The 72,089-nt window shown below is 34.1% G+C and overlaps 4 protein-coding genes across 4 annotated transcripts in view; 1 reads left to right on the forward strand and 3 right to left on the reverse strand.

Annotated features, from left to right (window-relative positions):
• Positions 1-3,191: 3,191 nt before the first annotated feature.
• On the reverse strand, positions 3,192-6,127 carry LOC120207201 (agamous-like MADS-box protein MADS9). Its single transcript, XM_039206724.1, has 7 exons — positions 5,888-6,127; positions 5,726-5,792; positions 5,173-5,234; positions 4,933-5,032; positions 4,794-4,823; positions 4,434-4,478; positions 3,192-3,519 (listed from the first exon to the last, which is right to left on the reverse strand). Exons 1-7 carry the CDS (start codon positions 6,073-6,075, stop codon positions 3,355-3,357), a joined length of 657 nt encoding a protein of 218 aa, XP_039062655.1. The 5' UTR covers positions 6,076-6,127; the 3' UTR covers positions 3,192-3,354.
• A 5,994-nt stretch (positions 6,128-12,121) lies between these two features.
• LOC120206325 lies at positions 12,122-13,267 on the reverse strand. Its single transcript, XM_039206015.1, has one exon. It carries the CDS (start codon positions 13,265-13,267, stop codon positions 12,122-12,124), a length of 1,146 nt encoding a protein of 381 aa, XP_039061946.1.
• Positions 13,268-25,989: 12,722 nt separating this feature from the next.
• LOC120207210 lies at positions 25,990-29,413 on the reverse strand. Its single transcript, XM_039206733.1, has 6 exons — positions 28,826-29,413; positions 27,808-27,876; positions 27,487-27,591; positions 26,640-26,759; positions 26,315-26,404; positions 25,990-26,231 (listed from the first exon to the last, which is right to left on the reverse strand). Exons 1-6 carry the CDS (start codon positions 29,327-29,329, stop codon positions 26,115-26,117), a joined length of 1,005 nt encoding a protein of 334 aa, XP_039062664.1. The 5' UTR covers positions 29,330-29,413; the 3' UTR covers positions 25,990-26,114.
• Positions 29,414-69,227: 39,814 nt separating this feature from the next.
• LOC120207220 (ubinuclein-1-like) overlaps positions 69,228-72,089 on the forward strand; it is a 6,420-nt gene continuing 3,558 nt past the window's right edge. Inside the window, exons 1-6 of the mRNA XM_039206741.1 lie at positions 69,228-69,670; positions 69,939-70,025; positions 70,107-70,199; positions 70,344-70,420; positions 70,879-71,488; positions 72,025-72,089. The exon at positions 72,025-72,089 is cut by the window's right edge and continues 35 nt beyond it. Of these exons, the coding sequence (XP_039062672.1) occupies positions 69,401-69,670; positions 69,939-70,025; positions 70,107-70,199; positions 70,344-70,420; positions 70,879-71,488; positions 72,025-72,089 (1,202 nt within the window). The 5' untranslated portion in view covers positions 69,228-69,400. The remainder of the gene's footprint in view (positions 69,671-69,938; positions 70,026-70,106; positions 70,200-70,343; positions 70,421-70,878; positions 71,489-72,024) is intronic.

Genomic DNA, 72,089 nt, shown 5'->3' on the forward strand with positions numbered 1-72,089 from the left:
CGATACTAATAAAATCTTTTTAGTATGAGTGACTGTCATACATAATCAAGAATGTAGGACTTGTATCCAATAATTGTTTTGGCTACATCGGGCATGCGACATACGACCATGCCTTTTATTATTTATGTGATTATTGAGCGACATCTAGTTAATCGTGTATTGCATCAAGTTGAGTAAGTGCAATATGTTTCGAGACCAACTATGGACCTGAACAAAATGTATAGAGTCGACAGAGGGGGAAATCAAACACTAATTAGGCCTAAAAGTATACATATTGATTTTTTGGACTCATCAGAGAGGTGTATATCCGAGGAAAAACTATTTCAGAAACCTAAAATGATGATTTTTAAAGATTATATATTATAGTTTATGAGTTACAAAAAAGGGTACATATTATTTGAGACGGACTGAATTCGAGCGATTATCAACTAATGAAAAAGCATATATTGATATAATACCTTCAACCCAAAATTAATCAGGAAATAGGGAATCAGGGAAGAGAAATCCTTCAAATTCGTCCTTATCAACACCACTCAGACCACAACAATCTACACAATCGTTGCCATTACACCCCCGATGTAGTATGTTCCCTCCTCATCGAGTTAAATGCTAGAGTTTTATACCCCAGCATTATCAAATCCGACGTATGTTGCATGTTGAGTGAAATTGCTCTTCTGTCACAATAATTTTAATTACTGAACTTCTATTCATCAGTGTCATTCCTCAAATTTTCATCAACTTCATTCAATGGAGAGAGTTTGATCAAACGCCTCCCGAATCATTATTCTTCGTAAATTATCATCCATCATCGCACCACTCAATCAAGTTAATGAATCAATCTGCCTCATCAGTATATGATTATGCTGGATAAATTGTCAGTGACAATAACGATGATGATCCTCTTGAACATCGTCTAATACAAAGAAATTCGATGCATAACCAACTATGACTATTTTTGAAACAGTTCACATAATAAGAGAGATTTTTTTAATTTTTTTTGTAAATATCAGTCTCAACTATTCTAATGTAAAAATCATATTTCTATTTAAATAACATAGTTATTTCAAGTATTTTCACAACACAAACTTAAATATTTATTAATATGAATTAATTTATTATCAATTATTTAATCATTAATTATTTAAAAGATCAAATATGTAAATACTAATTATTTAAATGAATTAAGATTACGGAATAAAAGAGTTCATTCAAACATTAAAAAATAATTAATTAAAAATTTTATTAATTAAAATAATATAACAAATTAAATAAATAAATTCTACTATTTTCAATAGAGGCTTGTACTGCAATCCATTTTTTCCTCTTTGACACATTATACCACGTAGAAGAAAGACCCACTCAATTGGAAACGCTTTTAAAGGCAAGATTAATTGAGTCTTTACTTTATATAACTGAACAAATGTGTAATTTCTCTACATAATTTTTGTTTTGAGTTCTGCGAACAATGAAATAAACTAGATTTGAACCTATCAAGGGCCTTTAATGATTAAGGGATGTAGTTCTCTCTGAAAATCTTGAGTTCGAGCAGCCGTGTTTGTAGGATATATGTATGTTGTCAATGATTAAGAAATATTATGAATAAATATTTATTAGCATCTGTTGTGGAAAGATTTAAGATATTTGTTTTTTTTATCTTGATGGAAATCTTTCAAGCTGTGACTTTTCAAAAAAAACCCGAATAATTGTTATTGGTTTGATGATCCATGCAATTTGAAATATTGGGTCATCTCCATCGACATATCTATAGTTGTTGTTAAGGTAAATTTACTCGAGCTTGTTATAGATGTTCAAAGTTGTCTAGGTTTCCATTTTGTAGTTTTAGATTGAAGAGAAGAGCATGTTCAAAGGAGAAATTAGTGGGGAACTTGTCACCTTTGGTTGGGAAATTTATTGAGCTTGGAGTCTTCTTTCTTGCTTTTAGTGAGTTTGGTGGTGATTTCTTTTAGAAATTTGGGGCTTAGAAAAATTAGATCAACTTGATCTTGAAGGGAATTCATTTGTTGGGAAATTATCAGATGAATTTGTAGGGTTAACAAATTTGAAGGTTTTGAATATAAAGTTTATGATGAACTTGAATGGGAGATTTCATGATTGTTGTCAAAACTTATGAACTTGGAGATTTTGAACTTAGTTGGGAATATGCTGAAGGGGTTCATATCTAGTTATGCAATGGCGGCGATGATGGTCAACGGTGGTTATAACAGTGGCTGACATGATGATTGGGATCTGGGTTCCTTCATGTTGAAGACAAAAAATGGAGAGAAATGGGAGGAGGAAGAAGAAAGGAGAAAAATGAAGAAAATAACTAAAACGACGTCGTTTTAGTCTAATTTTAATTTTTTTAGAGATCTAAAATAACGTCGTTTTGGTATAAGTTATCATGTCATAACACCATTAATTATTTAATGGTGGAGTGACAAAAAAATTCAATGTATAAAGTTCAATGAATATATTGAAAAAATTGATAGTACAATGAGTGAAATAGAAGAGAGAGTAAAGTTCAGTTACCAAACATGTAATTTACCCTTCTATTTAAATAACATAGTTATTTCAAGTTTTTATCACAACACAAATTTAAATATTTATTAATAGAATAAATTTATTATCAATTGTTTAATCACTAATTATTTAAAATATCAAATATTTAAACACTAATTATTTAAATGAATTAAGATTACGAAATAAAAGAGTTCATTCAAACATTAAAAAATAATTAATTAACAATTTTATTAATTAAAATAATATAACAAAGTAAATAAATAAATAAGTTCTACTATTTTCAATAGAGGCCAGAACTGCAGTCCGTGTCTTCCTTTTTGACACATTGTACCACATAGAAGAAAGACGCATTCAATTGGAAACATTTTGAAAGGCAAAATAAATTGAGTCTTTAATTTATATAACCGAAAAAAATATGTAATTTCTTTAAATAATTTTTGTTTTGAGTCACCCGAACAATGCAATAAACTAGATTTAAACCCCATTAAGTGATCTTAGTAATTAAGGGGTGTTGTTCTCTCCCAAAGTCTTAGAGTCGAACAATTGCATTTATGGGATATATGTATATTGTCAATGATTAAAAAATATTATGAAAAGAGATTGAAAAGAAGAATTCATCCTTAAGAGGATTAGGTCCCTCTAAAATCCAATATCCACCATACACACAAACATAAAGTCATAAACACGCATATAGGTGCCTCAAAGTAGATACAACGATTGTTCATAAAGACCAAGTTCACAGTTGATATCTATAGTCCGAGATATTCATAAACTTATTATTCTTCAGAAACGCAAGCACCCCTTGCATTAGCTATTACATAAGTGCAGCAGCCCTCAACTCCCTTCATACATCCTCTCTTGTAAGTTAGGTTGCATCGGCTGCACTCGGAACGCGAAAGGCATCTGTGAGTTGTAGTCCACCGCCACGGTATGAGCGGCTCGCTGGTATCCCTGCTCATCCATCTGCTCTCTCGCGTCGTAAGACATTTGCTGCTGGTTCTGCAAATCAAATGGAAATGAAAAGTGAGATTTAGATATTTAATTATCTGTTTGTATGAGCGTGAATAACGTTATTGAGTTGGTGTTTCATGTCACAAGTGTGTGTGTATATATAGTTTTCACTGGTGTATTATCATCCTGGCAAGATTTTACAGCGTTATTAGAATGTATCATGCATGTTATTTTTCATATATGATACATGCAAAAATATATGTACGATTTCATTAATTTCTTTATGAATTATGTATATATATAGCATGATTTCATTAAGTTATTTAAATACACGCACAAACCTACAAGGGTGGAACTAAGGGGACTGGAAGCCCCTAAATGGAAAAAAATAGTTTTAGTTCTTTTAATATTATAATATTTTACTTAATGTAGTGATAAATTTTGATTTGCCCTCAAGAATGGTAAACTTTATATTTATTTAGTTTTGGATAAATTAAAATTTATATTTAGTTACCTCAAAAAATTATAAATATATAAATTAATACAACAATAAAATTATATTTTGACTCTCTTAACGTTTACAAATATTTTTCAGTCTCTCCAAAAATAAATCATGGATTCGCCCCTACATGTATAAATATTAATCATACTTGTCAATGTCACACATCTTAGACATTTATATCTAGATTATATATTAAATTCTTGAGAGTTGATATCATGAGATAATTAAGTATCAATTTAATTAAAAATGATTAAAAGTTTTTATTTTAAAACATAATAATAAATATTATAAGAGTATATTTAGTTTTCTTATATTTTTATAAAACCATATTTAAATAAAATATTTAAAAATTATTATTAAAGAATTGAATATTTAACTAATAAGCTTATTGACATACATGTGTTTGTGAAACTTGGATGAGAGAAGAAAGGTGCTGCATAAGAGAAAAGAAGAACAATACCATAATGAGATTCAATTGCTTATTGTCATCCTCCAAGAATTTCATCTGAAAAAGAACACCCAACAAAATTATTAGATATTATTATTTGATATATTATAAGAAGAGGACAATGATTTTACAAGCTGTCTTAAAATGAGGATATGTGTTATATTAAAATTACCTTTATATATATGGTGCTCAAATTTAGGACTTCAAGAGATAACAATAAATTTCGTTTGGTTCGTGCATGATTAGTGTATTTAATTTTTTTTAAATGAATAACATAATACATGTCATCGTCTTAAGATTGATTATTGAATCAATTTTTCATAGTCTATCTCCAACTTTAACATAATTATAGCAAAAGAAAAGCATGCATACATTTTTCCTTGCCACATCAAGAACATCCATCTGCATACAAAGGAACCAAAATCATCAGATTCACAAGCTTTGAAAACACACACACGTGTGTATATATATATATATATATATATATATTATATTGAGAGTATATACTGGCCTGCTTGGCACGGACACAGGTGAGGCCAGTCTCGAGGGCATCCTCTAAAGCCATCAGCTCCTTGTAAGGCAGAGATGAGATATCCTCCCCTTTCAAATGCCTAATTTAAGGACACATCGTATTTACATATATCATAATCCTGGTTAAGGTTGTTATATAGTCATATTTATAAACTTTGACTACTTTTCTAGTTCTTTTCTCCCTAATTTACAAAAGAAACAAAGCTGGAAATTTATATACCTGAGCTCAATCTGCATGCTATCATTCTCTTTCTTGATTCTATCTATTTCATTGCTGAGATTCTGCAGTAGATTTTTGTTCATATATATATATAAACCTGTTAGTTCATCTTTCACAAGAAATCATAGCAATATATATATATATATATATAAGACCTATGAGCCTACGTATGGACGTTCTGATTAAAGTTCATTCTTTTAACCAAGAAACCCTAAAGCTACCAGTATGAAACTAGGTAGATCTTACTGGAGATCTGTTCAGGGAGGGAAATCACGTTTAATTGTTACTTTAATGGATCTTCAATTTTTGCAAGGAAAAGGAAAGTCAAGAATAACAATTTTGTTACCAGATCTGTTCATAGACGATGTTTACCTTCCAGATTCTCAGATAGTTTCAAAACTTTTTATAGTTTTGCATTTTCAACAACATGATTACTTCAAAGTTTCAAACATCCCGTTTGTAGATCTACTCTGAGATTTCATACTTCATGTGTTCTTTTACCAAAAAAGGGTCGTTTTCCCTAGCAAGAAAATGAAAGAAAATTGAACCTTACCTCATGTTTATCATCCCACAACTTTTTCCTGGAAGTGTTCTGGTATTGGTCCAGAATATCAATCAACCTTCACCAAAAAAAGATGAACTTTCATTTTAAAAATTACAGATCCCCATGAAAGAAAAAAAAAGTAGAAAGAAAGGGATAAACAAGGATTCATACGTGGTTGAAGGGCTGCAAAATTCATGCATCTTCCCAGAGCTACCAAAGACGATGAGAGAAACTCTAGCATCACAAAGAACAGTAATCTCTTTAGCTTTCTTCATGATACCGTTCCTTCTCTTTGAGTAAGTCACATGCCTGTTACTCGAGTTCTCTATCCTCTTGATCTCGATCTTCCCTCTCCCCATCTTTGATTCCTCTCTTGGATTTTTTTTGCTTGTAAAATGAAGAAGATGGAGCAGAAAATGAGAGATAAGGGAGAGGAAAAGTAAAAATTCTATTTCAGGTTTGGAGATTAGCATGCTTTCGAAGTGTCATGGTACGGACGTGTTTGTTTAGGGTTATTGGTGTTACATCCCGAATAATACAATTGTTTGTCTAAAATTTGACCTAATTCATCCACCATATATTATTAAATAATAATATCAAATCTAATTAGTCAAAACTAGTGTCATTATCAACTAGTTAAAATGAAATTTGATGGTTCAATCCATTCAATTAACAACATCGAATTAGGATACAAAACCGAAATGATCTGAGATGATTACAAAGTAGTATTCATTTAAAATATTTCTTAATCATTTTTTACCCTATTGGTTCCAGGGCTTCATTCTGACTAATTTGGATTTACACACGTCGCACACTTGATTTTAGTGGATGAGTCTCTCAGTGAGAATTTTCTGCATACACAAAGACTCGAACTTGAGACCTTCTTAAACTGTATCAATCTGTTCATCACTTGAACTTAATCATTAACAATGTACATAAACTCTGTTAAAGTTGCTACTCATATTCAAAATATCTAAAAAAATATATAATGCTTTAATTATTGAGGCAGATCAATAGGGGAATAGAATTAATTGATGCTGAGGTTTTTAGGGTTAGGTTTTTTAAAACGGAGAACTGGACAAGACTTGGGAAACTGGTGGGAAGCGGCTTTAGCTTTTGATGTGTTTTATACGTTAAGAGAAAATAAAAAAATATTTTAAATTATATTTTAATTTTTTTTTTCTCAGCAAACAGAAAATTTTATTCTAATTTCAAGGTAACCAAATCCCCAACTTAGAGCCTCATTAAAACCCCCCTAAACCTAAATGGGGGAAAAGAGTACTCCAAAGTTGAGTAAAACAGGACTTGATACAAAACAGGACTTGATGCAAAATTGAGGCACACCTTGAACTAAAAGACTCCCCCACCCTAGCAAGATGAAATGCATACACCACAAAGAACCATCCCAAGAGACTCTTTAAAGAAAACAACCCCATGTACCTACTTGCCAATCTAAGAACATACAATCTGATAAAAGAACACTGGAAAAATAACCTCTAAAACTAAAAATCACCAGCTTTCCTTGAACATAATTTTCCTCGACAATCCCATCTTTGCCAAGTAATCTGCCATATTGTTGGAAGTCCTAGGCGAGAACACAAACTTACTCTCAGGTATCTTCAATACATTGGCATCAATTTCCTGAAAAAATGCTCCCCACCTCCACGAACGAACATAGAAATTCTGAACCCAATTCAAGACTACTTTAGAATCAGATTCTACGATCAGAATAGCCTTACCGCACCAACAAGATTCAACGAACACCTCTAGTGCAATTTTAATTGCTACCAGCTCCGCATAATCTGAATTCACCTCTGTTACCGGCCCAAAAAACATTGCTACTACATATCCATCTGCTATCCTCAAAACTCCCCCACAACCTGCTGATTTATTTGTTGCGGAACCATCCACGTTGAACTTCATCTGACCCGATACTGGCGGCTGCTAGACGATCTTAGAAGATTGATACACAACAGCTGACTTTGCAGGCCGATCCCACCAATATTTCTCGTCCAAATCAGTAAATTCCTTCAACGCCTTACACCAAGCAAACACTCTCATCTTCACATATACAAGCAAGTCTTTAAATTTAATGCCTTTATTTCGAAAAACAAAATCGTTCCTCGCGAGCCATAGACTCCATAATGCCGCAACAAAACTTACAAACCAAGCCAAAGCTATAGATCCTGACCACCTACACTGATAATAAAACTCAAAGACTTCATCCACTGTCTGTATATTTAAACCTAAAATATTCCACCACCTGCAAAAAGCATTCCAAAAGCAATGCATAAAAATACATGACACAAACAAATAGTTCGCATCCTCTTCAGCATCCCCACACCAAGGGCATAAAGTTTGAGCATCTGACAACGTAATTCCTCTGGATTTAAGGAATACCTTTGTTTGTACTCTATTCAATTTAAGCATCCATAAAAAATATTTCACCTTCGGAGGAACTTTTAGATTCCATATTTTGTCAAAATTAAACGAACCTACAACTTCAAAATTCCCATCACTAAGCAATAACTCAGACAATTTTTTGACCTTGAACAACCCATCATTTTCATGCACTCATACAATCCGATCTGCCACGGACGGATTTAAAATCACCTTGTCCACTTCTCGTTTTATAATCTCTACCATGGCTAGTTCTCTATCCAACAATTTTCTCTCAAACAATCCTGTCATAGCTAAACTCTGCCAATCGCATGCATTGAGCATTTCCCACACCGACATATATTTCCTTGACACTAACCTGTATAAATGAGGATATCTTGATCTTAAAGCCATTTTTCCAAACCACACATCCTCTCAGAACAATGTTGTTTTCCCATCACCCACTATCTATCGAAATGATTATCCACTCATTCATTTACCTATTCCATCCCCATATAAATTACTAACGATCCCTCTCCAAGTTATAGAAACATTTTTTTATTCCTCCTTTACTAACCAACCAGGACAGATCACCTGAGCCGTATTTGTGACATATTACTGACCTCCATAATGCCCCTCTTTCGACAGCAAATCTCCATCCCCACTTCGCTAATAATGCCTTATTCTTTACCTTTAAATCAATTATTCCAGCTCCACCTCTCTTTCTCGGATTACACAATCTACCCCAGTTCACCCTCGTTAATCTCTTTTTATTACCATCATATCCCCACAAAAACCCTCTTTTAATTATCAAATTTTGATACTACTAATTTCAGAACTAGGAATATCGACATATAATACAAAGGCAACAATGAAAGCACTGAATTAATAAGAACCACTCTTCCAGCAAACGACAACATCCTGCTTTTTCAGCCCACCAATTTGACTCTGAAATTTTCAATTACTGGATCCCACGTCGATATTTTTCTCGGATCCGCCCCTAATGGGATTCCTAAGTACTTGAACGACAAGGTGCTCACAGTACAACCACATAATAATGCTAACTGATTCAAATTGTTTTCTTCAACCTTCACCCCCTGCTAAACACAATTTCCTTAAGTTAATACTTAACCCCGAGCCCATTTCAAAGCATCTCCGAATTCGCTTAACATTGGAAATACCTCTTTGATCTGGACGAAGAAACAGAATCGTATCATCCGCAAATTGCAAATATGAAATACTTGAATTTGGTGCCATGTTATCGATGTCTTCAATGTATCCTTTTCGAACATCTTCTTCTAACAATAAATGGAGAGCCTCTGTTATCATTATAAACAAAAACGGGGACAATGGATCTCACTGTCTTAAACCCCTGTGCATCTTGAATTCTTTTGTGGGAGACCTATTCAATAAGACAAAATCTCTAACAGTCGAAATGCATTCCCAAATCCACCGTCTCCATTTGCATCTAAAACCCATACAATTCTGCACCGAGTCTAAAAATTCCCAATCAACGCAATCGTATGCCTTTACAAAATCTAATTTTAATATCAAACCACCTCTCCCTCCCCTCTCTTTATTCAAAGAGTGAATAACTTCTTTTGCCACTAATATTCCTTTGAAAATATGTCTTCCAGCTACAAATGCACATTGGGTCTCACTTATCATCGTTCCAATCACTCTTCTTAATCTTTTTGCTAACACTTTAGCAATTATTTTATACACGCTGCTCACTAACGATATTGGTCTATAATGTGAAATTTCAGTTGGATTGTCCACTTTCGGAATCAATGCTAAAAATGATAAGTTAACACGCTTCCCCAACTTTCCACTCGTGTTGAAACTGTCCATAGTCTTCATCAAATCTCCTTTTATATACTCCCATGACTTCTTGAAAAATTCTATATTAAAGCCATACGGTCCAGGTGCTTTTGTCTCACCACAACTCCACACAACTCCACACAACTTCTTTAACTACTTCAATCGAAAAATTCGCTTCCAGCTCTTCAACATCAGCCTTTGAAAGTTGTTTGAATGGAAGATTGATCACCGTTTCCCACTCCTTCTTCTTTCATCTAAAATGATTGCTAAAGAAATTAAAAACTTTAGCTCTAAGTTTTTTTGGCTCCAATTCAATGTCCTCTCCTAAATTAGCTCCCAAGATCAAACATTTTTTATTACGAATCTTTACTACTTTATCAAAAAAAATAGAATTTTCATCTCCCAATTTCAGACAGTTTAATCTAGATTTCTGACGCCAAATATCCTCATTCTCCCTCAAAGGGTCCCATAACCTTCGTGTACAATTCAATACCTCCTCTCTTTCTCCATCATATAATCCTATATTATCTCATTTCCTGTCCAGCTCATTGATCCTCTTCTCTAATTTCTTTGCTTCACTGTCAACATTCCATTAACATTGAGTGTTTCATCTCTTAAGTTCTCCTTTCACTCTCCTTAACTTCACACTTAATTCTTCATCTCTTGCTTCTTCTTGCTGAAATGTCTTATTGATAACTTCAGTGCAACTCTCCTGTTTTAACTAACTGTTTACCAATTTAAACGGTCTAGGCCCCCAATCTATCGTCTCCTTCCCCAATAAAATAACAATATGATCCGAGACTGTTCTCGGCAACCCCAGTAGGGATACATCACTGTTTACTTAGAACCATTCATCCTCAACAAGAATCATATCCAAGCGACTTTTTCTATTTGCCAGCCCAAACCAAGTGAATTTCCTCCCTGATAAAGGCATGTCAACAAGATTACAGTCTTCTATGAACTCATTGAAAGATGCAATCTGTGTTTGTCTGTACAAACACCCACTTCTCTCACTATGATTTCTAATTGCATTAAAATCACCCGCCATGAACCGTTTATTATTGTTTTTCCTCCTAACTTCCACAATTGCATTCCATAATGAAATTTGTTCAGAAACTTCACCAGGTGCATAAACGTTCAAGACAGAACATATCGAATCATCTAAGGCATACTTCCCTTTAATCAAAATGAACCTTTCTGTAATTAAGCTATCAAGAATCTGAAAACTATTCTTATCCCAAACAGTTAGTATACCCCATATCTTCCCATTGCTTTCGAAAATTTAAAATCAAATTCATCATCACACCAAAATCTACTTATTTCTGCATCCTTAATATCCTCATTCTTTGTCTCTTGTAATAACACAAATTCAATTCTATGAGTCCGAATAAACCTTCTAAGTTCTGAAATTTTCACATTAGAGTTCATACCTCTTGTATTCCGTGACAAAATCCGCATCTGGACTTCTCCCCCACTGATTTTCAGCTAAAATTCGATGGATTGGGATTGAGACTCTCCTTCAAAATCATCCGCAACTGCAATTTCCCTAACCAAAACCTCCTCTGAGCCTTTAAACTGTATACCCAGCTCTCTGCCTAACTGTAGGGTTTTTTTCACTTCCTTCTTTTGTCTCTGCCATCGTTCTTGAAGATCCGAATCCGATACTGACCTTCCTTCAATTTCCGTCGACTCTTCCTCGCTTTGCACCTTTCTCTGATGTTTCTTGACACGACAACTTCAATTTTTTCTGGGTACCACCAAAATTTTCTTGTATTCTCTGAAGGGAACTGTATTTCTTTTTCTCCCCGTCTTTGCTCCTACGTTTTGCCTGGGATTGAAACTAACAATATCCTCGCTCAAGTTTGTTAACATACCCAACCCCAGATCCTGTTCTCCCCGCTCTGATCCCAAATTAGGCTTACTTCCCTTTCGTTTTATCTCATTCCCATCAAAATGGACCTCTATTCCTTTAGCATCTTTTTTAGATAAAAAATTTGTGAGGCCCATAAAGTATGTGTCCTCCATCACTTTTGCCCCTAAACTCCCTTCCCATAGAGACAAATCCTTTAAATTTTCATTAATTCCCTCGTTAGCCTCCACCACTTTAATTAATAACCTATTGTCATCTTCTGCCACTCCCCCCTCGTGTTCCATCCCCACCTCGTATTGCTTTTGAATATTCCCAGAGCTTACATCAATTTCCTTCTACCCCATTATTGCTTCCTCCCCAATGTCTCTCTCATCCACGCCCGATATATAGCCGCCCCTTGATACATTCCCCATACAACATAGCTGGCTATCGTCTCCCTCTTGCCGCCTCTCCGAATTCTTCTCCTCCGAGGAATCTAAACTCTTGTCGGCCGACGAGCTCGATTCACCAGCGACTGAATTAACTTTAACTTCTCGCTTATGACTGCTTGTTTCACTTCTATTAGTGGGCAATTCCACAATTCTAATTTTAAAAACATCTCTTCCTGCTTCCAAATCAACCATATCATCTATTAAAACATTTCTACTAGTTGCAATCAGGATAGATATCTCCTCACATCCCAGATCCTGAAAAGCATTTTCTCCCATTGCTAAATATTCTCCCCAATGCTCAGCTAACCTTTTAAAAGTATTATGATTCCAGCAGTGTAACGGAACACCAATTAATTTAATCCAAGTAACTCTTTCAGAAGCTCTGTAAGATTCTGTCCATGGATGAACTTCCACGAACACTTCCAATAGGAACAACCATTTATGCTCCTTCATGATCGTATACAACTCGTCGTCAACAAATTCTATTAAAAAATCTCTCCCTCCCAAGCACTTGATCTTAATCTCACCCAGACCTCCTGCTCTTACTCTATCTTCCACATGAGTTGAAGAACAAACCGTCGCCATTGTTCCTACCAGGCATTTCTGGAGCTTTCGAACGACATCCTCATCAATAACCCCCTGTATAGTCGTACTTCTCCTGCATACTTTCACCTCAGACTCTTCTTCACTATTCATTTTATCTTTATGTACCCTTGTATCTGCGCTGAAGGATGAATGACTATTCAGATTCCCACTCTGATCCTTGACTCTGTACCGCGCTTCCTTTACTGATAGTCGATAGCCGAATAACCAAAAACCGTTTAACCTCTGCATTGTTCTTACTGTATCATCTTTATTAGAGAATCTAACGAAACCAAATCGCTTCCCCATTCTGTCATTCTTCCTCGCTATGTAAGAGCTAACCACATCTCCATGCCTACCAAATAATTGTCTCAAACCACTCCAATGATATCTAGGTGGTATGTTTTGAACGAACAGGGTTTGACACTCATCTACTTTCCCTGATCCTTTCGCTGTCGATTGAGCCATTACCCACATTGATCGGATCTGTTGTATTACCAAATGTTTAATATATCTCGAGCACTCTTTTTCCCTTTGGCAGTCTGAATATGCTAAGTATTGTTCTTTTAAATTGAAATAAAAAATTATTTTCGACTCATTTTGATAAGCACAAATATATAATACCGTCTAACACACAAGATGTTATATATTTGTGTTTCGTTTTCTAATTCTTTTCTATATTCTACTTTGAAAACGGTAATACCCCAAATTTTGTGTAGTGACTAAAATGTAAGTTTTGAAATATTAATGGCTAAAGTATAAACTTTGAAAACTTAAGGGACCAAAATTGTAATTTTTAAAAGTTATATACTTTAGCATGTAAATGAATATTTTTGGATTAAAACATAGATTTTAGTGGGAATCAGATTTTTGGTGCGGGATTTGTGTTAAAAGTTATAAAGCGGTAAAGATCAATGTTGAAATCGGATAATTTGATCGAACCAAAATTTTACAAAAATTTGAAGGATGTTAGAAAATGGTTGGAAATATTATTTTCATATTTTAGATCAGAGAAATTTGGCTCAGAACAGTGTAATTTTTCAGATTTGACCAAATAGTATAATTCTAGTGACTAAAATGCAATTTTTGAAAATTACATGGCCAAATTCAAAAATCAAAGCCAAATTGATTCATCTGCCAAGGAATATTTTAATGAAAGATATGACAATGAAATTTGGTAATTTTTAAGATTTATTAAGGGTATTTTTGAGATTTTTCATTAATTGAATATTAAATTCAATTAATTAGGAAATGCCATGTGTTTTTTCTTTTCAATACTAGAACATTCAAGAGAATTAGCACATTTTCAGATTCTTCCTTCATTTGGCCGAAAGTTCAAGTCCTAACAAAGTAAGATTTTTATTTTGATTTTTGAAGCTATATACTTGATTTTTGGATTTAGCTATTAGATAGAGAATCAATCTACATGAAATTCTCTATCATTTGGTACCAATATTTCATGGTGAAGACGATTATGTGATGATATTTTATGATTAGGGTTTAAGGAGGGTTTAGTGATTTTGAAGAATTGATGAAGGATTTTTATGTTTTTGATGTTGGTGATTATTTCTAAAGCATGCATAATGATTAGAACTAATTGTGCATGTGTATATAAGATTAGGCCATGTTAGGGTTTATGGAGAATCATAGGATTTTGATTTAATTTGATGTTGTGATGATGGGAAATGCATGAATTTAATCATAGGAGGTTGAATTCATGCTTGAAATAGAACTAAAACTTCTCCCTAGGTGATATAAAGCATTCGAGCATAGGGAAGAAAATTGGGGGAAATGTTGAAAAATTTCCTATGTATTAGAAATGATATTAGAAGTATTCTATGTTGTTTGGAGATTGATTTGGATCAATTTGGAACCTTAAAAGTGCAAAAGGGTTAATTTACAAGTTTTTGGAATTGTGGGATATTATTGTAAGATTGAAATACTTGAAGGGTTCAATGTTGATTTTGATATTTATAATGTTGGAATTTTAGTTGGAAAGTTGTTTGAAAACCAAATTGCAAATTTGGTAAAATTAGTAGTTGAATTCGAAAGGTCCTAAAATCATGGGGATTTGTTTGCAAGTTATTAAATGTAGAGGTATTATTTGGGTAAATTATTGAATGTTGGAAAATTTATTAGTATGATGAATTTTGAATTAAATATTGAGTTGGGATTGAATTACAAATTTATAAAGTTAGGTGATGAAAATCGAAAGTTTAGGAAAGTTTGGGTTGAAATTTATAATGTTTTGAATGTTGAAGTATTGATTTGTGTATTTTATTTAAGTGATGGAATTTTAGTAATTTATCTGCAATGATCATAATGGTGAAGGACCATTATAAATTAAATAGAAAGGTGGAGGTGAATTCTAAAAAAAATTTATAATTTATGGCTTATTTGTGTAAATTAGAAAAGATGAAAAGTTAAGGATGAAAATAAATATTAATGGATTTGGATGAGTATTTTGAGAAGTCTGAAATTATAATGGAAATGTGATTTAGTTGATATCGATTTAATCTCGATTTTTATTTTATAGATTTTTTAATGTTAAAATCAGCTTATGTTAGTACGATACTAATATGCAGTTCGAACATTTTGTGTTATAATTTAGTATTGTCAGACTACGATAAATCTAGTAATCCGAACGATCAGAAAAGAAAGGACAAAGCTCGTGACTAGGACTATTGTATACAAGTTCTGTAGTGTGGCAAAGGTAAGTGCAATTTATTTATTTAATTATTATGATTGAGGACGACTTGTGATAAGTCAACCTCACCTTGTTTATTTTTGAATATATGAATTATGTTTTGATTTTGGAAATATATCTGTAATATTTTAATGAATGATTTTGGATATGAACTGCCCATGTCATGTTTTACGAATGTGAATTAAATATTTTCTGATTCTGATGTGATTTTTATTTAAATGATTTCAAAATGAACTGAAAGCCCATTGTATGTTATATTGAGAGTCAAAGGTAAAATTGACATGCTATGAAGTGGAGTGATTATCTGTAAGGTAAAATTGGCATGCTATGAAGTGGTGTGATTATCTGTTCTGATTATGATATATTGCGGTGTACCGAAATGTACACTAGTATATGTATTCTAATCTGAATGCACTTTGTGTGCATATTATTATTTCCAATATGATAGCATTGTGTGTGCTTATTTGTTCCGATTCTGATGATGACACTGAGATTTGTATTGCACACATTCGTCTGACTCACGTACCTTATATTCTCTTAAATATACTATGGGCTATAAAAATGAAATATGAAAGTTCTGAAAAGTGTACGACTATAAAGGAATGTTGACTGATTATTCTGTCTGATCTGATTTATTATGATTTTGTGAAAAATCATCAGATGATTCTTTTCAGGTTTATGATAAAGTTCAACATGAGATATCTGGTTTGAACATTCTGAAAATTCAGTCTATTTTATTTTTAATGATTATATATATTTCGATATTTTATTTATTTGTTCTTACCTTTAGTATTACTTCCCCACTAAGTTATACTTAGAGCGTGATTATTTTCATGCATATGTTTTGATTGTAACACGGACGTTTTGTGGGGAGCCTCTCAAGCATCATGTGTAGATCATCTGTAATATTAGTATCAGTAAGACATCACCGGTGTTTCTTTTGACTAGTAGTGACATGTATAATTATGTTATTAGTCTGCTTTATCAGTTATGACTATATGGTTTGTAATAGTAAATAGGACTCTTTAATTTGATTAGTTTAGTTTGTTAGTATTTAATATGCTTAAAATTATATAGTAGATAAAATATTATGTTTTTTAATGGTACAAATTTTTAAGTAAAAAAATAAAATAGTTTTAAAAGTTGAAATTAAGAATGTTTTAAAAGAAAAAAAGTTTTATGCAACTGTGAATAATGATCGTTAGTCGTTTGATGTAACATCTATGGCTCGTATTCTTAGATGTTTACTAGCTATGAGTGTTATAAAAACTCTTCAAATTAAACATGTTTTTTGAATGAAAGAAAAAACTCGTACAAAAAAAATATTTCATTGTTTTTTTGTTGTCTTCCCAGTTCTAAAGCTTTGCTTTGACTAATTCGAACTAACTTGCGTCACACACCTGGTTTTGGCGAGTAAGTCTCTCAGGAGGGATTTTCTATACACACCATTTTATAATTTTTAATAATCGATGGATTTAACAAAGCAACAACCTATAGTCGGGAGATCATTTTAAATGGAATGTAAAATACTAAATGAAAATGATTAAAGCATCCATGTCACAATAGGTTTTATTTACGATTTGGCCATTTAATTTTATCTATTTTTTATTTTGGTACCTAAATTACTATTTTCTATTTTAATTTAGGTACATAAATTACTATTTTCTATCTTATTTTACCTTTAAAATCTATCATTCTCTAATAAAAACATGTCACATGCCATAAAAGGGGGGGATTAGGTACCAAAATGGAAATTTTGTATAATTTAGAAGTCAAATTGCGAATTAAACCAAAAAGGCATTTTTTATAGGCAGATCTTCCATTTTTATATATATTACATTTGACTTCACTTTATTTTAGTTAATTAGTTTTCATTTTCAAACATAAAACTTCAAAGCACGCGCATCAATCCATTCCCATTTATAGACCTGTTCGTAGAATTCAAAGTTGAATAATAATATATATAGTTTGTTAGTTAGTTAATTAGGATCCAATTACACAATATAAAATTAAAGAGTTTTATATAGATTTAGGATCGTTGAATAAGTAAAATTAGATGACTTAGATTGACTCATTGTTTTTTTATAGTGAATATCTTTTCATTTCTTAGTGTTAATCTCAGTCATCAATTTTTATTCGATCCTAAATCTGTATAAAACTAAAATAGTTTTACATTATGTATAGGATCCTCTCTCTATATATATATATATAGTGTTCCACTTACAGAATGTAAAACTAAAGAGTTCTACACATATTTAGGATCATTGAATGAGTGAAAATAGATTATTGAGATTGACTTTTTATTTTTTATTTCCATCCAACGGTCCCAGATCAATTAGTTTTACATTGTTTAACATGATACTATTTCATATATATATATATATACACACACATAATTTTCCTGGAAAATGCAAGAGAATTCCGGATACCCTTTGTTGGGGGAATTAAGATAAGAAAAGAGTAGTGATAAAACATCAATCAATGTTGAGCAATAGGAGTTTGAGAAAAACAAGGGAAACAGTAAAACTTTCACATTCCGAGCATAGAAGCGTTTCATGGGCATATTTCCCCATAAACAAAGACAACTTCAGCAACAGCAAAACATCCCGTTTAAGGTTTAAAGTAGACCAAACTTTCATTGTGACAGTAAGGGGACATGTTTTTTTTGAAGGTTGCTTAAGTGACAGCCATTGTTTTCTGGGTTTTGCAAGTAAATGGGTTTCATCTCTTTCTTCTGACGGTTAACCTCTCTTACTGATGGTATAAAATAGTAAATGTAGAAATCCAAGGAGAGGATTTTAGGGGTAGGATTAGGACATTAGGCTCTTAAATATGGAAAATTGGACATGACATTAAAGGCAGCCCTATGGGATTCATTGAAGAAGGAATAGATTTTGTGTTATCTTATTTCAAGTAATGTTTAATGATTTTTAATCTTTTATAACTTAAAGAGCATAGCTAATATCAAATATTAAAGCATGAACCAAAAAATCTTGATAGATAAAGTATTTGTTGTTATCTCTTAATGTTATGTGTTCGAGCATCATGTATGTAAGGTTTGAGCGTTCATTGTCAAAAGATTGTAAGTTTTTGAACACTACACTATCTTGTATTCACCATAAATTTATCAAAAAAATAATATCAAATATTAAAAGAATTAAATAATCTAATATTTTTTAATATATGTATATGTAGACACTACTTTTCGCCCAGCAACCTCCCCACGAAGTTCACGGCACCAACATCACAAAGTCTGCAAGTTTTAGTCTCAATAGGACTCTATCACTAACAAACCAAGCATTTGAGTTCAAAGGAAACTCTCTAAAATTAGCAAAGTCCTAGGTTATAAATGGATACGAAATACACAACGAGAGGGGGGGTGAAAGCAAAAGCAAAAAAAATAGAGGGGGAAGCATTCAAAACAAGGGTGCAAGCCATTCGGGAAATCCGAAGCCTTCGAAGGAAGAAACCCAAAAATATATTGCATGCATCAAGATCGGAAAAGGAATACAAATAAAGGAAAAGTCTTTACCATTTTGATTGAAGGAAACGAAAAGGGAGAGCCATGTTGAAGAAGAAACAGAGGTGAGGAAGATAAAAACACGCGTGAGTTAGGGATTTTAGTGCCTTTGGAAAGTTTTTGGTCTAATTAGCACTCAGGTCATCCAGTAGTTACGTATTTTCATATATAAGAAATTGAAATCGATCAAAGGTAAGTAATTCGAATCGGGTTTTTAAATTTTAATTAAAATTTTTCAATTTTCGCAATTAAGACAACCGACAAATGAATTGGTACCGAAAGGGTGGTTCAAGGGTGCTAATCTTTCCTTAACCGTAACCGACTCCTGAACCCGACATATTTCTGAAAACGCAGATCAGGTAAGATGGTGTCTGAACTACCTAAATATCAATTTAAAATGATTGGCGACGACTCCTAATCCATTTTTCCAAGTCGAAGCCCAATTCCGGGGCCCAACCGAAAGACGGTTCCGACAGCTTGGTGACTCCACTGGGGACAGGTAAGTGAGTCAGGTCGAAATTAATTTCCGGTTGTCTTTTTTAGAAATTACAAGTTTAAATTTTAATTTATTTATTCGATTCTTATTATTTATCTTTGATTATTTTTTCAAATAAATAGTTGTACTAACATTTTTTAATGATTTCAGAGTTTTTAAAATTGTCATCTCTAGCTCTATACCCGAGCTCCGAACCCTTTTAAGTGGGGGCGAAAGCAACGCCTTCGTGAGAATTTATTCTTCGTATGAGCCTAGTAAGTAACCTTCGGGATTCATATACCTTATGTATTCGTGTGAATTTATTCTCCGTATGGGCATAAGGGGATGTATCCTCTCGAGTTTAACTTAGTCCATATAAGCTTGTGATGGGCTTAGGACTAAGGGTCTGGCAAGCCCAAGGGGGCACCAGCAAGGAGAACTCGAGTACCTTTTTTAGAACCTAAACCGGGAGAGTACATGGAATTAGAGCCCACCCCAAAACCTCATTCCAAACCCTAGACTTCTTTGTTTCCTGCCTTACTTTCTGTTCAAAGCATGCGAACTAGACAAATATGCGGTTAGGATTTGTTTGAAATTAGCATGTGGGATAGAGATCATGTCCGGGTAGGAATTAAAGCATGTGGGGTAGGACTTTTATTTTTCATGATTATTTTTTATTATTTTCACCTCACTAACTCTTTTCATTTTCATTTTTATTTTATTTTATTTTATTTTCATCACTTGTATCATTTAAAAGGGGTGTTGATCCACCAAAAATGTGTTTGTTAAACATGAATAATCTGTATTACAAAGGGGTTCTAATACAAGAGATAAAAATACAGAGGACAATCTACAAGGCGACTATGTGTCGCATTCAATCCAGAAGACGTGGTGCCCATAATTGAAGAGTGTATCACTCTGCTGCATTATAAAGGACTCAGAATGAACCGGGTCTACATCAAGCACAATGAAATTCTATCTTTGAAGAACTGGTTGGCAGAGGTTGCAGGGGCAAGATGAAGGGAGTCCCTTCAAAGACAACAATGGCAAAACGATAACTGAAATTGGAGACCTTTGTTGACGAGTTCAAAAAACAGACAAATGAACTTCATATAGTTCCTATCAATTGAGGGCTCCAATGATGTATTCGTTGAGAACAGGTTCAACAAAAGATAAATGCCAGAGATGCAGTCATTCGAGACTTCTTGGGCCAGTACAAAAAGCAACTCAACATTTGCACGGTTCATCCAGAGAAGCCAGAGCGGTTCGACAGGTTATTCAACCGGTGACAGACGAAGGCAGAAGACTAGTCAACATGTCAGAAGCTGTCATGATATTTTTGTCTCTTAAAAGATAAAACACTTTTGCCTCCAATAAGGATTATTTCTAATAAAAGACACATTTTTTTGATCAATGCCTCAAACATTGCATGCATCATGCATTCCTGCATATTTCGCATTATTTTTCTTTTTTTATTACATTCACATGTCTCATAAAAAATATGAACATTTTGATTCTATTCCCAGGACCTACAAAGAGCTTTACCAGCAACTTCTTGACACTCATGTAGTGTCATCATACCTGGTGGAAACCATGAAGTCCATATACCCCAAGTGGTATGACGAGAATGCTCATTGTGAATATCACGGCGGTGTCCCAGGGCACACAATTGAGACTTGTTACGTATTCAAGAGAGTCGTGCAGAAGATGTGTAACCAGAACTGGATCGACTTCAATAACTTGGGGGCATCCAAGTGAGGAAGATCATTTCATCATTTGAGGCATTATGTTTGAATTTGTTTTTCATTTTTTTTCTCAAGTTTTTGTAAAGACTTTTAAATAAATTTATGTTACTTTAAAGACGTTAAGCAATGAATCACATTTGCAAACTTGCAATTCTTTGAATATCATTTGAATTAAGAAACTCTGTAGATGGTTCAAAGTTACAGATCTTTGAGGAAGTAACATGATTTAAAACAAGGACTTTTGACCTTACCCAGAATATACACTCAAACACCATACCCTGCTCTTGTAATTAACCAATGTAACCTTTTCCTTTCATAAGGTACGAACAACATGGGGCATCATTCGCATATCACAATTACTATACTTTTTGTTTAAGACGTTCAATGATGATCATTATCTTTACATATGGAATAGTCGAGTAAGTGAATCTATTTTAGGTCAGTTGCTTGAAAAATGAACTCTAAAGATGAAATTTTTGACTTTCAATAACACCTAGACTATAACAGGTTCTTCTTGACAATCTTAAGAAATTAAATCCGTAAAGCTGAGCTATTCCACTAAGGCAATTAGTTATAGAGGAAACCTAAAAGCCCTGACCTTATGAGTAGATTACGGTCAAACCATGACATTGCTCGAACACTTGGCAATTCTGTGTTTGCTCCACTGCTATTGTCTGGCGAAGACTTTGTGATGAGATGAACCCTTCAGTTAACTTGATAAAACTGATTATAATGTTAAGTTTTCCCTCTAAAGTAATTGGTTAAACGCCCTGACTTTATGGATTCAGCTAGCCAAATAAAGGCAAATTAAAACAAATTTATCTAAGCAAGAAATTTTCGGTAATGATGGACTAAGGGAGTTAAGGAACACCTGTTATAGTCAATTTCACACGAGCACTCAGGAATTTCATTTTTAGACCGATATTTCTGCACTACCTTTGTTAGAGGAGCTTACAAAACTTGAACAAATGAAAGATTTCAGATGACCGAAATAAAAGGTCTAGCAATTGATCATGCTAGTTGCGTCATTTTGTCCGCACCCAACTAAAATGCCAAACCAAAAAAGCATGTTGCAATATTTCAAACAATGACATTTTGGGTTACCGAAACCTTAGAAAGAAGGCCAACCTAAATCTAACTTATCCATTTGAACATTTTTCAAAGAGTTGTAACTCTGAAAGCATTAAAAGAGCTATTGATTCCTTTGATATACTTTGAACTCATGTTTATAATTTGATTCAATTGCGAATAATATTTTACATAATTTTTATCATTTTCTCTCCTAAAAACAAGAAAAAGGAGAAAAAGATTTTCAAATAGGATAGTCTCAAGTGTGAAAAGTCCTGGAAGCTGTTAAGGCTCATTTTGCCTCTATTGAAGAAAAAAGAACAATGCCAAGTTTCGAGCACTTCACATTCTTGAAAACAATTAGTTCGAGAGGCTAGATAGAATTTGCGACATCAACCTGAGAAAAAAATGGGGCATGGTCGATTCCAATGACAAGACCAACAGATAAAAATGAGGCTTCATCCAAGAGATAAAACAGAATTAATTTATGTTGCATTCATCTTAGACATACTTAAGAGCATCACATTTATCATTTTTTCACATACACAATTTTTGCAGCTTTAGAGTCAATTTCAACTTCACAGCGAAGGATATTGGACTTGAGACAACACAAGCTCAACTTCACAACGAAGGGGCGACTGACTGTCAACAAATAACTTTTCAGTTTCATTAAGAGTCAATTTCAACTTCACAACGAAGGATATTGAACTCAAGACAACACAAGCTCAACTTCATAGGGAAGGGGCGACTGACTGTCAACAAACAACTTTTTCAGTTTCATTCAGAGTCAATTTCAACTTCACAGTGAAGGATATTGGACTCAAGACAACACAAGTTCAATTTCACAGCGAAGGGGCGACTGACTGTCAACAAACAACTTTTCAGTTTTATTCAGAGTCAATTTCAACTTCACAACGAATGATATTAGACTCGAGATAACACAAGCTCAACTTCAAAGCGAAGGGGTGGCTGGCTGTCAACAAACAACTTCCCAGCTTCAGAGCCAATTTCAACTTCACAGCGAAGGATATTGGACTCGAAACAATACCAACTTGGATTTCAACTTCACGACGAAGGATATTCAATTTGAGGCTCAACTTCACAACGAATGGGCCATCCACGGTTTCAACTTCACGACGAAGGGAATCGTGCCCACCAAAGGCCTTCGAGTTCGACTACACTCAACTCCAAGGCACATTATTTGCAGTATAACTTAAGTCGAGAAGGGTTATCTTCCAACCAAAAGACCTTCGAGTTCGACGAAGCTCAGCTCCAAGGTACATCATTTGCAGCATAAATCAAGGCTAGAAGGGTTATCTGCCAACAAAAACCTTCAAGTTCGACTACACTTAGCTCCATGGCATATCATTTGCAGCATAACTTAAGACGAGAAGGGTTATCTGCCAACAAAAAACCTTTGAGTTCGACTACACTCGGTTCAACGGTATATCATTTGCAGCATAGCTTAAGTCGATAAGGGCTATCTGCCAGCCAAAGACCCTCGAGTTCGATTACACTCAGCTTCGAGGGCACATCATTTACAACATAACTCAAGGCTATAAGGGTTATCTCTCACCAAAAGACCTTCGAGTTCGACTACGCTCAACTCCAAGGCACATCATTTGCAGTATAGCTTAAGTCGAGAAGGGTTATCTTCCAACCGAAGACCTTCGAGTTCAATTACACTCAGCTTCGAGGGCACATCATTTACAACATAGCTTAAGGCAAGAAGGGCTATCTGTCAAAAAAATTGTTGAGTTTGATTCCATTCAGCTCGATGACACCTCAATCACACTATTGACTAGCTGCAATCGAGGTTCTCAAGTCGAGAAGAAAACCTGGGTTAACCATGCCTTAGTGACAAAAAAACCACTTTCCGACAGCATAGCTTAAGTCGAGAAAAGGCATCTATCGACAAGGATCTTTCGAGTTCGATTTCATTCAGCTCGAGGGCCTATAAACCACATGGTGGAGTCAAATAATGATTTTCCAGTCGAATTTTCAAACCAAGGTCTTTAAACCGAGAAAAAGACCGAGGCGGACTTCAACAAGAAGCCTTATCCCGATTCAAATCCCAAACTGCAGTTTCAATTCCATATCACTTCAAGATGGACTCGACTTCACGACAGAGGAGTCATCCGCAACTCAATTCGACAGGGAGTTATTGAAAAATCATAATCAATTTTCAACTCCATCGAACGAAAAGTGTGTCTTTTAATCTTTGCCCTATCCCCGTTACACGACTATGGGCAAAAAGGGGTAGTTGTAGACACTACTTTTCGCCCAGCAACCTCCCCCCGAAGTTCACGGCACCAACATCACCAAGTCTGCAAGTTTTAGTCTCAATAGGACTCTATCACTAACAAACCAAGCATTTGAGTTCAAAGGAAACTCTCTAAAATTAGCAAAATCCTAGGCTATAAATGGATACGAAATACACAGCGAGAGGGGGGTGAAAGAAAAAGCAAAAAAACAGAGGGGTGAAGCATTCGAACAAGGGTGCAAGCCATTCGAGAAATCTGAAGCCTTCGAAGGAAGAAACTCGAAAATATATTGCATGCATCAAGATCGGAAAAGGAATACAAATAAAGGAAAAGTCTTTACCATTTTGATTGAAGGAAACGAAAAGGGAGAGCCATGCTGAAGAAGAAACAGAGGTGAGGAAGATGAAAACACGCGTGAGTTAGGGACTTTAGTGCCTTTGGAAAGTTTTTGGTTTAATTAGCACTCAGGTCATCCAGGAGTTATGTATTTTCATATATGAGAAATTGCAATCGATCAAATGTAAGTAATTCGAATCGGGTTTTTAAATTTTAATTAAAATTTTTCAATTTTCGCAATTAAGACAACCGACAAATTAATTGGTACCGAAAGGGCGGTTCAAGGGTGTTAATCCTTCCTTGACCGTAACCGACTCCTGAACCCGACATATTTATGAAAACGCAGATCAGGTAAGATGGTGTCCGAACTACCTAAATATCAATTTAAAATGATCAATGGCGACTCCTAATCTATTTTTCCAAGTCGAAGCCCAATTCCGGGGCCCAATCGAAAGACAGTTCCGACAGTATATATACATATTAAATTTTTTGATAAAAAATTAAAGATTAAAATTTAATTTGTTTAATATTTATGTTTATAAAGACTTAAATTGTTATTCAGAGAGAACCTCCAAGTATATATAGTTTCATCCATGTTCATATATTTATGTCATGTTTATATCAAATTTTTGTTTAAATTGTTTTTATACATATCAATGTCATATAATTATATTATGTCAAAATTGCCATATTTTTATTTAAATTAGTTTTTATCTAAAAGCATATATATATATATATAAACTAATATGATTATGATAATATTTATCATAATCAATACTAATTAAAATAATAAAAAGTTTATACCTTAAAAATAAAAACTCAATTAAACACACTAGCTGCTCAAAGTCTTAAATTTTGACTGGCTCAATAACTAGAACGAGGTTGAGATTGACTCAAAAATGGTCAAAGTCTTACAAATATATGGATTACTACATCCATGTGGAGAGAGAGGAAAAAAAACCCTAATGGGGCTAATTCTACCCCTCAGTGAACATGCAGCCCGGATAATGCCAAGAACATCAAGGATTTTCTGCTACAGCAGGGAACCATTGGTGAAGAAAGTGAGGTTTTATAAAATCCTAATTCTCAAGTTTTGATTTTGCAAGTTCAACCTTCATTTTCTTACCATGCTGATAAAACCAGACAATCTGGGCCAGTTGAATGATTATCTGCATCATAAACCCCGATTACATCATTGGCTTAGAACCAATTCGAAATGCTGAAATCTCGAAGCTTTCTGAGATGTTTTTCCATGTCTTGTCTGGTTTTATCCCATTCTTCCCTTTCGATTACAGTAGTAGGATCATCTCTTTCACTCTGAAAGCTCAAATAAATAGAAGTAATCAGGTAATGCAAAACTGGGGATATGACAGAAGGTGATTTGGAGTAGGGATTGTCACCGCATGAATTATTTTGAAGGAGTTCCCATTATCACGTATAACAAGTAGGTCACCCTTTCTATCCCGGTTTCTTCCTCCTGGAACTGTGACCTACAGAAAATATCGATAACTTAAAATATGGTAAATCACAGAATGAGCAACAAACGACCAGTAAGGTTTGGATAGTGAACAATCACACAAAGCAATGGATGCTTCAAGTTGCCTTGAACTAAGTTTCAGAGAAAGCTCAAGGATACCGAAAAGAGGAAGGACTGTACAAGTCACCTTGTAGACTTGTTTGTAACAGAAGACTATTCAATGTAGATTCAACTACAAAGTTCCTTACCAAAACTTTGGCTCTGGTAATTGACTTTGTCTTGGAATCAATCACATATATCTCCTCAAAGTCTAGCACAAATTCCGGGTCACCCAACCTCCGGTTCCTGTAATGTTTTGTCAAAAACACCTGCAATAAGAAAGCAACCTGCTCAAAGAACTGATTATCCTTAACCTCCGGTTGAGATTACATACACATTTCTATGATATTGCAAAAGGAGGAAGGTGTTAATTTGTTCTGAATTCCGAATTCCGTAATTTATTGATCACATGCATATCCTTGTTTTGCAATCACAACAAGGTTAAATTAAGACCATTGGCATTTGTAATTTGCATAACAGTATAAGCATGCACCTATATCTCCTTTGAATGGTTCTTCCAGCATGTCGGTTAAAGTTTTTTTCTTTTATTTCTCAATAAATACGGCTACTTGTAGTTGTAGGGAGCCATAAAGAGCATGCTACTTCAGTTATTCACCACAGGTCAAACAACAAGGTAGGTTCCAATCAACAAATACAAAAGAAATTGGGATTTTAGCTCTCTTTAGGTAAAATCTCTAAACTGGTTGAGCCTCACATAATGGTTAAGGATTTGCAGAGATAAATTCATCAAAGACGAGACTCAAGCAGAGATAAATTCATCAAAGACGAGACTCAAGCATGTGTCTAGAGAACCGAAAAGACAGATATCATTAATATTTCTAAAAGAGGTAACAACCTGACAATTGCATTTATACAATGTTTGAAAAGTCAGGTTTGCTGAATAAGGGATTGGATTTGAGCAGAGTGAAAACTAGAAGGGAATCGGATTCACATGTTAAACAGATGACACATGAATCAAAAACAGACAAGTTGTACCTTCATGATCTCTCTCTCAGATTTATAAAGAGGGTCTCGAGGTGCATCAATGGGCGGTTCTGTAACGTTGTAGCAGCCATAATCACTCATTGCACAGCGAATGTACTGAAAGGTTTTCATGAACAGAGTTGGCCCATTATTGAAAACAAATCAAAATAACAATTCAAAGGATGTCAGTGTTGACTAGCCACTGCCCAAAAAGGTCAAATAATTAACAAAATATAATAAGACAGCAAGTATAATACCCTTCAAATCTATAACTTCATATAAGGAATCAGATATTTTATGTCTTACAAGGAAAAAGAACAACAATTACACTACCTTTTGAGGCATCGGAGCCAAAACTTTGGGAATAGAATACACATCTGTATCCGGTGGAGTGACATACATCTAGAAAAACCATACAAAAGAATAGAAATAGTAATCAGATCAAAGTTAAACACTGAAAGTAGCATAGAGGAAGACCCTCAAGTCAATCAACCAATAGAATAAAGGAGATAGCGGGTTGGGTGGGATATCAAGAAGAATTTAACAACGCATGAAACTGAGATCATTTGTGCAATCCAACTAAGTAAATTTGGTTTGCCAGATGCAAGAGTGAAAAACTTAAAAAATAAGGGTTTAAACTGAGGAGCAGATATAGACTGTTTCAAGATAACTAACTAGCAAAGGGATGAGAGAAACTACGACAAGAACGAACTAAACGCGATCTTCACATCAATCAATTAATAGATACAGGTGAATAGTGAAAGCAGGGAAACTGCGAGAATTTCACAGCACATGAAACTGAAACTATTTGTGCAATCCCACTAAGTAAATTTGGTTCGCCAGATGTGAAAATACAACAATATGAAAAGAATGGTTTATACACAGAGAGGAGAGGATGCAGACTGCTTTGTATTTACGAGCAAAGGGATGAGAGCGATTCTGACAAGTACAAAGCAAATGAGAGCACACACACAAAACAATGGGACAAAGAAAAATATTTCACCTATGAGATCTAAATGTGGGAAGCCTTGCAGAAAATAGCTATTCCAATCATGCAAGTTTTTCACTCAAGGCCTCCACTCCAGTAAATGAAGCTTTCTCATTAATTATCAAAATAAGGTTTGAAAAAATGTTTCGTATTCAAGAATGTCCCGAATATTTCTGTTATGTTCTATTATAAACTCAAACTGTCGTCTTTTTCATAAAAGCTAACAAAAAAATCGGTTAGTGAAATGAAAACCAGTGAAAATACATCAGAAAATCCAGAAACAATAATTCAACACAAAGTTTAAGCAAAACCCATATCCAAAAAGTAAGTAAAATTAAAACAAAAAGACCAGAAATGACTAACCTCCCTGAAATCATACACATCATTATCAGGGTCAGGTGGCTTCCGAATAAAAAAATCACAGTCCATCAAGCTAATCTTATGGAACTCCTTCTCATTTATCCTATAATCCACCACCATATCCGAGTCCCACCCTTGAGTCGAAACAAAGCTCTTGCTTTCAGTAATTTCAATGTCGACATCAACCGTAGCAGAAGAAGCGGCACCAACAGAGGTGGCGGCCAAAGGGTCGTATTCGACGTCGAAGTCTTTCTTGTTGTCGAGTTCTTCCACTTCTTCTTCGTCCATGTCGTAGTCATCGGGTCCTCCGGCATCGGCATCGCCGTCGTCGACTCGGACGAGGAAAGAGGGTTTAAGAGTAGGAGATAAGGGGGAGTGGAGGGGTTTAGGTCTGAGACAAGGAAAGGGAAGGAGTGAGGGGTTTAGGTGAAAATGATGGAAGGAGGAGGAGTGTTTTGCGGCGACCAATGGCGGGGAGAAGAATAGGGTGGCGGAGGCGGTGGCCATAGTGGTGGGGGAGCGGGATAGACGAGAATACCGAGTTTGGATTAGATTTTTGGATCAAGACGTATCTTAAAAAATCTTGTGTTTCGTTTTCCATTTTTATTTGGGTAAAGTACAAAACTGATCCCTCAGCTATAGGACGCTATTTTTTGAGCCATTCAATTATTAAAAGTTACAAAATAATTCATTGATTGTAAGATATTGCTTTTTTAAGTCCATCGACTATTAAAAATAATAAAATAGTCACCTAACTATTCATATGTTTCAAACTCGTCATTTTATATTAAAAATTTGATGGTCGTCTAAGATAGACGTTAATCTGTTGATTGAGATATAATAAAATATGATATCAGAATACCAAATGACTATATAATGCAAATAGCTCTAAGATAATATTTTATTATATCTCAGTTAACAGGTTAACGTCTAGCTCAGAAGACCGTCAAATTTTAATGAAAAAGGGTGAGTTTGGAACATATGAATAGTCGGATGACCATTTTGTAACTTTTAATAGTAGAAGACTCAATAAAGCAACATCCTTTAATTGAGGGAGCATTTTATAACTTTTAATAATTAAGAGACTCAATAAAACAATACTCTATAGTTGGGAACCATTTATGTATTTTATCCTTTTTATTTTTGGGTAAACTAGATCGCGACACTAAAGTTTGAGTAAATATTTACTTGGTAAACTACAATAATGATCACTTACCTTTTAAATTTATATGGTTTTGCTCACAAAATTTAAAAATTAAAGTTTTGATCACTTAAGTTATCAATTTATTAAGTTTTAGTCACTAGGATATTGAATGACATTAGTTTGATGGCACAATTAATTTTTTATTTTAACCCATGAACATCAGATAAAATACTACTTATGAAATTTTCATTGCTTGATTTAGATTCGTGCAGCTTGTATTGGGTATTTTTTTAATGGCCTAATTATTCATTTTAATTTTAGTGAAGTGGATTTTTTTTTGCGTTTTTAAGGGAAATTCTTTTGAAGGTGGTACACTGTTCTTGGTGTTTCCGTCTTGCCATTCCATGCAGAGTTGATGCGGTGTATATCGTTTCATTTACATAAAGTTATGGAAAATTCGTTTTTAGTATTGACACAGTTAGGCTGTTTAGCCTTTTAAAGAAAGTTGGAGTTCTTGATTAATTGATCATTTAGATTTTTTTCTTTTCTTTTTCCCATTAATTAGTTTATTAACTTATATTTACTTTTGGATGAATACTTGTGTTTTAAATATTTCCTTGTTTAACTAGGTTTTCCCATCTAGTTGTTCTTGGATAATGAGAAGTTGCTGAAGGGTTATGAAGCATGATCCGCAGAAGAGAAGCATAGGCTATTCAAATTATTTAAAGTTTAGGGATTAAAATGAAAATTAAACATTTTTACTAATGTATCACATCATCAAACTCATGTAGTTTACCCATATTTATTTTATTCATTAAAGTTTTAAAAGTTTTGATATGATCAATGATATTATTGTAAAATTAGAGAATTTTAAAGAAGTTATGTGTATATTATTCACACTTCTACTTGCAAGTAAACATATTTATACAAACAAAGAACTAACAAACTATTCGGTTACATTTAATAACTAACCATTAACAAACTAACTATATTATAACTTATATCTTCAACACTCCCCTTCAAGTTGGAGAAAGGAAAATATTTTTCATTCCCAACTGGGTCACCAATTTGTCATGTTGTTGTGAACTCAAGGCCTTAGTCAATATATCTGCAAGCTGTTCTCCTGATACACAAATTCAGTTTGAATGAGACCTTGTATCTATTCCCTTATGAAATGATAGTCGAACTCAATGTGTTTGGTGCGCTCATGATACACTACATTTGGTGATATCTGTAATGCTGCCTTGTTGTCACAATAAAATGTTATTGGCTCAATTTCCTTAACCCCAAGATCTTCAAGCATCCCTTTCAACCAAACCAACTCAGAAGCAGTCATAGCCATGCTTATATGCTCTGCTTTTACCAATGATGTAGCTATGGTGTTATGTTTTTTTACTTTCATGACACTAATGATTCTCCAATTTTAATACAAAACCATGTTATTAACTTTCTTGACATTGGACAAGTTACCCAATCCGTATCACAAAATGCTATAATATTACAATCACTCAGAAGCCTTAAACAACAACCCTTTCTAAGTTTTTTCTTAATATATCTCATAATTCTAAGTGCATCTTCTATGTGTGAGTTCTTTGGATTCTACATGAATTGACTAAGATAGTGCACTGCAAATATTAATTCGACTATGTATGTGTCAAGTAAATCAATCTTTCTATCGGTCTTTGGAAGATAGATTTATCTGACATTAAATCATCCACTTCATCCTTGACATTTTCATCAAATTCTGTAGTTGTAAGCCTTAGATTCCGTTTCACTGATGTCAAAACACTCTTGGTACCTCCTAAACCAATGTCATTTATGAACTCCAAAGCATAACTCTTGGTACCTCCTAAACCAATGTCATTTATGAACCCCAAAGCATACTTTCTTTGATTCAACAACATCCTCTCTTTGGATCTCAAAACTTTAATCTCAAGAAAAAAATTTCATGACACTCAAATCTTTCATTATGAAATTTTGATTAAAAAACCTTTTAACTCTTTGATCAATCTATAATCATTCCATGTTATCAACAAGTCATCTACATAGACTAGCAAAACCACAATACTATCTCATTCTTTTCTTGTGAATAATAAGAAGCCCAACTTGCTTTAAACATAACCATCTAAGAACAAAACTGTCACACCCCCAACCCGTACTCGACCCGGATACGAGTCCGAGGTGTCACATTAACTTTTCAACTTTGAGACTTAAAGAAAATCAAGGAAATTTTGAACTTTCATTACCATAAAGTTGTTGACTTACAAAAGTTTGACCAAGACAATACAAAATCGATCAGAGCATTCATAATTAACAAACTGTTTACATGCCAACACACTAAATACAACAAAACACATACTTTGTCAATTACTTCTGATCTAATCTTATAGTAGTGATGTTGTCATTGCCACTCGTAATTATGATCTTCTGCTTTCTTGGTACCTACGTGTAAATCATTTACATGCTAAGTAACAGACTTAGTGAGACAAAAAATGAACACATAATAATAATATAATGAACATGCACTACTATCAATCCATTATGACATTGCACTGCACATGTAGATACCACACTATGACATATATAAGTATAATATGCACGGATGAACATTTACGTCTTATAAGAGTTTTTACTCAATTTATCTTTGGATGACCATGTACATTATTGAGAACAGGAGGTACATAAGTACACTGAGGTTGTGCACGAATACTGTTACCACAGCTCGAATAAATTCCCACTAGGGGCATTAAATATTTGTCTCGAAGGACCACTATGTCCCGAAGGACCACTATGACCCGAAGGACCATTGAAAATCCCTCGACTCTTGGCATGTCAATTATACCTACAACTCTCATATTAAATAACATGGGATTAAATATAAATACATTTCTCATTTTTATATATCTTTTATCACTGTCCATGTAAACACATGAGTCACTTCCATTATTTATACCTAGGTTGATTCTCTTATAATGTCATTCATTCATATAATATCATTCATTCATATAATATCATGTTAAAGCAAGGATGAATTATGCATGAAATCACTATAACATTAATGCATATATATATGTATGCATGTGCAGAAATATGAAATAATAAATTCAACTATAAGAGATAGCCTAATCGCAAGTCTTATCTCAATACAATTCTATATAGAATATGCACTCACCTTAGCCTTGCTTGCTTTGACTTGATCCTAATTCTTTGATTGTTCTGAAACAGTATTACGTTCTATATCTACATAATAATACATTGATACATATCAGTATCCTAATTGGTATATTCTAATCTTCCAAAGAAATACTACTTTCATATCTTATTTAAGGTAGGTATAGGTACACTCAAGAGTGTATCGGTACATTCCTTAACGAGTGTATTGATACACTATATGTGTATTGGTGCCTAAATTACATTCGATGTTTTTATTTTAATAGGGGTATCGATACACTAACTGTGTATCGATACACTTATTGCATTCAATGTTTTCTTTATTCAAGAGTGTATCGATACATGTTGAACGTGTATCGATACACTCTGACCATAAATCATATTTTGAGCAGGAAAATCACTTCATTTCCAGCTCAACACTTCATATTTCATTCCTTCACATATTCTTAGTTCATCTACTCATGTTTAAACTCATTTGTACTCAATAACAACCTCTTTAACCTCAAAATCTTATCCTTTATATGTAATTCAAAAATTACACCAACTTTGCAACATGTTCTAAATCTAATTCTAACACTTTATATGCCTTAATTCGGTTGATGACAAGTCAAATTTAACTTCCAATTCGAATTATGAACTATATTCCAAAATTCCATTCAAGAACTCCTAATCTTTAATCTCTCCTAACTCCGTCATCTTTTAACTTTAAGATAACTTAAGATTTTTTTTAAGCTTAGTTATCCTCTAATGATCATATACCAACCTTAAATTCATCAAGAAATTAACTAACAAGAAATCTCACCTTTGGCTTCGTCTCTCACGCACAAGGAAGAAAGGAGAATAACAGAACTATGGAACAACTTTTGCCTTCTTCTCCTCTTCTACATGGATTAATATATATCCACAACATAATTATTTCCTTACAATTTACCATTTTATCCTTCTATTCCTCATTCTTTTCAATTCAACCCTACACAACATTTCTCATATAAGTCCTTAAACTATTCAATTATTCTACTTTAATCACCAAATTCTAAAACTTTACAATTTAGTCACTAACCCGGTATTAAGGATGTTATAAATCTCCCCCTTAAGAAAAATCATCCTCGAATTTTCATTGCGCAAAGAGATGGGGGTACTGATTCCTCATGTCCTCTTCACGCTCCCACATGGCTTCCTCTATCTTGTGATTCCTCCACAAGACTTTGACCAATTGAATAGTTTTGTTCCTTAGTTACTTAACCTCGTGAGCTAAGTTTTGAACCGATTCTTCCTCATAAGTCAATCCGATTGAACCTCGATCTCTTATGGTGCCACGACATAAGATGGATCAGATCGATACTTCTGAAGCATTGAAACATGAAAGACATCGTGAGTCTTCTCCATTTCGGGTGGCATTGCCAGTTGATATGCCACTAATCCAACCCTCTTAACAATCTCATAAGGCCCGATGAATCTGGGACTAAGTTTTCTCTTACGTCCAAACCTCAAAACTTTTTTCCAAGGAGATACTTTTAAAAATATTTTTCTCTAACTTGTTATTCTATCTCCTTCATCTTTAAATCTGCATATGACTTTTGTCTATCCGCTGCTGCTTTGAGGTTACTCTGTATCACTTGGACCTTTTCTTCCACTTCCTGGATTAACTCAGGATCATGAACTTCTCTATCTTTAAGCTCGAACCAATTTAGGGGCATACGACATCTTCTTCCATAAAGAGCTTCATAGGGAGCCGTTTTGATACTTGATTGATAACTATTGTTGTACGCAAATTCGACATGTGGCAAATACCTTTCCCATGATCCCTTGAATTCTATTACACAAGCTCTTAGTATATCCTCCAAAATTTGGATAGTCCGCTCAGACTATCCATCTGTATGAGGATAAAATGCGGTGCTGAAGTTCAATCGAGTTCCTAACGCTCCATGCAACGTCTTCCAAAATCTCGAAGTAAATCGAGGATCTCGATCAGAAACTATGGAAACAGGTACACTATGCAATCTAATGATCTATTTAATATATAACTCAGCATATTTATCCATGGAGAAATCCGCCAGCACTGGAATGAAATGAGCTGACTTAGTCAATCTATCTACGATCACCCATATTGAATCTCTTTTGTTTGGAGTTAAAGGTAACCCCGTTACAAAATCCATTGTTACGTTCTCTCATTTCCACTGAGGAATCGATATTGGTTGCAATAGTCCTGACGGAACATGATGCTCAGCTTTGACTTGCTGATAAGTCAAACACTTGGATACGAATTCCGTAATGTCCCTCTTCATTCCATGCCACGAATATCGACTCTTGAGGTTCATATATATTTTGTTTCCTCCAGGATGCATAGTCAATGGACTACAGTGAGCTTCCGCTAACAAATCTTTCTTCAACTCATCATTATCCGGAATCACTAATCTCCCGTGATAATACAAGTTCCCATCAGACTTGATCTCATAATCTTTTATCTCCTCGTTCTTTACTTGTTGTAGCTTCTTTAAACACATTTCATCTTTACTTTGCAATTCCTTAATTCGATCTAGCCATGATGGCTTGATAGTTAACTCCGCACATATTGCACTGTTTCCACTTAACGATAGTTTGTCATCCATAGCTCGTAAGGCTGCGAACGTCTTTCGACTTAAGGCATCCGCTACCACATTTGCTTTCCCTGGATAGAAATCAATTACCACATCGTAATCCTTGAGAAATTCCACTCATCTTCTCTATCTTAAATTCAACTCCTTCTGAGTAATCTGGTACTTTAAACTCTTGTGATCGGTATACAAGTAGCAACATTCACCATACAAGTAGTGACGCCAAGTCTTAAGAGCAAACACTACTACAGCCATCTCCAAATCGTGCGTTGGATAATTTTTCTCATGCGGTTTCAATTGCCTCGAAGCATAGGCCACCACCTATCCTTATTGCATTAACACGCATCCCAAGCCATTATGGGACGCATCACTATACACTACGAAGTTCTTGCCATACTCAGGTTAGACTAACACTAGAGCTTCTATCAAAATCTTCTTTAACCTTTAAAAACTCTCTTGGCACTTTGAAGTCCACACAAATTTTACTTCTTTCCTCAATAACTTAGGGGTAATGCTATTATCGAAAAGTTTTTAACGAACCTTTGATAATAACCAGCTAACCCTAGAAAACTCTGAACTTCTGACACATTCTTTAGAACTTCCCACTTTAAAATGGATTTAATCTTTTGAGGATCCACTTGAATTCCTTCTACAGAAATTATATGTCCAAGGAACGTCACTTCATTCAACCAGAATTCACATTTAGATAGTTTCGCATATAACTTATTTTCTTGTAAAATCTGTAAAACCATCTTCAGGTGCGAACTATGCTCTTCTTCAGACTTCGAATACACTAGAATATCATCAATAAATACCACCACGAACTGATCTAAATAAGGTTGGAATATTCTGTTCATGAGATCCATGAAAGCAACTGGTGCATTGGTTACTCCAAATGGCATCACAATGAATTCATAATGTCCATATCTCGTTCTGAATGTCGTCTTTGGAATATCCTTATCTTGAATCTTCAATTGATGGTAACCAGAACGTAAATCAATCTTCGAGAACACTGAAGCTCTCTTTAACTGATCAAACAAATCGTCAAATCGGGAGAGGGGATACTTGTTCTTGATAGTCACTTGATTGAGCTGCCTATAGTCAATGCAAAGACGCATTAATCCATCATTCTTCTTAACAAACAGAACTGGAGCTCCCAAGGTGATACACTTGGTCTAATAAACCCTTTGTTTAGTAACTCATGTAATTGAATCTTTAATTCTTACAATTCTTTTGGAGCCATTCTATATGGTGTCATTGCAATGGGAGTGGTTCCTGACATTACCTCAATCTGAAATTCTACTTCTCTATCCGGAGGAAAACTCGGTAACTCTACAAGAAATACATCGGGAAACTCTTTAACTATGGGAATTTCCTCAATTCCCTTCTCTTTAGCTTTAACATCCATCACATTAGCAATAAACCCCTGACATCCTTGTAGTAGTAATTTATTTGCCGACATCACTGAGATTACATTTGCCAATGAATTCCATCCTTCACTAAATACCACAACTTCAACCCCTTCCAGACTTCTCAACGTTACGTTTTTCAATCTACAATCGACATTAGCGTAGTAACAATATAACCAATCCATTCCCAATATTATCTCAAATTCGTCGAATTGTAATTTTATCAGATTAACAGGGAATTAAATTCCATGAATCTGTATGGGACACCCTCGACACACCATATTGACCCGAGCATTGTGCCCTAAAGGATTAATCACTATCACCTCACTGCTAGTAGCTTCTAACTGAATCTTCAATTCCTTCACTAACTTACTGCTAATGTAAGAATAAGTAGACCCCGAATCAATCAATACAAAAACATTATTATCATGCAATTGAAAGATATCTACTATAATATCCGGATCATCTCGATCCTCGTTAGTCTTGAAATTATACACCCGAGCTGTGGAGCGTATCTCTTATGGAACCGAAGACTCTGACTGACTTCTTCCTCTGCTTCTACCTCTTCCCCTCTGAGTAACAGAAGTAGACCTATCTGGCTGCGCATATTCACTAGCTATCATGGGGCAATCTCGAACAAAATGTTCGGTGTCCCTACATTTAAAGCAGGCTCCAGAAATCATTTTGCATATTCCCGAGTGATTCCTTCCACAATATGGACCTTGTTTGACTTGGCTCTGGTTAGCTCTCCCATATTCAGATCCCACTGATTGTGTCTGTCGTCCCCTCATCGGATTTGATCCTCTCGCGGAGGATGCCACTGACTCCGATCTCGCCTGGGGTCGTGAACTAGCATCTCTGCCCCTTTTTAATGGAGCAAAACTCGAAGAAACATCTGTTCTTTTAGACGCCCGAGCTCTTAGATCTCCAAACCTCTCATTTTGAGCCCTTTCTAGAGCTTTGGCACGGTTCACTACTTCTTGAAACGAAGACAAATTCAATACAATCAACATTTCTTTTAATCTTGGACGCATACCTTCTACAAACCACTCAGCAGCATCTTTATCGGTTGGAACAAGCTTGGTAGCAAAGCGGCTCAACTAATTGAATTCACACTCATATTCATATACTGTACGATTAAATTGCTTCAGGTTCATGAACTCTTGCTTCATCTGTCGGATGAATTGATCTCTGATGTATTTATGCTTAGATTCTTTTAAAAACAAGGACAAATTTACTTGATCACCAGGCATTCTTAATGTAACGTTGGTCCACCAAATTATGGCTTGCCCTCAGAGCAAGGAAACTACCTCATCCAGATTATCCGAATCATAACAATGAAGTCCCTCCAGCATGATTTTTACCTCATTGAGCCAAAGGTCCACAACAACAGGACCTTCTTCGGCTTCACCCCAAAACTCTAGAGCTCCTAAACCCTTCAACTCCTTCGCAATATTCCTCGGAGTTGAAGTAGCAGGAGATTGGAAACGCGCCAATACCGCGTACAATGCCCTAAAGAATACATCTTGATTAGCTACAGGCACTTCAGAATGTGTCTTTTCTTCACATTGCCTGGACAGGGCATGTGAATTACTACTCTCAGCGGACCTATCGTCTCCGGCTTCACTTCTAGAACTATCATGTCCGGACATCTATAAAAACATAATCATATCGTTTTATTAGCAAAACATCATACTCACTATTCTATCATATCAGAAATTTTTTATTTTGTTGGCATGTATATATTATAAGACACTCTAGACCCCGGTTTATATCGAGAATCGACTAAACCGTAGATCTGATACCATTAATTGTCACACCCCCAACCCGTACCTGACCCGGATACGAGTCGAAGGTGTCACATTGACTTTTCAACTGACACTTAAAGAAAATCAAGGAAATTTTGAACTTTCATTGCCATAAAAGTTGTTGACTTACAAAAGTTTGAACATGACAATACAAAATCGATCAGAGCATTCGTAATTAACAAACTGTTTATATGCCAACACACTAAATACAACAAAACACATACTTTGCCAATTACTTCTGATCTGATCTTCTAGTAGTGATATTGTCCTTGCCACTCCTAATTCTGATCTTCTGTTTTCTTGGTACCTACGTGTAAATCACTTACACGCTAAGTCACAGACTTAGTGAGGCATAAAATGAACACGTAATAATAATATCATGAACATGAACTACTATCAATCCATTATGACATTGCATTGCACATATAGATACCACATTATGACATATATAAGTATGATACACAAATAAATATTTACGTCATATAAGAGTTTTTACTCAATTTATCTTTGGATGCCCATGTACATTACTGAGAACAGGAGGTACATGAGTACAGTGAGGTTGTGCACGAATGTTGTCATCACAGTTCGAATAAATTTCAACTAGGGGCACTGAATATTTGACTCGAATAACCACTGAAAATCCCTCGACTCTTGGCATGCCAATTATACCTACAACTCTCATATTAAATAACATGAGCTTAAATATAAATATATTTCTCATTTTTATATCTCTTTTATCACTATCCATGTAAACACATGAGTCACTTCATATGCACACATATGATCACTTCAATTATTTCACATACCTAGATTGATTCTCTTATAATAACATTCATTCATATAATATCATGTTAAAACATTGATGAATTATGCATGAAATCACTATAACATTAATACATATATATGTATGCATATGCAGGAATATAAAATCATAAATTCAACTATAAGAAATAAACTAATCGCAAGTCTTATCTCAATACAATTCTATCTAGGATATGCACTCACCTTAGCTTTGCTTGCTTTGACTTGATCATAATTCTTTGATTGTTTCGGAACATGATTATGTTCTATATCTACATAATAATACATTAATACATATCAGTATTCTAATTGGTATATTCTAATCTTCCATCTCTTAAGCTAAAAGAAAGGCTACTTTCATATCTTATTTAAGGTAGGTATCGGTACACTCAAGAGTGTATCGATACATTCATTAACGAGTGTATCGGTACATTCCTTAACGAGTGTATCGATACACTACATGTGTATCGGTGCTCAAATTACATTCGATGTTTTCATTTTAAGGGGGTATCGATACACTAATTGTGTATCGATACACTTATTACATTCGATATTTTCTTTATTCAAGAGTGTATCGATACCTGTTGAACGTATATCGATACACTCTGCCCAAAAATCATATTTTGAGCAAGAAAATCACTTCATTTCCAGCTCAACACTTCATATTTCATTCTTTCACATATTCTTAGTTCATCTACTCATGTTTAAACTTATTTCTACTCAATAATAACCTTTTTAAACTCAAAATCTTATCCTTCATATGTAATTCAAAAATTACACCAACTTGGTAACATGCTCTAAATCTAATTCTAACACTTTATATGCCTTAATTCGGTTGATGACAAGTCAAATTTAACTTTCAATTCGAATTATGAACTATATTCCAAAATTTCATTCAAGAACTCCTAATCTTTAATATCTCCTAACTCCATCATCTTTTAACTTTAAGATAACTTAAGCTTTCCTTAAGCTTAGTTATCATCTAATGATCTTATATTAACCTTAAATTCATCAAGAAATTAACTAACAAGAAATCTCACCTTTGGATTCGTCTCTCACGCACGAGGAAGAAATAAAAATAAGAGAACTCTGGAACAACTTTTGCCTTCCTTTCCTCTTCCACGTGGATTAATATATATCCACAACATGATTATTTCCTTGCAATTTACCATTTTATCCTTCTATTCCTCCTTTTTAATTCAACCCTACACAACATTTCCAATATAAGTCCTTGAACTATTTAATTATTCTACTTTAATCACCAAATTTTAAAACTTTATAATTTAGTCACTAACCCAGTATTGAAGATGTTATAAAAACCTCTATCAACCTTAAATTCTATTACCTCGAGGCTTGCTTAAACCCATACAATGACTTTTGCAGCTTGCACGACATTCTCTCCCCTTGGCTGCAAAAACCTTCAGGGAGATCCATATAAACCTCCTCATTGATATTCGCTTGCAAAAAAGCATTATGAAAGTCCATCTGATAAACAAATCTATTATGATGAGAAGAAAGCGCAAGGGTACTTCGAACAGTGACCATCGGCAATCAGAGGAGATGTATCTAAAAAATCAATACATTCTGCTGGTTATAACCCTTAGCCACTAATCGAGTTTTATACCTCTCAATCTCTTCAGAAGCTTGCTACTTAACCTTATAAACCCATTTGCAACCAATGGGCATTTTCCCAGTGGGAAAAGGAACCACTGACCAAGTTTTTTTAGATTTCAACGCCTGAATCTCCTCATGCATTGCTTGAACCCAGATTTGAACAGCCTTAAAGTATGTCTGAGGCTCAATAATATAAGAAGTAGAGGAAAGAAATGTTCGAATGGAAACATACAAATGATCATAAGAAAAAATTGGAGAAGAAGATTGAAAAGAAGATGACTAGTAGGTATAAACAAAATCTTTCAACCATTCTGGATGCCTTGAAGTACGAGAAGACTTGCGAGGAATAATTAAATCTGGTACAAGAGAAGGAAGTGAACAAGACTCAACTGGAGTAAGAGTAGAATAAAAAAATAGGTGTTAAGAACTGGAGCAGGAGAATCTGAAACATTATGATGAGAAGAAGATGACTTAAATTCAAAAAGACCAGGAACACTTGCTGAAACTAGACCAAGATCAGAAACAAAACTAGATGGAGAAGAATGCAAAGTTAAAATTTCAGAATCTAGAACACAAGACTTAAGAGGAAAGAAAGAAACAAATTTAGTAGGAAATACAAAAAGAAAAATAGACTCTAGGAACTTAACATCCCTTTTAACAAAAGAACACTTATCATCAAGATTGAACAGAACATCACCTTTTTTAGTTGAAGAATAACCCAAAAAATTGAAGGAATTGCTCTTGAAGAAAATTTACCATTACATTTTAGAGTTTTAGCATAACAAAGGCAACCAAAAACCCTAAAGTAAGATAGATTAGGAACTTTGTGAAACAAAAGCTCAAAATGAGATTACCAATTTAAGACAGATGAAGGAAAAGAATCAAACAAGGCTGAACATTCTGAGCTAAAAAACTTATAGCCATTATCACTACGAACAGTGTGTATAGAAGCAGAAAAATGAGTCTTCATGTAAGCAAAAAAAGGCTTGAGATGCAAGATAGCATCAAACTATAACTTTAGCAAGTAAATTCTGGTCATGTGAGAGTGGTCATCAACTATAGTGAAGAAAAAAACGGTGGCCAATTGGGTAGAAATTTCATAGGGACCCCAAAGATCAATATGAATGAGATGAAAAGGCTCAACAAATCTAGAGGTAGAAGGAAAAGCCAATCTAGTCTGTTTAGCTTTAGGACAAATATTGCAATTACGAAAAATAACATAATCCAACTTTAAATCAGAAAATAAAGGCATTTTATGCATTTTCTTGGTAGCAGCATAACCCAATCGAGCATGTCAAGTAGAAGTTTTATTAATTAAATCAGAACAGGAAGTTACACATGTTGGATTAGCATGTAACAAATGACAATGGGATTAAAGAGGCAAACCAGGATGAGAAACAAATGAGTAAAAAACATAAAGGCTTCCAGCAGCCCTACCAATCCCCATGATCCTTCCATTGAAGAGATCCTGTAGCAAGCAAAAATCAGAATAGAAGACAACAACAAAATGTAAATCTGTTGCTAATTTGGCAAATAAAAGATTGCGATGAAAATTAGGAACATAGAGAACATGATGCAACTCATGAACAGAAACAAGGGAAAAAGAACCTTCGTGAGTAATAGATGCAGTTTTACCATTTGGAAGATGAACCACACGCCGAGTACAAGCAACCCGGTTATTCAAAAAATTAAAATCAGACAAAACATGATCAATGGAACAAGAATCTAAATTCAAGGAAATATGATTAGTGGAAGAAGAATCCTTACCACCACTACCTGCCAAGTTAACAGCCGAAGTAGAAGCTGGTTTATGGAGGAGGTCCATAATCTGTTAATATTGTTCTTGTGTAAACACAAGAACTTATTGTTCAACAGGCAGATTAACAGAAGGCTGAGCCAAACCAGATTTATCATCTGAGTTCACAATAAGAGCAGCTGGATAATTCCTCTTACGGCTGAATCTGTAGTCAGAAGGGAACCCAATAAGACTGTAACATTGGTCACGCTTATGACCTTTAACCCCACAAGGATCACAGTTACCCGAAAAACGGCGACGAGAAGTGCCACCATAAGCATTAGAAAACATAAGGGGATACGCCAGAAAGATGAAGGCGTTAAGATTCCTCTTGCACCATGTCGCAACCGTCTTTCGGTTGGGCCCCAGAATTGGGCTTCGACTTGAAAAATGTGGATTGGAGTCGCCACCGATCATTTATTTAAAAATAAATGGGTTGATCGGATACCCTATTTCTTACCTGATCTGCGTCTTACCAGAAATATGTCGGGCTCGGGAGTCGGTTACGGTCAAGGAAGGATTAGCACCCTTGAACCGCCCTTTCGGTACTACGTAATTTCCAGTTGTCTTAATTAAGAAAAATGACAAGTTAAATTAAAAAGTAAAGTTTCGATCCTAATTACTTACCCTTGATTGATTTGAAAAAAAAATCGAGAAATGTGTTAGATAAACAAGGTAAAGAAAACAAATAAGAAACAAGGGAAAAATAAAATAAATAAGTAAGATAAGAAAAAAAAAATAGTAAAGTAATAATTGTATATAGTAATATTTGAAAAAAGGAAATATATATATATATATATATATATATATATATATATATATATCAAAGTATTAATAAAATAAATAAGCTATATATGTACACCAAATACTTAAAAATAGAAAAGATACCCTCTCAATTCACCGAAAGTGGGGGCTTTAGTAAGAAATAAGACAAAAATTGACCCTCTAGGTTAGTAGTATATATATAATGTTTAATAATAATAATGATAAAGACACAAGGTTTTTAAAAATAATATAATAATAATAAATAAAAAACGAAAATAATAAAAAATATATATAAAGTTATAAGATATATTACGTAAATAAAAAATAATCAAATAAAAATAATTAAGAATATATATTAATAATAGGTATATAAATAAACTATTAAAAGTATAAAAAATATATGACTAGATAAAGATAATTACAATATATATAGATAGTAATATTAGACTTATAAGTAAAATATTAAAGAAATATATATATATATAATAGTAAAATATAGTAAAAAATAAATGAAAATAATTTAATATATATATATATACATATAATAATAATAACATGAATAATAAAAATAAATGAATAAAATATCCATATAATAAATAAAGGGACTAATATAGATTTTTAAAAAGCTCTTCCCCTCCTTTAACCGAAAATCAAACCAGTTTTTAAAAATAAGCCTCGGGGTAGATCTAGGTTCGAAACTTCGAAACCCCACCCGTTTTGGTCATCGGCGCAACCTACGTTTTGGGTTATTCGAACCAAATTTCAAGAAAAATAACGTGCACATGCAAAAGAAAGAAAAAAGAAAATGCTACCTTTTATTTCCTTTTCGAATCCTTTACAATAGTTTTGCCTTTGTATCTTTCCGTGCTTTCCTCTATGTTTTTGTGTGTAAATCGTGTCTTACAATGGTGAGTTACAATGGCTATTTATAGTGCTTGTGGATCCTATCTTTAGGAGTTTAAATCATAAAATTCTATCCTATTTTTTGAATCCTAGCAAAATTCTATCATATCTTTAGGAGTTTAAATCCTAAAATTATATCCTATTTTTAGGAGTTTGAATCCTAGTAGGACGAAAAATGTGTGTTGACAGCTGCCCCTCTTTGCCCATAGTCGTGTAACGGGGATAGGGCAAAGATTAAAAGACACACTTTTCGTTCAGTGGAGTTGAAAATTGACTCTGATGTTTCAATAACTCCCTGTCGAATTGAGTTACGGATGACTCCTCCATCGTGAAGTCGAGTTCATCTTGAAATGATATGAAATTAAAGCCGTAGTTCGAAATTTGAATCAGCACGTGGCTTCCCGTTACCCTTCGGTCTTCTTCTCGGTTTAAAGACCTTGGATCGGAATAGAACTGAGAAATCTTCATTGACAGATAGCTTTTTCTTGACTTAAGCTATGCTGTTTGAAAATGTTTGCTTGTCACTAAGGCACGGCTAACCCAGGTCCTCTTCTCGACTTGAAAACCTCGACTGCAACCGGAAAGTAGTGCGATTGATGTGTCATCGAGCTGAATGGAGTCGAACTCGACAATTTTGATGGCAAATAATCCTTCTTTGAGTTGGATATCCTTCGTCGTGAAGTTGAAATCCAAGTAAGTAGCATTGTTCCAAGTCCAATATCCTCCGTCGTGAAGTTGAAATTGGCTCTGGAACCGGAAAATTGTTTGTTGACAACCAGCCGTCCCTTCGTTGTGAAGTTGAACTTGTGTTGTCTCAAGTCCAATATCCTTCGTTGTGAAGTTGAGATTGGCTCCGAAATTGTTTGTTGACAGTCAGCCGCCCCTTCGCTGTGAAGTTGAGCTTGTGCTGTCTTGGGTCCAATATCCTCCGCTGTGAAGTTGAAATTGGCCCTGAAACTGGGAAATTGTTGTTGATAACCAGCCGTCCCTTCGTTGTGAAGTTGAACTTGTGTTGTCATAGGTAGCATGATATCCTCCGTCGTGGAAAATCAGCTTTGAAATTGGAAAGTTGTTCGTTGACAACCAGCCGTCCCTTCGTTGTGAAGTTGAACTTGTGTTGTCTTGAGTGGCACGATATCCTCCATCGTGGAGTTGAAATCGCAGATGGCCCCTTCGTTGTGAAGTTGAGCCTTGACTTGAATATCCTTCGTCGTGAAGTTGAAATCCAAGTATTGTATGTTGCGGGTGGACACAATTCCCTTCACCGTGAAGTTGAAACCGTGGAGAACCCTTTATTATGAAGTTTGGCTTCGAGCTAGATATCCTTCGTCGTTAAGTTGAAATCCACTCTCGAGCAAATTGTGTCGCTTTGAGTTCAATATCATTCGTCGTGAAGTTGAAATTGACTCTAGCTAAAACCTGAAAAAGTTATGCATATATGTGATGCTATGGATGCAATGCTCTTAGGTGTGCCTAAAATGCATATGCAACATATGTTATCTTGGGGCTCTGGAGAGAAATCTCGATCTCTAGTTGCCTGTCTGGAATCTTGATTCTTGAATCTTCAAATTTTGATCCCTGATCTTGAATTCTTCAAATGTTCAAATTTGATGTGCACATTCTATTTTTGATTTGAGAAATGATTCTCGACCATCTCAAGTATGTGCCTGAGCTGAGAGTAACGGTTCAGATGATGCTTCAAGAGAAATTGTCTCAAAAGAGACAGAACTCGTTTCAAGGGAAACGATCTCAAAGATATTTGTTGTTTCAAGGGAAACGGTCTTAAGGGAGATAAAATTTTGTTTTAAGAAAAACTGTCTCAAGAGAGATAAAACTTAGTTCCAAAAGAAATTGTCTCACGGGGAGATGAAATTAGTTCCAAGGAAAACATATTCAAAGATGATACTTCAAGAGAAAACTGTCTCAAGGGAGACAAAATTTTGTTTCAAGAGAAACTGTCTCAAGAGAGACGAAATTCATTTCAAGGGAAATGTTTTCAATGTTTATGTTTCAAGAGAAACTATCTCAAGAGAGATGAAATTCATTTCAAGGGAAATGTTTTCAATGTTTATGTTTCAAGAGAAACTGTCTCAAGGGAGACAAAATTTTGTTTCAAGGGAAACTATCTCAAGAGAGACAAAGTTTGTTTCAAGGGAAACCGTCTCAAGAGAGACAATGGTGAGCACGATTCCCTTCGTCGTGAAGTTGAAATCGTGGGTGGCCCCTTCGTCGTGAAGTTGAGCCAGGAATTGGATATCCTTCGTCGTGAAGTTGAAATCCAACTTGAAAATACGAACTGGATCGGTTCTGAATTATCTCTCGAACTCGTCTAAAGTTGATTCTAAGATCTGTCGATCTTTCAATATGTCAAATTGGTTGAAGTGTAGCTTCTTGCTGCTGAGTTAAGCAACCAACATCAATCTTTAAAGGTGTTTTTGAATCGAGTATCTTTCGTCTTGAAGTCGAAACTTGACTCTAAAAGCTGCAAAAAATTATGTATGTGGAAAATGATAAATATGATGCTCTAAAATGTATGCATAAGATGCATATAACATGAATTGGTTATATTTTATCTCTTGAAAAAGGCCTGATAATTCACATTAGGATGTTGAATCCCCAAAGATGCCCAAAAAATGCCCCAATATTTCATGTTGAATCTTCAAAGATGCCCCAAATATTCCTCATTTCTTGCTTCAGCATTGATTCTGAGCATGAGTTTTGTGTCTAAGAGTCACATGTCATTTACCAAGATCCACTCTAGAGAGACTGTCTTGTTTGAAAAAAATGTTTTTCTTTCTCTTTTAATATCAATTAAAAGAGTTTCAAAAAATGTTTAATCCCAAGTTTTAAAAATATTGCCCCTTTCACGGTTTTACAATTGAGACGAATCATAAAACTAGAGTTCATCGGATATCAAAGAATTAATTATAATGTTAATCCTTCAATAAATTATAGTTATTTGACAACTGCCAAGATCCAAGCTATCTTTGGGAGATAGTCAAGTAAGGAAAGGATAAAAAGTCTCAGGTTATTGTGTTTGGTCAAAGGTTTGGCATTTGATGCTCAAAGGTTTGGCATTTGATGCTCAAAGGTTTGATGGGATAGCCTGTATGCTCCTCTACTGGAAGTGTTCTTCGACTCCCAGTATTCGTGGTCACACTCGGATTGTGCGATGCCTTATCAAGGAATTTGTGTGATCGTCTCAGTTGCACAATTTTTATATTCGAGCTGCCTTTTCAGGTTTTCAACTCGAACCCTCCTTTGGTTTCAAGACGTTATTCAGGATTTACGTCTTGAACCCCCCTTTGTTATTTTTTTTACCATGCATTAATTACATTGTTTTTTTGCAAACAAAGATTAATCCTGATGGGCGGGATGAAATCTGAAGATAGTATCTTCTGTTTAGAAATCCATGTATGATTAGAAGGGACTTTTAAGGCACGTAATGTAGGCCAAGGCTCATGGTTATGAAAGAAAAGGATAAATAGGCCCAAACAAGTGTTTCAGGGTGTTGAACCAATGATCAATTCATTCTGATGCCTTCAATCCTGTCTTGCTCAATTTGGATCTGCTCATATGTGTTTCTCTGGATGTTCCATGATCTTCGAGTGAAGTGATTCAGAGATTCGGGAATGATTGTGCTTGATCAATCTCATAGTTTGAAGCTTGATGTGCCATTTGTCTTTAGGGAATCTTTGCATGTGCTTTTTGTCCCTTTTTCTTTTTGATTTTTGCTCTTTTTTTTGTTCTTGTTTCTCTTTTTCTTTGTTTTTTTTTGCTTTTTTGCTTCTTTTCTTTTTTGTTCTTGATTGGATCTTCGCACTTGCCATTTGGTCCACCTTTTGGTGTCTCCTTTTGATTGATGTCTTCACTCATGTGAGCAGATTTCTTCCACCTTACCCCCCAATGTGGAGGGTGATCCTTGGTTAGGGTTGAATCAGAAGAAAAATACTACAGGCTCAAAAGGGGACACAAGGGATATATATTTTCTCCTGTTGTAAAGGGATAAAGAAAGAAAGCCGTTCATCATTTCATACATAGAAGTCCTCACAGAAGAGGTATCCCCAGGGGGATAGATTTTCAGGATTAATTTCATTTACATGAAAATAGTGTAGTTAATGCGTGATAGAATTATTTCGAATGAATTGTTTTTTTGCTCCTTGCTCCCAACATATCTCAATGTTCAGGCTCCCGGCGAGATGCCCCAAATTGTGTCTTAGAAGAATGCTCATGTTCAAATGAACAACTCAATGCCTTGGGTATTAAAATGTCAATTTTGAGTCTAATGGTGTGACTTTATTTGACTCAAAGAAAGGTATGGGTGTATCAAAAAGATAAAGACAATGTTCAAGAATTTCAAAGGGAAGTTATGTCAAAATTTGGTCTTTTTGGTAATGATCAAGGTATTTCATTTTGGGGTTTGAGACATGATAAGAAAGGTCTAATCTTGTCATATGTCAAAAATCTATAATTCTTGAAGAGTTAAAAGAATCCTTAATTCATTTAATATTCGAAGAACTAAAGATTAAAATTTGTTCAATTGCTCCACCTTAGAAAGTAGCATAAATTCAATCGTTTAAAAGATTAAGCAAACATGAAATATCAGTGACGTGTTCAAACAAAACAATCCTCTAAGTGCAAATGGTATATGCCATGCCCCCTTCTTCGGCTGTCAATGCCCCTGAATCCATCAGGTTTTGGATCTTGCGCTTCAGCGCCTTATAGTTCTCAGAGGAATGTTTGGAGCATCCTATGTGGCAACTACAAATAGCTTCAACATTGTAGCCCTTAGGATATGTGGACTTTTTTCTCAGATCATCTTGGCAGGTTTAGTCGTACAACCAGCTGATTGGGCTCATTCGTTGTGATAGTTTTTTTATGATGTTACAATCTTGCTTCCATGTGGTGTCATGTGGTTAAAACCACTTCATCGAATTCTCCATGAAGAGATTTCATGTTTATGAAAATACTTAAAAATGAAATGTATATGCAAAATGCATGAAATGTTCGAGGCATTGATCCAGAAAAGTGTCCATTATCATAAATAATCCTTATTCAGACAAAAATGTTTTATCTTGTAAGAGACATAAAAACAATAAAAGGTATGTTCGGACTAAATCTTCTAGACATCCATCCGAGATACTTTCTTCCATGACTCGACTGCTTCTTTGATCATCTTCTTATAACTGTCACCGTGATACATAAACTCTGATATAGATAATCTATATGTTGCTGGGACAAACTGATGTGCCCCATACTGTCTAAGTGCCAACAACGGAGCATACCCAACTGCACCTCAAAGTCCAAATAGGGTCATAGTGTCAGAATTCCCACACTTGAAAAGAACATCACTGAGGAACAACCAGGGGGCTCTCCAGGTAATATCCCGGTCCTGTAGATGAGTGAAGACTTTCATCCATTTCTCTTTTGAAGCGCCTTCATATCCTGTCATGGTGATGAACTCTCTCAAAGGTGAATACGTAGTGTTAAATCTACAGTAGGCAACCCCATTAGTCTTCTAGAAGTGGATGTGAATCCAGACTTGAAGGAACTGAACACATCCAATGAATCTACCTCCGCCAGCTCTTCAGCAATGGTTGAGAGACCAAAAGGTCTCGGCTGAGATGGTCGGTGATGGGTTGACTCGTTTCAGAAGTTGCTCAAACAGTTCCACCACGGCTGCGTGAATGCATCCTAAAATCTTCGGAAAGATGATCAAGCCATACAGACCTAGTGCAAAAAGGTCTATAGTCTTGCCCGTTACCTTTGTTTCGGAGTCGGTCAGTCACCCATTTTTCATCAACTCCTGCAATCTTAGCCAGTCCGTTCTTGAAAGGCTGACTCTTGATGTGTTTGATGTAGGCTCGCTCCAGTTTAATGCTTTCACAGTGCAATAGTGTAGTATACTCCTCGATGGTAGGTACCATGTCCTCCTGGTTAAAAGTGAAGCAACTGTATCCCAGGTTCCAAAATTGAACCAAGACTCTGATTAAGGGCTCATTGGTCTTAACATGAAGCAAAAGTGCAATGTCACCATACCGCTGATTGAACTTCTGTTTCCGATCATTCTTCCAACTATCTCATATGTCTCGAAGTTCTTGCACATTATTCTGTTTTAAACTGATAGAGGCATAGCTAACTAGCTCTGACACATAGCTTCCTTGAAGACTATCTCCATTTTCCTTCTGAGTCTTCTCGGACCATAGTCGTACCTCGGGGTTTTTAATCTCTTGTATTACAATACCTTTGTCCATGGATTCAGATTATTCGAGTTTTAACAAACACGTTTTAGTGGATCAATGACCTCTTTTATGATGCAAGTGATGAAAATAAAATAAAATAAAATAAAATAAAAGAAAGATGAAAAGAGTTAGTGAGGTGAAAAAAATAATAAAAAAAGATCATAAAAATGAAAGTCCTACTCCACATGATATCTACCCCACATGCTTATTATTCCTACCCGGACATGATCTCTATCCCGCATGCTAATCTCAAACAAATCCTAACCGCATATTTGTCTAGTTTGCATGCTTTGAACAGAAAGTAAGGCATGAAATAAAATCAAAGCAGCCTAAGGTTTGGAATGAGGTTTTGGGGTGGGCTCTAATTCTCCATCGTCTCCCGGTTTAGGTTCTAAAAAAATGGTACCCGAGTTCTCATTGCTGGTGCCCCTTGGGCTTGCCAGACCCTTAGTCCTAAGCCTATTACAAGCTTGTGTGGACTAAGTTAAACTCGAGAGGACACATTCCCTTATGTCTATGCGGAGAATAAATTCACACGAAGACATAAGGTATATGAATCCCGAAGGCTACTTGCTAGGCATATGCGGTGAATAAATTCACACGAATGCGTCGCTTTCACCCCCATTTAAAATGGGTTCAGAGCTCGGGTTTAGAGCTTTAGATGAAAAAAGACTTTAAGGGCTGAAATCATTGAGAAAACGGTTAGTACAACTATTTACTCGAAAAAAATATAATCAAAAGTAAGCAATAAGGATCGAAAGGTTACCTTAAAATTTAAACTTACCCTTTTCGTTAAAAAGACAACTGGAAATTACCTTAGCCTGACTAACTTACCTGTGTCCCCAGCGGAGTCGCCAAGCTGTCGCAACCGTCTTTCGGTTGGGCCCCAGAATTGGGCTTCGACTTGAAAAATGTGGATTGGAGTCGCCACCGATCATTTATTTAAAAATAAATGGGTTGATCGGATACCCTATTTCTTACATGATCTGCGTCTTACTAGAAATATGTCGGGCTCGGGAGTCGGTTACGGTCAAGGAAGGATTAGCACCCTTGAACCGCCCTTTCGGTACTACGTAATTTCCAGTTGTCTTAATTAAGAAAAATGACAAGTTAAATTAAAAAGTAAAGTTTCGATCCTAATTACTTACCCTTGATTGATTTGAAAAAAAAATCGAGAAATGTGTTAGATAAACAAGGTAAAGAAAACAAATAAGATACAAGGGAAAAATAAAATAAATAAGTAAGATAAGAAAAAAAAATAGTAAAGTAATAATTGTATATAGTAATATTTGAAAAAAAGAAAAAGAAAAATATATATATATATATCAAAGTATTAATAAAATAAATAAGCTATATATGTACACCAAATACTTAAAAATAGAAAAGATACCCTCTCAATTCACCGAAAGTGGGGGCTTTAGTAAGAAATAAGACAAAAAATTGACCCTCTAGGTTAGTAGTATATAATATAATGTTTAATAATAATAATGATAAAGACACAAGGTTTTTTAAAAAATAATATAATAATAATAAAAAAAAACGAAAATAATAAAAAATATATATAAAGTTATAAGATATATTACGTAAATAAAAAAATCAAATAAAAATAATTAAGAATATATATATTAATAATAGGTATATAAATAAACTATTAAAAGTATAAAAAAATATATGACTAGATAAAGATAATTACAATATATATAGATAGTAATATTAGACTTATAAGTAAAATATTAAAGAAATATATATATATATAATAGTAAAATATAGTAAAAAATAAATGAAAATAATTTAATATATATATATATATATATACATATAAAAATAATAACATGAATAATAAAAATAAATGAATAAAATATCCATATAATAAATAAAGGGACTAATATAGATTTTTAAAAAGCTCTTCCCCTCCTTTAACCGAAAATCAAACCAGTTTTTAAAAATAAGCCTCGGGGTATATCTAGGTTCGAAACTTCGAAACCCCACCCGTTTTGGTCATCGGCGCAACCTACGTTTTGGGTTATTCGAACCAAATTTCAAGAAAAATAACGTGCACATGCAAAAGAAAGAAAAAAAGAAAATGCTACATTTTATTTCCTTTTCGAATCTTTTACAATAGTTTTGCCTTTGTATCTTTCCGTGCTTTCCTCTATGTTTTTGTGTGTAAATCGTGTCTTACAATGGTGAGTTACAATGGCTATTTATAGTGCTTGTTGATCCTATCTTTAGGAGTTTAAATCATAAAATTCTATCATATTTTTTGAATCCTAGCAAAATTCTATCATATCTTTAGGAGTTTGAATCCTAAAATTCTATCCTATTTTTAGGAGTTTGAATCCTAGTAGGACGAAAAATGTGTGTTGACACACCACCATGTAATAGGCCTGATTCACTGAAGGCAACGGCTGTATCAGGAGCAACTGACTACGAATCGCAGCATACGCATCATTTAACCCCATCAAGAACTGAAACAACCGCTGTTGTTGAAGATGTTGCAACGTGCGTTGAGAAACATCACAGTTGCAAGAAGAAACATGTACAAGAGAAGCATACTCGTCCCATAACAATTTTAGAAGCGTAAAATAAGATGAAATTGAAGAATCACCTTGACTCAGCATCGTAATTTCTCGATGCAAGAAGAAAATATGGGAACCGTAGACCTTATCGAACCTTTCCTTTAGGTCTTCCCAAACGAGCGTCGCGCTACTAGCAAAGACTATCCCAGCTGATAACTCTTCGCAGACAGTGTTGAGAATCCAAGAGAGTACAATCGCATTACAGCGTTCCCACTGCGGATGCAAGGCAACATCAAATTCCTCTTTGCATCACTGACCGTCGATGAATCCTAGTTTACTTTTTGCGAGAAAAGCTATTCGCAAGGAACGGCTCCAGATTTTGTAGTTTTCAATCCCAACCAGTTGATGAGAAACAAGCAACGAGCCGGGTGTGTCCGAGGGATGCAAGTAGAGTGGATGATCGAAATCAATCACGACGGAATCCGGTGCCGGAGGCATAAAATAGGTTAGGAAATTAAGGTTATAAACTGAAAAGGGTGAAAAAGAAAGAAACGCAACGTATACGCCAAAGTGGATGACAAATGGGCCAAAGAATAAAACGGGCTCGAAGAGACCCAAATAACTGATACCATGTAAAATTAGAGAATTTTAAAGAAGTTACGTCTATAATATTCACACTTTAACTTACAAGAAGACATATTTATACAAAGAAAGAACTGACTAGCTATTCAGTTACATTTAACAACTAACTATATTCCAACTTCTATCTTCAACAATTATCAATATTATTGAAAATGATCACCTGAATAATTAACTTTACATGTTTGCAACAAATGTATTTTTAATTGATTTAAAGAAAATTCATAAAAATACTTTTAAACTTGTGAAAATACTTAAATATAACCCTTAATTTTTTTTTATAAGATTCTTAGCTTAAACATGTTTTGGAACATCTAAATGACTTCAAATACGTTCTAAATATTTTAAAGGCAGGCTTCAAAGGCGTTTGAGCTAGAAACCATATTTAACATTGTTGTCCTTTTTTAGGTATCGATATCTTCAGTGAAGTACTGATATATTTTTCATAAAGACCGACATCAAATGCTTAATGTTCAAGTAGTCATATTATGATATATTGATGATCATAAAGTAAATTTAAAATTCCAATGAGTAAAATAAAAACTTTCTAGTGACAATGGCTGTAATTTTATCCTTTTTAAGAGAAAGATAACCAATGATAATTAAACTTTTAGGGTGGTTTCATTTTGGTCACCAAACTTTTAAAACTTGTATTATAGTCACGCAATTTTTAATTCAATTTCATTACGATCATTGTCATTAGTTGTTGTTAAGGAAACTAATGTAGCACGTTAAAAACCTTATGCTTCTTTTCCCAAATCAATAGTCGTCACTCCTCAAACGTTCAATGGTTTCTCCAATTGAAAAGATCATCGAACTCCTCCTCTCTTTATTTCCTTCAATTTAAAATCATCGAAAAACCTTCTAATTTCTTCAAATCGCAGTTGAAACTAAAAGATAAAACTTTTTTATCTTACACTGTTAACTGTCGGATCAACTTTAAACCAAACTATATTAATTTTCTAACTGATTAGAGCATTCCCACCATTGAGATTGATTGAAGATCGCTCTATTCATTGGAAACTTGCCAAGGCTAAGATGGATAGTTTTCTTTTCCTTTTCTTTATTCTTTACTTCATTCCTTGCTTGTTTTTATTGTTGTTATTGCTAGTTCTTATTGGTGTTTGTGACTGTAGACGATGATCAGAAGATCACGACATAAACAATGGTAAAAGAGGGAGCGATGACTGTGAATTTGGAAGAAAAAGCTTAGGATTTTAACGTTTCACGTCGTTTTTAACGACAATTGATTACAGTGACCATAATGAATGTGAATAAAAGTTTGATGATTATAATGTAAGTTAATAAAGTTCGATGATCAAAGTGAAAATATTATAAAAGTTCAATGATCATCAGTATGGTTTATTCTTAAAAGAAAAAAAAAATCAAAACATGAATGACTTGTGCTAGTTTAGCATTGATTTTGAAAAGTTTTGAAGAAAATACTTTTGAAAAGTGATTTTTGAATAGTTTAGCTTAAAAATTTATGTGTTTAGTATTGTTATTGTCGCAACCATCTTTCAAGTGGGCCAAGAATTGGGCTTCGACTTGAATAAAATGTTACAATCGCCACCGATCATTTATTTTTAAGAAAAAAATGGATTGATCGGATACCTCGATTTTTTACCTGATATGCATCTTACCAAAGATATGTCGGATTCGGGAGTCGGTTACAGTCAAGAAAGGATTAACACCCTTGAATTGCCCTTTCGGTACTAGTCTAATTTCCAGTTGTCTTATTTGAGAAAATTTAAATTTAAATTGAAAGATAAAAGTTAGATCTAAATTACTTACCTCCGATTGATTAAAATATCCCTAAAAGGTCAATAAAATGTTAGATTGCAAAATAAAAATACTTAATTGAACAAAAGAAAAGACAAAGGTTAAATTACGATGCCTTAAATAGAACAGAAAATAAAATGTGTACATGCTGGGAAGTAGAAATTAACAGAGTGGAAAATAAAAATAAAACGAAAGCAAATCGCACCTATTGGAAACGTAAAATAATTAAAAATGTAAACAGAAAAAAATGTCTATTAAATTAAAATAAAAGAAATGCCAATGGCAAAGTTAAACATAAACTAAGTCAAAAATTCCTAAGATTAAAACAAAAATAATAAAGGAAATAAAACAGCTAGTATTAAAAAGGAAAGTAAATGAAAACAAAAAAAATAGTAATAAAAACGGGTAAAAACCCAAAAAGTTAGCTAAACTTAAAAATAAAAAAGTAAAAAAATAAAAAAAAGAATGTCGAATTATGAAAATAAAAAGAGAAAAAAGAGAAAATAAATAAAAGGAAAAATAAAATAAATAAATAAAAAATAAAATAAAACAGAATGTCGGATTATGAAAAAAGAAAAGCAAAAAATTAGTTAAATCAACAATGTGAATTAAAAAATAAAAAAAATAAAAAATGACTAAATTAAAAGAAAGATAAAACGAGTGGTGGATTTAAAAGAAAAAATGAAATTAAAATTAAATTAAGAGTTCGAAAAAGAATTTGTAAATAATGGAGGGACTTGATTTGCAATTATCCCCTCCCACTTGTGAAAACATGTCAGGTCATCGGGTCGAAAGCAGGCAACGGGTCGAATATATAACCCAAAATCACAAACACCCCATTTCATTTTTCATTCATTCAAACCGAATTAAAAACCCCTCCTCATGTTTTCTCTCAACTGTTCTTCACCAACGAAGAACACAGTCGCCTAGGTTCATAGAGAACCCAAAATCTGGCCATCGCCGCCTCGTCGGTCACTGTAGATCGACACCGGCCGTCGTTCATCGGCGGCAAAACCAAAAAATTTTAGTTTTTTCGAAAGCTTTTCTCACACTCGTTTCAAAAATCAAGTTTGTTTTTGCAAAATAGCCTCGGGGGGAAGGGGCTAGATCTAGAAAAGAACTTTTGGATGCCTTCTCTCGATCATCGGTCGTCTTTCCTTTTTTGGGTTTTTTTAATAAAAAAACAAAACAACCCATATGCATGTTAGAGTATACCCAAAGACCAATCATATGATGATTGTAATAATACATTTATTTACCGATTTTAATGAATAAAGGCATTGCCAATATTATTTTCAGTTATATGTTTGTGTTTAACATAAACTGAAAAATAATAAAGTCCATATAATAACATTATTAAAAGATCCATAGTCAAGTATTATTATGGGCATGGACAATAATAATACGATTAAGACTAACATGTTATTGATTGATGGCAAGGAGTTGTCATTGACATAGAGATGTCAGAATTGAAACATGATTATATTGTTAGAGAACAATGTATTGGATTGACCCATCATGAGCATATGTCTTGGATTATTATGTAACGGTCATAGCATTGCTCATGGTGATGACTATATGTATAATCCTCAGACTTGAGATCAATATCATCCCAACATATATTGTTGTATGTTTTGATACAGTTAAACATGTTTCGTAATTGGTTGCATTATAAAGACTATTATTGAATATATCTCGATATATGTAGTGGAGTGTATATGGTTAAGATAGGATTTGTCCTTCCTACATAATAGGAAATATATCACATGCCACTTGATTGAGTGAGACTAGAAATGCATGGCCATGCGTAAATAAGTTGATATGTGATATCACAAATTATTCGTTAATTATAGTCTACTCTAGATATCAAAAAACAATAGATGGACTATACAAGTGTGACTATTCTATGACTTGTGCCTATTCTAGATATAAAGGAAAAAATGATGTAATACATAAAAGAGTTAATCACGAAGATGATATGTCGAATCATAATTTCTTGTAACTTAGGTAACAATGATATATTGCTAGATGTCACTCATTGTATATAATATTAGAATTGTTCTAATAATTACTACTAACGTTACAAGAACCTATAGGGTCATAAGCTAGGATTGACATGAGCAAAGATGTACAATTTGTTGTATGTTACTAAAATATATCTATAGTTAAGATATGTATATTTGGTATACATATGATTTTAATTATCGCGAATATAGTAAGTAAGCATTAAAAGAATGTAATTTAGATTGCAACTCTTTTAATTGATATATATAATTCAGAATAATTAAATAAGTTTTTAAATAAACATTAAAGATTATAATTTAGATTATAAGTCTTTAATGTATATCTAATTTGAATTAATTAAATAATATTTTATTTATTAATTTGAAATAACTTTAAAAACCCTAAGATGTTAGGGTAATTGATATATTTAAAAGGAGGTAAGGTCTAGCAGCCGTTTTTCACTTTACTCATTTTATCAAAATAGATTTTGGGAAAAAGAAAACTTTGCTCTCAATCGGGCCGAGAGGTGTTTTCGTGGAGGCTTTCGATTTGAATAGTTCGTGATCACCACTTCTCGTTGTTGTCTTTGCTGCTTTTTAAGGAACCCGCTGTAAGTATTCGCATCTCTTTCTCCCGATTTTGGTGTTACGTACTTGGATCGCTAGTGAGACCGTCGAGTTTTAGTTTCGCTACGTCGTGGGGTATGCCGACTGTCCCAACAATGCAAAGCCGAGAAAGGTAAAAATGATTCCTTTTTTATTTCTTATTTCCTTTCGAATGTTTACAATCTTTGTTCTGATTTCCTCGTATATTTCTTTCGTATTTCCCTTTTTTTATATGCGATTTTACATGTATATATAGTCCTAGGATTTCTATTTTTAGTTTGGGTTTTTAGACTCATATTAGAACTAAACTACTTTGGTTTCAGTTGTTTTTGTGTACCACGAAATCATGCCGTCGAGTATCGAAAAAGATGAGCGGTTGGTTGCGGCTAGAATGAAGGGTCTTCAATCTGTCATTTTGACCGTCGGATGGTGGCTTGTAGATCAAATGGTGCCAGACATACGACGCTTGAAAGGGTAAAGGCAAAAGGTTAGGGTTTTAAAACCCTAACTAGTTCTGATTAGAGATTAGGGCGGTTCAGGTCTGAATCGGGTCTCGAGTCGGGTCTTTCTCTAGGTCGAGTCTAGATCTGGGTCTGCTTTGTAATCAGGCTTACTTGGTGGGCTGTTGAGTTTTGGTCTTGAACTGTTGGGTCTGTAAATGCTTGTAATTGTTGGACCTGATACAAAATAAAATATAATAAATATATATGTTCACTTCTATATAATATAAATAAAATTATAATGCTTTTATACCCTATGATATAAATAATATAATATGCAATATAAATATATTATATAGTATAAATAAGCATATAAGCAATATGAACATAATATAATATAATATTAATTGGGTCGGACGAAATTGTGTGTCTACAGCTGCCCCTCTTTGCCCTTTATCGTGTAACGAGAATAGGGCAAAGATTAAAAGACACAAATTTCATCCATCATGAATTTATCATTTAACGTTCTCCATCTTATCGAATGTCCTCTGTCGTAGAGTTGAAATCTGATGTCATGATTGATTTGTCATAACCCATTTGGACTGAATTATAGATGACTCCCTCATCGCCAAGTTGAGTTAATCTTGAAATGATATCCTTCTTCATGAAATTAAAATCGTAGATCGAAATTTGAATCGGAAGGTGGCTTCTTGTTTCCAAATCATAGTCAACCTTGGTCTTCTCCTCGGTTTAAAGACCTCGATTTGAAAATTTAACTGGAAAGTATTTCCTCGACACTACCATGTGGTTTATAGGCTCTCGAGCTGAATGGAATCGAACTTGAAAGTTTTTGCTAACATATAGTTTTTCTCGACTTAAGCTATACTGCTGGAAGATAGTTTTTTGCCACTAAAACAAAGCTAACCCATGTCTTCTTCTTGACTTAAAGACCTCGGTATAAACTTTACTCGGAAAGTAGTTCCTCGCTGCTACAATGCGGTTAATATGTCATCGAGCTAAATGGAGTCAAACTCGAAGATTTTTTTTGCCAGATAGCCCTTCTCGCCTTGAGCTATGCTGTAAATTTGATATGCCCTTGAGCTGAATGAAATCGATCTCGAAGGTTTTTGTTGACAGATAACCCTTCTCGCCTTCAGCTATGCTGTAAATTTGATATGCCCTTGAGTTGAATTTAATCGATCTCAAAGGTTTTTATTGACAGATAACCCTTCTCGCCTTGAGCTATGATGTAAATTTGATATGCCCTTGAGCTGAATGTAATCGAACTCGAAGGTTTTTGTTGATAGATAGCCCTTCTCTCCTTGAGATATATTGTAAATTTGATATACCCTTGAGCTGAATGTAATCGAACTCGAAGGTTTTAGTTGACAGATGTCATTCTCACCTCGAGCTATGCTGTAAATTTGATATGCCTTTGAGCTGAATGTAATCGAACTCGAAGATTTTTGTTGAAAGATAGCTCTTCTCGCCTTAAGCTATGTTGTAAATTTGATATGTCACTGAGCTGAATGTAATCAAACTCGAAGGTTTTTATTGACAGATAGCTTTTCTCGACTTAAACTATGCTGTAAATTTGATATGTCCTTAAATTGAATGCAATCGAACTCGAAGGTTTTAGTTGAAAGATAACCCTTCTCACCTTGAGCTATGCTGTAAATTTGATATGCCTTTGAGCTGAATGTAATCGACTTTGAAGGTTTTTGTTGACAGATAGCTCTTCTCGCCTTAAGCTATGCTATAAATTTGATATTCCTCTGAGCTGAATGTAATCGAACACGATGGTTTTTGTTGGCAGATAGCTTTTCTCGACTTAAGTTGTGCTTTAAATTTCCTCTAAATTAAGGATGGCCCCCCTTCGCAGGTCTAAGTCGATCATAATTCTTTAAATGACCCCCTTCACAGGAAATCCAAGTGGTATATTCTGTCAGTCAGATATCATCCGTCGTGGAGTTGAAATATGGCTTGAAAACGTTAACTGGAAAATAGCCACTCGTCATTGAGTTAAGCTGAACTGAATCCGTTCTGAATTGGTTCTCGAACCCATCTAAAGTTCATTTTAAGATCTGTCGATCTTACAATAGGTCAGATTGGTTGAGGTGTAGCTCTTCACTATTGAGTTAAGCAACCACCATCAATTTTTTTGAAGGTGCTTTTGAATCGAGTATCTTTCATCTTGAAGTTGAAACTTGACTTTAAAGTTGCAAAAATTATGTATGTGAAAAATGATAAATGTGATACTCTTAAGTATGTCTAAGATGTATGCAACATGAATTAATTCTAGTTTATCTCCTGGATGGAGCCTCATTTTTTGTTTGTCGGTCTTATCCTTGGAATCGACCATGCCCCATTTTCTTCTCGGGTTGCTGACAATGTTACAAGGGAGTGTTACAAGTTCTATCTGATCACTCGGACTATTTGCTTTCAAGAATATGAAATGCTCCATTATTCTGACATTGTTTATTCTTTCTTCAATAGAGGGAAAATGAGCCTCACCAGCTTTAAGGACCTTTCACATTTGAGACTGTCCTGTTTGAATTTTTTTTATCCTTTCTTTTATTTTAGGAGGAGAAAAAAAGAATATAAGAATTTTGTAAAACATTGCCCCTTAATTCAGGCTCACAATTGAATTAAATCATAAACATGAGTTCACATAAAATCAAAAGAATCAATAGCACTTTAATGCTTTCAGAGTTGTAGCTCTTTGACAAATATCCAAATCGATGAGTTGGCTTCAGGTTGGCTTCCTATTTTCTAAGGTTTCGACCACCAAAATGTCATTTTTCTCAGTCATGTTGAACATTGCAACATGCCCCTATTTCTTGGCTTGGTATTTTAATCGGATGCGGACAAAATGACACAACTAGCATAATCAATTATTAGACCTTCTATTTCGGTTCTCTGAAATCTTCCATTTGTTCAAGCTTCGTAGATTTCTCTAACAAAGGCAGTGCCAAAATATCGATCTAAAAATGAAATTTCTGAGTACTCGTGTGAAATTGACTATAACAGGTGTTCTTTAACTCCCTTAGTCCATCTTTACCGAAACTCCTTATTTAGATAAATTTGATTTAATTTGCCATTGTCTGGATAGTTGAAAATTATCCATAAAGCCAAGGCGTTTAACCAATTGATCTAGAGGGACAACTCAATATTATAATCACCTTTATCAGGCTAGCTGAATCTTATCCATAAAGCCGGGGTGTTTAACCAATTGCTCTAGAGGGACAGCTCAAGCTTTATTGTATATATATTATAATAACCTTTATCAGGCTTTCTGAATCTTATCCATAAAGCCGGGGCATTTAACCAATTGCTCTAGAGGGACAACTCAAGCATTATCGTATAGATATAATATTATAATCTAGGTATACAGATCCAATTTCTTAAGTTTGTCAAGAAGAACCTATTATAGTCTAAGTGTTGTTGAAAGTCAAGAAATCTCATCTTTAGAGTTCAATTTCCAAGAAATTGACCTAAACTAGATCCACCTACTCGACTATTGCATCTGTGAAGATCATCATCATCATTGAACATCCTTAACAAAAGCATAGTAATGTCATATGCAATGGATGCCCCATGTTGTCCACTCCTATGCATACATAATACCAAGCCTCTTATTCATTCCTTTATAAGAGGGGAAGGCTATATCGGTTCTTGTAAGAAAATGGTATGGTGTTTGAGTGTGTCTTCTGGGGTAAAATCAAGGGTCGTTATCATGTCGCTTTGTCAAAGATCTATAACTCCGACAATTTACAAAGTTTTTTAATTCAGTTGATATTCAAAGAATTTTAAGTTGTAAATTTGATTCGATGCTCAGTATAAATTCATTTAAATATCCTAACAAAAATAAATATGAGAAAGTTCAAAAAACAAGTTACAAAAAGATATATGATAAAGTTCAAAAAAACAAGTTCAAACAGGATGCTGCAAAATGGAATAAAGCCTCATTAGGATGCCCCATTATTCATAGAATGTTGAGTGTCTAATTGGATTAGGGCCTTTATCCGTATTTGCTCTTCATTTCTCGATCATTTCACTTGCCATGGCTCCTTTTGATGTACCCTCAGACGCACAAATTTCTACTTTGGGAGTGTCCCTGCTTTCATCATTCTTTTATGAGACATCTCTTGTTAGTTAATGTGAATGTAATGAAAAAGAAAAATAATACGAAATATGCAAGAATGCATGATGCATGAAGTTTCGAGGTACTGATCCAAAAACGTATATGTTATTATAAATAATCTTTTTTGGGACAAAAGTGTTATTTCTTAAGAGACAAAAACACCCTAAAAATACATTCTAACTAAGTCTTTTAGACCCCGAACAACTTCTAACAGGTTGACTAATCTTCTGTCTTCGTTTGTCACCGGTTGAATACCTTGTCGAACCGCTCCGGCTTCTTTCGCCAAGTCGTGCAAGTGATGTGTCGCTTTTTGTACTTGTTCCAGTAAGTCTTGAATGATTGTATCTCTGGCTTTCACTCTCTGTTGAACCTACTCCTTAACGAAAATTCCATTGGAGCCCTCAATCGATAGGAACTATCTGAAGTTCATTTGTATGTTTCTTGAATTCATCAATAATGGCCTCCAATTTCAGTTATCGCTTTGTTATCCTATTCTTGTTGTCTTTGAAGGGACTCTCCAAGTCAGTAACCTGTTTCTCGTCTTATCCCTACAACCTTTGCCAACCCATTTTTGAAAAGTTAACTTTTGATGTACTTGATTGTGGGCACCACATCTTCTTGATTGAATGTGATAATAGTTGCCTTGCCGATTGTCCTCCTTCTCTTTCAGAGTATTTTCTGACCATAGTCGGACCTCTGCATTTTTCATCTTTTGTATTATAACCCCTTTGTTCATTAATGCAAACTATTTACATTTAACAAACACGTTTTTATGGATCAACACCTCTTTTGAATGATATAAATGATAAAATATAAAATAAAAGAAAAAAAGAAAAAATGAAATGAGAAAAAAAAATTTAGTGAGATAAGGATAATAAAAAAAATACTAATTAAAATAAAAAGTCATACCCCACATGATATCTACCCTACATGTTTATTATTCCTACCCGGACATGATCTCTATCCCGCATGTTAATTTTGAACAAGTCCTAACCGCATATCTTTCTAGTTCGTATGCTTTGAACAAAAAGTAAAGCAGGAAATAATGTAAGCATCCTAGGTTTTGAAATGAAGTTTTGTAGTGGGATCTAACTCCTTGTAGTCTCCCGGTTTAGGTTCTAAAGAAAGGTACCCGAGTTCTTCTTACCGATGCCCTCTTGGGCTTGCCAGACCCTTAGTCCTAAGCCTATTACAAGCTTATGTGGACTAAGTTAAACTCGAGAGGATACATTCCCTTATGTCTGCACGGAGAATAAATTCACACAAAGACATAAGGTATAAGAATCCCGAAGGTTACTTGCTAGGCCCGCACGAAGAATAAATTCTCACGAAGGTATCGCTTTTACCCCTACTTAAAAAGGGTTCGAAGCTCGGGTATAGAGCCTTAGATTAAAAAAGGTTTAAAAAGCTGAAACCATAAAAAATGTAGTAAAACTATTAATTTGAAAAGATAATCAAAGGTAAGTAATAAGGATCGAAAAAATTAACTTAAAATTTAAACTTACACTTTTCACTTAAAAATACAACTGGAAATTAACTTTAGCCTGACTCACTTACTTGTTCCTAGCAAAGTCGCCAAGCTGTCGCAACCGTCTTTCGGGTGGGCCCGAAATTGGACTTCGACTTGAATAAAATGTTAGAGCCTCCATCAATCATTTATTTTTAAGAAAAAATGAATTGATCAGATACCTCGATTTTTTACCTGATATGCATCTTACCAAATATATGTCGAATTCAGGAATCGGTTACAGTCAAGGAACCCTTGAACTGCCTTTTCGGTACTAGTCTAATTTCTAGTTGTCTTAATTGAGAAAATTGAAATTTAAATTGAAAGATAAAAGTTCGATCCAAATTACTTACCTCTGATTGATTAAAATAACCCTAAAAGTTCAATAAAATGTTAGATTACAAAATAAAAAATACTTAATTAAACAAAAGAAAAGACAAAGGTTAAATTACGATGCCTTAAATAGAAAAAAAAATAAAATGTGGACATGATGGGAAGTAGAAATTAATAGAGTGGAAAATAAAAATATATGAAAGCAAATCGCATCTATTGAAAACACAAAATAATTAAAACCGTAAACAGAAAAAAGGTCTATTAAATTTAAAATAAAGAAACGCCAATTGTAAAATTAAACATAAATGAAGTAAAAAATTCCTAAGATTAAAGCAAAAATAATAAAGGAAATAAAAAGGCTAGTATTAAAAAGGAAAGTAAATGAAAACAAAAAAAAAATAGTAATAAAAACAAGTAAAAACCCAAAAAGTCAGCTAAACTTAAAAAATAAAAATAAATAAAAAATAGAATGTCGAATTGTGAAAAGAAAAAGAAAAAAAATAAAAAAGTATAAATAAATAAAATAAAAAAGAGAAAAATAAAATAATAACAAAAAATTAAAACAGAATGTCGGATTATGAAAAAAGAAAAGGAAAAATTAATTAAATCAACAATGTGAATAAAAAATAAAAAATAAATAAAAAAGACTAAATTAAAAGAAAGATAAAACCGAGTGGTGGATTTAAAAGATAAAATGAAATTAAAATTGAATTAAGAGCTCGAAAAAGAATTTGCAAATAACGGACGAACCAATTTGCAATTAACCCCTCCATTGTGTGAAAACACGCGGTTCCTCTAGGGAATCCGGTCGAAAGCGGGCAACGAGTTGAGTATATAACCTAAAATCACAAACACTTCATTTTTCATTCATTCAAACCGAATAAAAAACCCCTCCCCGCTTTTTCTCTTAATTGTTCTTCACCAACGAAGAACACGACCGTCTGGGTTCATAGAAAACACAGAATCCGGCCACTGCCGCCTCGCTGCCCGCCGTTCATCGACGACGAAACCCAAAAAGTTTTGGTTTTTTCGAAAGCTTTTCACACCCTCGTTTCAAAAATTCAAAAATCAAGTTTGTTTTTGCAAAATAGCCTCAGAGAGGGCTAGATCTAGAAAATAACTTTCGGATTCCCTCCCCTGATCATCGGTCGTCTTTCCTTTTTGGGTTCTTTTAATCAAAAACAAAAAGAAAAAAAAACAAAACAACCCACATGCAAGCGAGATTGAAAGTCGAACAAGGTAATAATGATACCTTTTTTATTTCATATTTCCTTTCGAATGTTTACAATCTTTGCTATGATTTCCTCGTATATTTCTTTCGTATTTCCCTTTTTTTATTTGTGGTTTTATATGTATATATAACCCTAGGATTTCTATTTTTAGTTCAGTTTTTAGACTTCTATTAGAACTAAACTACTTTGGTTTCGATTGTTTTTTTGTCCCACGAAATCACGCAGCCGAGTGCCGATAAAGACGGGCGGTTGGTTGCGGCTGGAATGAAGGGTCTTCAACCTGTCGTTTTGACCGTCGGATTGCGGCTTGTAGATCCAACGGTGCCAGACATGCGACGCTTGAAGGGGTAGAGGCAAAAGGTTAGGGTTTTGAAACCTTAATTGGTTCGAATTAGAGATTAGGCCGATTCGGGCCTGAGTTGGGTCTCGAGCCGGGTCTTTCTCTGAGTCTGGATCTAGGTCTGCTTTGTAATTAGGCTTACTTGGTGGGCTGCTGAGTGTTGGTCTTGGACTGCTGGGTCTGTAAATGCTTGTAATTGTTGGACCTGATACAAAATAAAATATAATAAATATATATGTTCAATACTATATAATATATTTATATTGCATAATATGTGATTTATATCATAGGATATATACACATTATAATTATATTTATAAATATATTATATAGTATAAATAAGCACATAAGCAATATGAACATAATATAATATAAATCGGGTTGGACGAAATTGTGTATCTACAGTTATTAAAAGTACTTTTAAACATCAAAGATAGGAAAAAATAAGGAAAAATAAGACTTACCTTCGGTTGAAGTACTTAAGGTGACCAAAGCCTCTTTTCAACAATCTTAACAGTAGAAGACAATAGGATGAGAAGGGGACAAACATGGCTCCATTTAAGCTCCATTCAAAGATTGAAATGCTAACCTTTCAACAACAAAAAAAAAAAAGATTAAAATGCTAGATCAGAGTAAGTGAGCCGAATGGTCTCGAAGCATATCTATCGACATCAGAGCCTTTTCATGCTAAATGGACCTTGGGATCACATTTAGAGACTAAAAAGGTATAAATTGAAAATTTTGGGCTTCACTAATCGATAATGGTGGTGGCCAAAGATTGTTGATACGATAGTCGGTGATGAACTCTCGTCGATTTCTAGGTTTGCTTTGACGAATTTAAAAATAAAAAATGAAATGAAAAATAAAAAGAGAGAGAGAGAATAAAAGAGCCTTTTTTACCCGGATGAAAATGACATCGTTCTGGCATTTCGGGACTCGTACCTTGATCTAACCCGACCTTGGATCCACACTCTTTTGGAAGAAAATGGGTAATATTCATTTTGATCCTCCCTACTTATGCCTAATTCAATATCATTTTCATCCTTGTTTTATGCATTTATTTACAGTTTTGACCCTTGTGTTTTTCTTTTCTAGTAAATAGTTTTAGCATCTTCATAGTTGAATAAAATGATTGAATACAATTTGAATAATTTATTAATAATTTGAAGAAATTGGGTTATTAATCCACTGCTAATTTTTATGAACATTCGACATACGTTATTGTTTGAAAAAGAAAAAAAAACTGGAAGCGAGATTTGATACAGCCACACGGGCTGAGCTTTATAATCCAATAAATTATTAATTTTTTATTAAATTAATATTAAATATTAAAATAGGGACTAAATTAAGGAAATAAAACATGTTGGATCTCGAATAACAAATCTCGAAATTTTTTAGCGAGATATCCAATATTCTTGCACAAACTATTAAATTATCATTAAACTAATAAATTGTTTTCATGAATAGATTAATAGAATTTTTAAATATTAAGGATTTATGGAATTATTTCAAATTATAATTAATTCAATAGAATGTGTAAGTTTTGAGGATTAAATAAGAATTTACCCAAAAAGTAATTGCATTTACGAAACCGTGCCACATGTCCAATGATTTTAATTATAGGGTAAACTACATGTTTAGTATCCCAACCATCACTTTTATTCTATTTTGGTTATAGAAGTATATTTTTTTTCAAATATACCTAATGTTATATTTTAGTTTAATTTTGGATGCTCAATGTTAAAAATTTAATTAAATGCTGATGTGAAATTTTATATATTTTAAATGATGACATAGCATTATCTTATGATGACAAATCAAAATCATTATTAATTTTTTAATGACGGGTGACCAAAATGAAACCAAAACTAAACGTTAGGTATATATATATTTTTTAAAAATAGTTGCATTACCAAAACAAAATAAAAAGTGATAGTTGAGATACTAAACATGTTGTTTACCCTTAATTATTATTATACGAAAGCTGCTCTCAATCTAATGTTGGGGGCAGCCTACTATCTTACCTCCCCTTACCCCATTACATATGGGAACAAGGGACAACCGTTTGTTTGTTATATTAGAAAATGAATTAAAATTAAAATTGAACTAATATTATTATACTAATTCAAAATTTTGTTTAATTTGTTTAAATAATATATAAATGTATATTTAATTTTTTTTATTATCAATTGCATATTAAAAGTAAATTTTTACTAATAAAATTATAGATTTTATCACATTCATTACATAGATAACATGAAATATTGTATGTAAATAATAATTTAGAAAAGTATAAAAATAAAATATTTTTAATAATTAATCAATTGAATTAGATTCTAATTTATCTATAATACTAATTTAATAGAAACCATTATACAAATAATATAGATAAATAGTATGGATATAAATACTAAATTTACTAAATAATATCACTAAATTTTTTATTAAAAATACTGAATTTACTATACATAATTATAAAAATAAAAGAAGATCGAAGATTTACCAAAATTATATTATTTCTTTATCTCCTTTTAAAAAATAAAATAAAAAAAGCTAAGTTCCCAATTTGTTTTCCTTGAAATTCCCTGTTTGAATTTGATGTATTGGCCTGTGAGCTTTTCTTTGATGCGAGGTCAAATTACTGTTTTAGAATTTCGTACTTAAGATACAGTTAAGATTGAAATTTCCATTCGAATTTCAATGCAATGCAAGCAATCTTAAACTAGGCCAGCGTCTCCTTCCCAAAATTATTCAACCCTCTGGGTTTTACCCGACCCATAATTCTTCATGGAAGATAATTGTGCTGTTGGCGGTGAGCCGTCGAGAGTGGTTGCACCGAAGATGGTGAAGGCTGGTGACCGCCAGGTTTTCACGGTCGAGCTCCGACCAGGAGAGACAACGTATGTTTCGTGGAGAAAGCTTGTCAAAGACGCCAATCGGGCCCATGGATCTTCTCCAGCTTCCGTTTCCGTTGCTGCTACTACGTCTGTAGTGGCGGTGCCAACACCTGAGCCGCCGCCGAATGCTCACCCTAACCTCCAGTCCCGCATCGCTCCCGTAAGACGAGCCGCCTGTTCAATCCCTATGTTTGCTTTCAAAATTAATTTTCTTTTTTTTATGTTCTTAACATACATAATTACTCTAATTTCGACTCTGTAGTTTTGTGGTAATTTGTTTAATGAATTGTTCTTGAATTGTTTTTGGTATATTTTAATGCAATACTATTGTTTGCCTGCCTAGAAAATATGGGAAACTGGAAGAAAATCTGGTAATTGCTTTTTTGTCCCATTTTCAGCCGTTCTTAATCATGTTTGACATTATTCAGGGACAAACGGTTGACAAAGAAAAGAAAGATGAGCCAGCCCCAAACCGTTTTAGTGCTGTTATTGAGAAGATTGAACGTCTTTACGTGGTATTTATACGTTTTTTTGTGTTTGCTAGAATTGTGAGATGCACTTTTAACATGTTAATGTGAATTGAAATTCTTTTTCAGGGTAAAGATAGCAGTGATGAGGAAGAACTGGATGAAACTCCAGATGATGATCAGTATGATACAGAAGACTCTTTTATCGATGATGCAGAGCTGGTAAGTACTAAAATTTATTATTTATATTTTTAGTCTGTCGTATTGGTTTTACGCTACTGTAGTTGGTGCCATTCTTATCATAACAATGATCATAGAATGCATTTTTATTGGTTTATAATGTTGATTCATTGGTCGTTTATGCAGGATGAATATTTTGAAGTTGATAATTCAGCTATAAAACATGATGGGTTCTTTGTTAATAGGGGAAAGTTGGAAAGAATGTGAGTTTCTTTGAACTGTTATCATTTGGCTTCTTCTCCACCGGTTGATGACAGCTTTAGTAATGATCCTGTTTAGATGCCTATAAATATGCATCCTATGGCATACCAGGAACACCATACTCCATGCATCTCTTATTGGTTAACGTTAGGTTAATTAATGAATTCTTCTCTTAAATAGGCAGAAATTTGGGTTGAAGATCACAACAAAATGAGATTTACAGTTAGGCTTACAACTTTAATTCCTGATATCATGAATTTTGAGATTTTAGTGGTTGTCAGGACCCCTTGCCCCTTTTATACCATATTTATTTTATGTTTCTTTCTAATTGCAATATGGGTGAAGTATTGTCTTACCATACCAAATTCTAGCCTTTCAATGTTGAAAGCTCATCAGTAGTGGATTTTTTCTAATTTTGCTTCACTGATTTCTTTTATTTATTTTCCTTCCATTTTTCAAGAATTGAACCTCCTGTGGTACCTAGCCAGCAGCCCAAGAAAAGGCGAAGAAGAGATGCTGAAAAACTTCCCAATGAAAGCGACAATGGTTGTGTGTCAAATAAACATGCTAAGGCAGCAAAGATGATGTCAGGGAGGCCTGAACCGCCTCATGCGAAGAATAATTCTAAATCTCCTCAGAATTTGACTGCATTTGATGAACAATACAGGGATGTAAAAGCTCAGAATCAATTATCAGTATCTGGTGTTCCTTCCAAGAAGAAATATTCTGAGACAATACTAGCATTGGATTCTTCATCATATTTTAAAGATCCAAATGGTGGCACTTCTGTACCTTTGGCAGATGTCAAGTATACTGAAAACTCGAAGATAGGATTTCCGCCGTCAAAAAGTGTTGTCAGTAACAACTTGAATGATGCAACTGGATCCTCTCATGTTTTGCCTCAGAAATACCATGATAAAAGTGCTCTCATTCAATCCAAACCTCAACATGAAAAACTAAGCCGAAATGGTGATAAACTTGAACAATCAGTTCGAACAAGAGAGAACAATGGCGTTTGTGAATTGCCAGACATTAATGTTTCTGATGGCATACATGCTATTCATACAGCAGTAAGTTATTCTCTTTAATCTTAAACATCCTTTTTGGTTATTTGTTCCATTTCTCAAACTTTCCATTGTTTTTTTTTTTGCTAGTCATGAGTAGTAGCTGCCTAACCTAGTTAGAGTTTTGACATGAAGACGGTTTCTGCTAGTGACAGCCTATAATATCTGAAACACTCGGAATTAAGTGGTTTTACATGTATATGTATTATGGTAATAGAAAGCTCTAATATTGACTTACATGAGACATATTCAACTGAAAGATATTAGCCATAGATATGGAGACAATAGAAACAGTTCTGAGCTAATTTGTTCTAGACTTCAAGTCCCACAGATTTTATTTTTATGTGTCTGGACTCTGGACTACTGGGAACACCCTGGAACGTTCAGAGATCCCTTAGACTTCTCTCTGTGTATTGCAAGAAATTAAAGTAGAAGCTACTGCTTTGTCCAAATTATCATCCATCAGGGAGACATGAGAAATTAGTTTTGTATTGTTTACTAATGCTATCATATTGATTTTGGTTGTGTAATATGCCTTTCAGAAATCTTCACATATGGTGAAAAAGGATGGCTTTACTCTTAGGCCCAAAAGTTCCGTGCTTGAAAA

This window comes from Hibiscus syriacus, unplaced genomic scaffold (assembly GCF_006381635.1).
Source record: "Hibiscus syriacus cultivar Baekdansim isolate YM2019G1 unplaced genomic scaffold, ASM638163v2 tig00000477_pilon, whole genome shotgun sequence".
Classification (NCBI taxonomy): domain Eukaryota; kingdom Viridiplantae; phylum Streptophyta; class Magnoliopsida; order Malvales; family Malvaceae; genus Hibiscus; species Hibiscus syriacus.

Bases quoted from the DNA above. Each gene is read 5' to 3' on its own strand.
- LOC120207210 (XM_039206733.1), bottom strand. From the start codon at position 29,329: ATGGCCACCGCCTCCGCCACCCTATTCTTCTCCCCGCCATTGGTCGCC. The intron at 26,760-27,486 runs GTACAACTTGTC...TTCTTATTGCAG, and splicing joins CTGAGAGAGAGATCATGAAG to GTGTTTTTGACAAAACATTA. The intron at 26,405-26,639 runs GTAAGGAACTTT...TATTTTCTGTAG, and splicing joins TTACCAGAGCCAAAGTTTTG to GTCACAGTTCCAGGAGGAAG.
- LOC120207201 (XM_039206724.1), bottom strand. From the start codon at position 6,075: ATGGGGAGAGGGAAGATCGAGATCAAGAGGATAGAGAACTCGAGTAAC. The intron at 5,793-5,887 runs GTATGAATCCTT...TTTTTGGTGAAG, and splicing joins TTTTGCAGCCCTTCAACCAC to GTTGATTGATATTCTGGACC. The intron at 4,479-4,793 runs GTATGCATGCTT...GTTCTTTTTCAG, and splicing joins TTGATGTGGCAAGGAAAAAT to ATGAAATTCTTGGAGGATGA.
- LOC120206325 (XM_039206015.1), bottom strand. From the start codon at position 13,267: ATGGCTCAATCGACAGCGAAAGGATCAGGGAAAGTAGATGAGTGTCAA.